The 72,089-nt window shown below is 36.2% G+C and overlaps 2 protein-coding genes across 5 annotated transcripts; both read left to right on the plus strand.

Moving 5' to 3' along the window:
* The first annotated feature begins 23,404 nt into the window (after positions 1-23,404).
* On the plus strand, positions 23,405-47,486 carry LOC131165834 (uncharacterized). 4 transcript variants are annotated; one of them, XM_058123941.1, is made up of 8 exons: positions 23,405-23,638; positions 24,186-26,057; positions 26,149-26,313; positions 26,418-26,472; positions 27,269-27,417; positions 34,241-34,327; positions 35,458-35,586; positions 47,096-47,486. In XM_058123941.1, exons 1-8 carry the CDS (start codon positions 23,570-23,572, stop codon positions 47,219-47,221), a joined length of 2,652 nt encoding a protein of 883 aa, XP_057979924.1. In that variant the 5' UTR covers positions 23,405-23,569; the 3' UTR covers positions 47,222-47,486. The 4 variants fall into 4 exon arrangements, with proteins under 4 accessions (XP_057979924.1, XP_057979932.1, XP_057979940.1 ...); XM_058123949.1 differs by lacking the exon at positions 47,096-47,486 and adding an exon at positions 39,226-39,531; XM_058123957.1 differs by lacking the exon at positions 47,096-47,486 and adding an exon at positions 44,990-45,431 and having other exon boundaries at positions 23,439-23,638.
* Positions 47,487-55,073: 7,587 nt separating this feature from the next.
* LOC131153405 (receptor-like protein 53) lies at positions 55,074-56,830 on the plus strand. The gene has a single exon (XM_058105692.1). The coding sequence runs from the start codon at positions 55,420-55,422 to the stop codon at positions 56,704-56,706; it is 1,287 nt and encodes a 428-aa protein (XP_057961675.1). The 5' UTR covers positions 55,074-55,419; the 3' UTR covers positions 56,707-56,830.
* The last annotated feature ends 15,259 nt before the right edge of the window (positions 56,831-72,089 follow it).

Raw genomic sequence — 72,089 nt, forward strand, 5'->3', positions numbered from 1 at the left:
GAGTCTCTACTCCCTACACTTTAACAAACCCCCGAGACACAAACGAGTGGGTCACACCTGAATCAAAGAGCACAACAACTTTATTAGAAAGCATATAAATAATACCTGTAACTACATCTTTTGCTTGCTCGGCGTCATAAAATACACCGGTGCCTGGGCAGTGTTCCCCTGTTGACCAACTTGGGGTGCCTAAACCCCTCTCCCATACCACTACTATTGAGGTGTGTAATTCACTATCGCGTGACAGTCCCGCACCTGATGCCCTACTACACCGCACCGATGGCAGACAGCTGTTTCAGCCTTACACTCATCCTAATGCTTCTTATGGCATCTAGGACAAGTCGCACTCTGAGAACTCCCTTGAGGGGCTTGTGATCTTATCTGCTGTTGCTAGCTCGTAAAATTACCCGGTCGCTTCCACGTACTCTAGCTCAAGCTAGACTGAAACCCCTGAGACAAGGGACTCTTCTTCTAGTTCGCTACTCTCTCCCCCTCCTAAATGCTGGTCTCGACCGCCATGGCTCTATCCACCAACTCAGTGAAACTCTACATCAGTAACGCTACCACCTGTGATCGAATACCTTGCCTCAAGCCCCTCTCAAACATCTGAGCCTTCTTCAGCTCATCCAGGACTACATGTCAAGTGAAGTGACACAACTCCACGAACCTGGCCGCATACTACTGCACAGACATGGACCGTTATGTCAGATATAGAAACTCTTCTATCTTCGCCTCTATAGTGGCAATGGGGAAGTATTTGCTGAAGAATACTTCCCTGAAATGGCTCTAGGTAATAGTTGCATACCCTAGCCTTTGTTTCTCCACCAGCTTAGCCGATCTCCACCATCTCATTGCCTCTCCCACCAGTTTAAAGGTGGTAAACCTCATTTTCTACTCCTTTATTCATTCCAGCACACCCAACAGTCCCTTCATTTCCTGAATCCAGTCTTCGAGACTCCCTCTGAGTTTCTTTCCTATCGTGGCGTGCTATACTATGCAGCACAGTCGAGGCCTCAATGTCATCTTCGCTGGAGGTATTCACATGATTGTCCCCTCCGGCCATGACCTCATTCCCCCAAGGATCAATCTTGAAGATAGGATAGAAACCGACTTATAAATTCCACATTTATCAAGGTTGATGCAAGTATGGAATGACTAATAGTTAAAACATACAAATTTGCAGTTAAGGAATCACTTATACATTTCTGCTACAAAACTGCCAAGGTATTGGTCCCTGATCATGACGCTGACACTACATACATACTTTTCCAACCTATCATTCCCAACCTAAATTTTCGAGCTCCAATCCCTTAACCTAGAAAAGAAACCATCGCTGGATTTACCACGATTTTCATGAAATCGTCATTCCAGGAAAAGCATAGAAGATCGTCGAAATAAATCTGCCACCAAGCCTCCAGACTAAAACTCGCCTAGCTCACTAACTCTTATCCTCATCTCATCTCAACCTATACTCTAGTAATTCTTAACCATCAAAGTCTGCAGAACCTAGCAAACCTAGGCTCTGATACCACCTGTAACACCTCAACCCGCCACGTGAGCCTGGGTGCTACTTTAGTGACGTATGTGTACTTGATACCATATTTATTATAATAAATGCAGTGGAAGTAATGAAACATTCTCCAAATATACATTACCAGAGTCCTAAGTTCCTTTCATACATAAAGGTTTCCAAAAATTCATATTACAATCCGACCCACAAAGGACAACTAGTTCAGTCCATACAACCATTATACAAGTCTAGAGTCTTACAACATAATTTACATACACCTAAGATCATACAGATCTTCACAAAAAGAAACTATTCTAACTTTCACTCCCTGATCTTGCTAAGCACGATACCTGTTATTTTCTGAAAAGATGATTTGTATATTTAGGTGAGACACTTCCCAAACAGAATGATCAAGTTAATATTAGTGTGTGGGAAGCATGCATTTAGTGCTTACAGAAAAAATTCATTCTTTATTTAACCGAAAATAGTTATTTTACATTGTACGTATTGATACAGTTGAAAATACTTGCTTCATATTCCTGATATAAATATTTCATTAATTACATAACATCATTTACATAAATCTATAGATATGTATAAAAGACAATCCCTAGGACTAAATGCCATGTATAAACCCTTGTGGTCAGGGTTATGCGGCCCAAAGGCTAGACAAAGTCTGGGGTGATCAACCCAGACAAGTTCTAACATACATCCGCGTCTTACTCTGACTATGCAGGCATCCGCAAATTGCTTGCATGGTTCCGATTGCCCTGCCACGTCCTGAATGTCTGGGCTTCTAGGGAAGGTACACCTTCTACTAAGGCTAATTAGCTGAAACCACCCACACCACTCTTGCAGTACAGTGTGGGTGCACATGACCACATAAAGAACCTCTAGCAACGGTACCGTACTCATAACATAAGGGTCCTTAGGGTTCCTAAAGCATATCATGCAATTTAAGTAATATAAAACCATATTTCAACTCATTTCATATAAAACCTATCATAGTATAAAACTCGGCCCTTGCGGCCATCATTATGTAACCCAGCCCTCACAGCCATCATATAAAGCTCGACCCTCGTGGCCATCATACATATAGCTCGGCCCTCGCGGCCATCATGCATATGAAACTCCCTGCATTTTCACAATTAGTTCTAGTATTTCACAAATGTTCATCATTTCGGTTATAAATTAGTACATACATATCATTCACTTGCCACACAATTTCCTATATTTTAAAACATAGCTCGTAGGCAACCAAGAAAAATATAGCATCATCAGTTTAGAAGATAAACAAAACTTCCTACCATTCATGTGTACTTAAAATAGAATAACATATATCCTTGATTTGAAAAAGGGTCTTTTGAACGGCTGGTTTTTGAAACATCAACTGAAAACATAAATATACTTACTCCAAAAACATTTCGTACAGTTTAAATTCATTAAAAAGCTGACTTAACTTAATCCCCTTGCCTGTTTCTAAAAAAGAAACCAAAACGGATGGAAAAATCGAAACCCTAGCTTGTTGAACTGATGAAACTATGAGATCCTATGAGTCTGGAAGGGAAAGAGTGATCCGGGAGTAAGAGAGAGTTCATAGGAGCCTTTTAGTGAAAAATAATCGAAACCCTAGCAGAGCACCAAAAGAAGGAATTTGAAATTTCCTTAAAAAATGAGCTCACTTCTATTTATAGGTGAGCAAGCCCAAAAGAAAATCGGTGCCGATTTCCCCTGTTCCCATAAAACCATCGCCAATTTTGTAGTTGACTGACCCATTTGACATTTTCCCTGTTCCCATAAAACCATCGCTGATTTTGTAGTTGACTGACCCATTTGACCCAAAACTGGCAACGATTTTTCTCTACTCCCAAAAATTGTCTACGATTTTTCTCTACTCCCAAAAATCGTCTACGGTTTTGGTCCTGCTAGCTGAATTTCTTCCTTTTTATTTTATTTTCCTTTATTCCTCTATTTTATATTAATTTTCTTCTATTTTTCGGGTTCGGATTTCTACATGCACCATGGCTTAACACCTAAAACCATGTCTCCACCAATCACTACCTTGTTTGTCATAGGATCACCTAGCTTGAACCCATCTTTCTTATATCCCAGAAAGATGTACCATCTAGACATTGCACCAAGCCTAGATCCTACCACACTAGAAACATGCATGGCTGGACCTCCAAACTCTCTCAAACTAAAGAAATCTACCGCAAAACCTGTCTAAGACTCTCCTGAAACTCTCCCATCTAGTGATACCTTTGGCAATTGATAAATTGAGAAACACGCCATCTTGCTGACTTTACCAAAAAGTTCATTGCAAGCCCTGTATACACCATGTTATGCTCGCAAAACTCCTTTAACACCAGTGTACTCAACTCCAATGTATGACCTGAGGAACTCTCTCTCAGTCTGATACTCCACCTCAGCCACAAGTTAAACATGGCAAACATCTCCAACTTGTGCTACATGAGATACCCCCAGACCTTTCGTGATAACCTCACGAAGCACCCATGTCCAACCCATCATACTACCCTCACCGGTCCCCAAACATCCAAAATAATGTAGTTAAGAATACCCTCTGTTTTGTGTGTGATTGTGTTACACAAAATGAGATTATTTGACTCAGAACTTTCAGCTGCAGCTCCATTACAATTGTGTTACCCAACAGTGCACAGAGAGTCCCTGTTAACCTATGTCCATTCATCACTATCAAGATGCCTTCACACACCTTCATTGTCCCACCTTCAAATTTGTAACTATACCCATTACAATCCAAAGTGCCCAATGATATCACATTCTTCTCTAAATTAGGTACATGCCTTACATCATATAACATCCTTACCACACTATCCTACATCTTGATTCTGATATTCCCCATTCCGACAACTTTGCATACAACATTGTTTTCCATCAGAACGGAACCAGAACTTAGTAATATGTCAGTGGTGAACCAAACTTTTTTAGGAGTCATGTGAAAAGACATCTTGAGTCTAGGATCCAAGAATTCGTGAGGCGTTTTGAACCCTATGAAACAGAAAGCATCTCACAATCATTGCTCTATAAGTCTCCTTTTTCCACTATATTAGTAGATTTTGACGAACCCTCTTGAGTTTTTGCTTTCCCTTTCTCCCACTTCAAACACTTTGATTTTATGTACCCTATTTTCCCGCACTTAAAACAACGAATGTCATTCCGAGTCCTGAACTGCAATTGAGTTTTATTACCACTTGATCCACTCTAGGACTTGCCTCTCCCACGATCCTAATTACCCTTCGCCATGAATGATTCATGATGTGAACCCTCATTGCTAGCCTTCTTCCTCTTATGGAACCCCAGCAATGAACTCATGATGTCCTCCAACCCTAGGGTTTCTTTGCTCCAAGTCTGCGTCGTCACCAGATTCTTATATGTAGGCAACGTCAGTAAGGAATTCAGTGGCATCAATGCTTTGTCTTCTTCCTCAAACTTCACATCAACTCGCTTCAGATCACTAATGATCTTATTGCATGTGTTGATGTGTTGAGTCAAGTTCAAACCCTTTGCCATCTTAAGCCAATATAGTTTTTTCTTAAGATACAACTTGTTCGTCAATGACTTGGACATGTACCGGCGCTCTAGGTTCAGCCAAACCACTGTTAGTGATTCCTCATCCATGATGTGATACAACACATCATTAGCCAGAAATAACCTGATAGTGGACATAACTTTCGCTTCCAAACCTTCCAACTCATGTCGTCCATGCCTTCTAGTTTCTTTCCATATAGACCCTTCACCATCCCTTATTGCACAAGCAAGCCCTTAACCCTCCTCTACCAAAGCCCAAAATTCCTCATTCCATCGAACTTATCAACATCAAACCTTGCAGAAGAAAACCTAGCCATTGTGAACCAATAGCTCTAATACCAATTATTGGTGAAACAATTGATGCTTTGATACCAATTTGTTGGCCTTACAAGGCTTAAAATTTTTTTGTCTTGTTTTGATGCTAACAAACAAGTGAAATTTAATGTATTTGTGTGAGTAATAATATTTCAGGGCTCATATATGAGAAAGTAAGGTCAAAGTGCTCATAAGGATCAAATCAAGCTTAAATGAGTCAAAGCATGGATTTAAAGATGATATATTAAACCTTGAAAAATATGAGGTCATGTATGATTTGTTGAAAGCCAAGGAATGTTTCAAAAGAGCCAAAGAAAAGTAAAGTGAGAAAGCTCAAAGAATATTAAAGCTTGAAGACCAAGAAAGAGCCAAAGTGAGCATGAAGACTTGAGCGTTTAGAATGTTAATGTCTTAGAAATCTCATGGCTAATATATGAGAAAGTAAGGTCAAAGTGCTCACAAGGATCAAATGAAGCTTAAATGAGTCAAAGCATGGATTTAAAGATGATATATTAAACCTTGAAGAATATGAGGTCATGCATGATTTGTTGAAAGCCAAGGAATGTTTAAAGTCAAAAGAACCAAAGAAAAGCAAAGTGAGAGAGCTCAAAGAATATTAAAGCTTGAAGACCAAAAAAGAGCCAAAGCGAGCATGAAGACTTGAGCGTTTAGAATTTTAATATCTTAGAAGTCTCATGTAAGTGCTTTAATGTTTAAAATATCGTTTGAAATATTATGAAGCTCTTAGGTTAAATTCATAGACCTAGATACCTTTTAAAATACTTGAAAAATATTTTTATAAGGTCAAAAATTATTTTAAAAAGGTTAGAATCATTTTTGGAATAAAAAGCACCAAAAAGACTTTTTCCAAATGCTGTCAATTTTTATACATCCAAATTGAGGTGAATTTTTCTCTATCAAAAAATCCTTATTTTAAAATGTGTTTAACATTAAAGTTGTATTATTTTATCTTGGCTTTCTTTTGACACCAAGAACACTTACTTTGGAGTTATACAGAAAAGGTTATGGCCAAAATACTGAAGCGGGATCACAACTGTCAACCAACCGAACATTGTTCACAGGAGGAACTTTAGCTGACTGAACAGCACACAGAACCACTTTAGACGTCTAAAGAATAAGCTCAGACATCTGAAGATTTTTTGGGACAAAACTGAAACAGGCAGTAGTTGTTCAGACGTCTGAACTCGACACTTCAGACGTCTGAACCCACTCTTCAGTCATCTGACCCTATGTCCAATTCATTTTTTAAAGGGTTTCAGGAACTTCATATGACTAAACTCGACTCTTCAGTCATCTAAACACTATTCAACGGGCAAATTTTTTAAAATCTAATATTTTAAAATATAACTGTTGGGCTCCAAATTTTCTAACAACTTGGGAAACTCTCTAAGGAAACTTTTGCAACAAGGAAACTTGTTTGAAAGCCTATAAATTCATGGTTTTTGTAAATCAAAAACACCAAGAATTGAAAAATCTGCTTGTGAAGCTGAAAGCACTCTTGTTCTTCCAAAGCTCTCTTGTTCACTCATTGCAAATCTCTTTTGCTAAAATATTTTGAAGTGCTAATCCTTCCTCCTCTGAATTCCAATTGCTAATTCTCATCTAAGAAGGATATTAGTGAATTCTACACTTGAGCTTCATTCTATTTCATATTGATATTTTACATTGAAGTATATAGTGCTGAAATTGTACTAACTTGCTCTATGAAAGAGTATGCTTGTACACTGATCTTATCCTGTGTTTCTTTTGTAGTTCTTTGACATTCCAAGAATTGTTTGGATCGTTGGCTAAGCAAGGGGATATTGCTTAGAGAGGCGGGCTCTAGCCTAAAGGAGTGACCGAACGAGGGGACATCGTTTGGAGAGGCAGGCTCTAGCCTAAGTGAAGGAGTGTTTGAGCGTGGGGTATCGCTTGTAATCAGGTTTTGTTCCACCCATCAACGGAATAGGTTTAGTGAATCCTTTGGTGGTTTGCCAAAGGCGAGGACATTGGCCGGGTATAAACAGAATCTCGTAAAAATCTCTGTCTCACTCTTTCTTTCCCTATTCTTTATTTTCAGTGCATATTTAAATTGCGTGGATGGTTTAAATTTAAAAATCATATAAACTACGCATATTTAGAAACCAAACAAACTTAAGGTTTAATTTTGATTTGGGTTGCGGAAACCGAAAGGGAGTACGTTGGTTATATCATATCTTGTGGAAACCATACAGGAGTACGTTACTTGGTTAACATACCAAAGATAAATTTACCAAGAGTTTATTTGAATTCTAAATATTTGGAAAGAGTGATTGGATTCATTTATACAGGGCTTTATATCAGCAAGCATAAATTCTCATTCATTACAAGGCTTGGTTCAAATTTGGCAAATACCAACAAACAACCATTTTGAGTTTTTATATTACATAAGTGTTGTGTATTGGCTTGTTTGTTTGCTTTCTAATTATAGTTGATTGGTTTGGTTGAATGATTGAATGTTTGTATGGTTAAGGATTAAATAAAGAAACTAAGTTCTTGAGTGCTTAACAAATTAAACAAATAAGTCACAAATTGGTTAAAGAAATAAAATAAGTTTAAAAATTCTAAAAAGGAATTAAAAGAAATTTTTAAAAGCCAATTCACCCCCCTCCCCTCTTGGGAAGCTATGCCTAATTTGAATTGGTATCAGAGCGGATTTATAGTAATTCTTAACAAGTAACTATAGAAAGATCCTAATGGCTCACATAGGCATGGCTCCCTTTGGAGAGAGACAATCTTCAACTAGGCCTCCTATCTTTTGTGGTTTGAACTACACATTTTTGGAAAAGGAGAATGCAAATCTATCTCCAAACGATGAATTGGAAAGTATGGGAAGTTGTTGTAGAAGGAGATCAAATTCCCACTAAGATAGTAGATGGAAAACAAATCCCAAAAGAGAAGAAAGATATGATCGATCAAGATTGTAAAATGCTCCAAACAAATTCAAGTGCTATATATGATTTATATTGTACCTTGGATGCTAATGAATTTAATCGAGTAATGGCTTGTAAATCAGCTAAGGAAATATGGGATAAACTAAAAGTTACTTATGAAGGAACAACGAATGTTAGGGATAATAGGGTTGATATGCTCACAAGCGAGTATGAAGCCTTTAAGATGAACTCGGATGAATCAATTACAAATATGTTTACTAGGTTCACTCACATAATCGATTCCCTAAATGTACTAGGAAAAACCTACACTACTTATGAAATGATAAGGAAAATTCTTAGAGGGCTACCAACCGTATGGGAACCAAAAGCCACTGCCATAACCAAAGGAAGAAATTTGAAAAACACTTCCTTAGATGAACTTATAGGTTCTCTCCTGACATATGAAATGGCAATGAATGAAAAGAATGGAAAAACCAAAGCCCAAGAATCAATAGCCTTTAAAGCCTTAAAAGAAAACTAAAGTAGTGATATGGATGAAGATGAAGAAGCCTTCATATCTAAAAAGCTAGCAAGGATACTAAGAAGGAGAAACAAATTTAAGAGAAGAAATCAAAAATCTGAATCAAATGAATCAGAAGAAGAAATCAGCAAAAAGAAATCTAAAAATAAAACTCCTACATGCTATAATTGCAATAAAGTCAGACATATAAAACCGGAATGTCCACTACTAAATAAAGAGTCTAAAAAGAAAAACAAGAAGGCCTGAAAGCCACTACTTGGGATAGTACAAGTAGTTCGGAAAATGAAATAAGTGATCAAGAGGTTGCTTACATGTGCTTTATGGCATGGGACAACGAAGAAAGCTCGTCAACTAAATCTTCAAATAATTCTTGTAGTGATGAATCAAGTGATGAGGGTATGTCATCTTATGATGAACTTCAAAATGATCTATTCAAAATACATAAGATGTTGATGAAAGCAAATAAACAAAACACCTCATTGAAGAATAAGAATGAAAGTTTAATGGAAGAGTTAGAATTCCTAAAGAATGTTGAAAGAGATAAAGACTCAAAACTTAAGCAATTAGAATATTAGTATGAATCAGCAATGAAAGAAATGGAATCCAAAAATCTTGCTAAAAAAGAAAACAACTTGAAAATCAAAAAACTAGAAAGCAAGAATGAACAAATGATAGAAGACCTTTGATCCGTATCCTCTACGGTATATGAGAAAGATATGTATATTTTTGGATTAGAGGATAGAATAAGAAAATTATCTCTAGAGCTAGAGAAATCATTAAAGAAGGTTGATAACAAGAAAGACATAGAGTTAAATGATCTCAAGAATCAAATCAAAGATAAGGATAAAATTATTTACAACTTCACAAAAGGAAAGGAAAACCTTGATAAGATGATTAGCTTACAAAGAATGTCTCTAAATAAAGGAGGCATTGGTTTCAATGGAATTGAAAATAAAATGAATAAGAATTCTTACATGGGATATTTCTCAAAAGAATCTAAAGACTATACTTACACATCTTCTAATGCCTACAGAAACACCATATGTTATCAATGCAAGAAAAAAGGGGCATATAAAGTTTGAATGTCCGTTTAAGAGGAAAAGTGTTAAAACCAAGCAAGTATGGAAAATAAAAGAAACCTTCCTTCAAAAATCCTCCGGACCCAAGAAAATATGGGTACCAAAACTGAAATAATGACTTCACACATATATGAAATAGAAAATGGCATAGTTGGCCAAAATCATAGGATGACTTTTTACAGGGCTTAACTTAATAAAATATAAAGAAAATATCAAATCTAAGCTTATTATATAAGTGCCCTGATGTTACATGCTACATGCTTACTTGCCTACATGTGATGTGTTGATATGTTATATGCTACATGTGTATTAATTAACTTGACTTGATTTATATTGAAAAGTATGGTTCACTATGTTGAAAATTGAGAATGAGATTATTGAGCTTAAGCATAAATTTTTTATATAAGGATAATTCTTGAACATGCATGATTTTAAATGAATCACATGGATATTAAGTTTTGGTATCTATAAAGTATTTTTGGTATCACATGTTAAAATTTTCAATAGATATCAAATCTAAAAGCTCACTTGGTATCACAAAGTTAAATCATTTATGAGCATGATTATGTCTATGAGCATGATGTGACATTGATGATCTTAGCATGATATTGATATTTGATACATGATATGATTCAATATTTTACATGGGATGATAAAAGTAAAATTAATAACAAAACTGAATGTATAGAATTCAGGAGGAGTGTCATGAATCATTAATCAATTGATATCATGAATTAAATTTTAAATTTTAAATTGGTATCTTGAATAAATGTTGTGAGCTACACACTACCCATGCTATATTGAAAAACAATAACTTGAGTGTGTACATATGTTTGGAATACATGGTTATTAATATGTTTAAAATGATTTGTATTTGAATTTGAATCATTTCTTTTCTTTTTGATTGATATCAAAAGGGGGAGAAATTGTGAAGCAAAAATGGAGCATAATTGAGCATGAGCGTAATATATATTCAAAAGAAGTATTTAAGTATTTAATATTGATTGAAAAAGCTTGTAAAACCAAAAGAAAGTGATGAGCATGATTGATGAAATTAATATTGATCTTATTAAGATGAAACTTATTGAAAGGGGGAGCCTTTTTAAGGCTTACTCAAATTTTTGCTCCTTGTTTGTCATCATCAAAAAGGGGAAGATTGTTGGCCTTACAAAGCTTAAAATCTTGCTATCTTGTTTTGATGCTAACAAACAAGTGAAATTTAATGTATTTGTGTGAGTAATTATATTTCAGGGCTCATATATGAGAAAGCAAGGTCAAAGTGCTCACAAGGATCAAATGAAGTTTAAATGAGTCAAAGCATGGATTTAAAGATGATATATAAACCTTGAAGAATATGAGGTCGTGCATGATTTGTTGAAAGCCAAGGAATGTTTAAAGTCAAAAGAGCCAAAGAAAAGTAAAGTAAGAGAGCTCAAAGAATATTAAAGCTTGAAGACCAAGAAAGAGCCAAAGTGAGCATGAAGACTTGAGCGTTTAGAATGTTAATGTCTTAGAAGTCTCATGGCTCATATATGAGAAAGTAAGGTCAAAGTGATCACAAGGATCAAATGAAGCTTAAATGAGTCAAAGCATGGATTTAAAGATGATATATTAAACCTTGAAGAATATGAGGTCATGCATGATTTGTTGAAAGCCAAGGAATGTTTAAAGTCAAAACAGCCAAATAAAAGCAAATTGAGAGAGCTCAAAGAATATTAAAGCTTGAAGACCAAGAAAGAGCCAAAGTGAGCATGAAGACTTGAGCGTTTAGAATGTTAATGTCTTAGAAGTCTCATGTAAGTGTTTTAATGTTTAAAATATCGTTTGAAATATTATGAAGCTCTTAGGTTAAATTCTTAGACCTAGATACCTTTTAAAATACTTGAAAAATATTTTTATATGGTCAAAAATTATTTTAAAATGTTAGAATCATTTTTAGAATGAAAAGCACCAAAAAGAGTTTTTCCAAATGTTGTCAGTTTTTATACATCCGAATTAAGGTGAATTTTTCTCTATCAAAAACTCCTTATTTTGAAATGTGTTTAACGTGAAAGTTGTAGGTGTTTTTTGTAGCTTTCTTTTGACACCAAGAACACTTACTTTGGAGTTATACAAAAAATGTTATGGCTAAAACACTAAAGTGGGGTCATAGCTGTCAGCCAACCGAACACTATTCATGGGAGGAACTTTAGCTGACTGAACAGCACACAGAACCACTTCAGATGTCAGAAGAATAAGCTCAGACGTCTGAAGATTTTTTGAGACAAAATTGAAACAGGCAGTAACTATTCAGACGTCTGAACTCGACACTTCAGACATCTGAACCCGACACTTTAGACGTCTGAACCCACTCTTCGGTCATCTGACCCTGTGTCCAATTCATTTTTTAAAGGATTTTAGGAACTCTAGATGACTAAACTCGACTCTTCAGTCATCTGAACACTGTTCAACGGGCAAATTTTTTAAAATCTAATATTTTAAAATATAGCTGTTGGGCTCCAAATTTTCTAACAACTTGGAAAACTCTCTAAGGAAACTTTTGCAACAAAGAAACTTGTTTGAAAGCCTATAAATACATGGTTTTTGTAAATCAAAAACACCAAGAATTGAAACGTCTGCTTATGAAGATGAAAGCACTCTTGTTCTTCCAAAGCTCTCTTGTTCACTCATTGCAAATCTCTTTTGCTAAAATATTCTGAAATGCTAATCCTTCAATCCTCCGAATTCCTACTGCTAATTCTCATCTAAGAAGGATATTGGTGAATTCTACACTTGAACTTCATTCTATTTCATATTGATATTTTACATTGAAGTATATAGTACTGAAATTGTACTAACTTGCTCTTTGAGAGAGTATACTTGTACACCGATCTTATCTTGTGTTTCTTGTAGTTCTTTGACGTTCCAAGGATTGTTTGGATCTTTGGCTAAGCAAGGGGATATTGCTTAGAAAGGCGGGCTCTAGCCTAAAGGAGTGATCGAACGAGGGGACATCATTTGGAAAGGCAGGCTCTAGCCTAAGTGAAGGAGTGTTTGAGCATGGGGTATTGCTTGTAATTAGGTTTTGTTCCACCCGTCAACAGAATAGGTTTAGTGAATCCTTTGGTGGTTTGCCAAAGGCGAGGACGTAGGCCGGGTATAAGCCGAACCTCGTAAAAATCTCCGTCTCACTCTCTCTTTCCCTATTCTTTATTTTTAGTGCATATTTAAATTGCGTGGATGGTTTCAATTTGAAAATTATATAAACTATGTATATTTGGAAATCAAACAAACTTAAGGTTTAATTTTGATTTGGGTTGTGAAAACCGAAAGGGAGTACGTTGGTTATATCATATATTGCGGAAACCATACGGGAGTACATTACTTGGTTAACATCACAAAGATAAATTTACCAAGAGTTTATTTGAATTCTAAATATTTGGAAAGAGTGATTGGATTCATTTATACAGGGCTTTACATCAGCAAGCATAAATTCTCATTCACTACAGGGCTTGGTTCAAATTTGGAAAATATCAACAAACAACCATTTTGAGTTTTTATATTACATAAGTGTTGTGTATTGGCTTGTTTGTTTGCTTTCTAATTATAGTCGATTGGTTTGGTTGAATGATTGGATGTTTGTATGGTTAAGGATTAAATAAAGAAACTAATTTCTTGAGTGCTTAACAAATTAAACAAATAAGTCACGAATTGGTTAAAAGAAATAAATAAGTTTGAGAATTCTAAAAAGGAATTTAAAGAAATTTTTAAAAGCCAATTCACCTCCCCCCCCTCTCTTAAGAAGTTATTCCTAATTTCACAATTGTTGTGCTCGAGTGCATAGTGGAAGCCTCGCACAAATTCACGAAACAATCAATGAAACAAGTAATGCAATCAATTAATGACGAACTATACTAAAGAAGCAATCACTCAACAATGAGAATAAACGAAAGTAATAAATCAAAGACACAAGAATTTATATAGTTCGGCAATTTGCCTACAATCACGAGAGCAACAACTGTTTTTCACTATCACAATGAAGGTTACGTCAAGCTTTGTGAAGCTTACATAAAGCTTACCCAACTAGGGTTACATACACTATAAAAAAACTAGTTTTTAGTGATGAAAGTATTAGTAACGAATTCAATTTCGTCACTAAAAGTTGGTATTAGTGACGGTTAAAACCGTCACTAAAAACAGCGTGGTAAAAATTTTCGCATGAAAATTTTACTAGGAAAATATTAGTGACGATTCTAGTGTATTAGTGACGGTTTTGAAACCGTCACTGCTAGTATTTTTATTTAAAAAATATTAAAAAAGAAATGGTTAAGGGTACTAGTGACGGTATTGAAACCATCGCTACCAGTGTTTTTATTTAAAAAATATTAAAAAAGAAATAGTTAAGGATATTAGTGACGGTTTGGGAGTACCGTCACTAATAAGTGTGTATGAGTGACAGTTTGTGAGAACCGTCACTAATAAGGGTTATTAGTGACGATTTTGAAAACCATCACTACTAGTGTTTTTATTAAAAAAAATTATTTTAAAAAATTAGTTAAGGGTATTAGTGACGGTTTGAAATCGTCACTATTAGTTTTTTTATTTAAAAAAATTTAAAAAGAAATAGTTAAAGGTATTAGTGACAGTTTGGTAGAACCGTCATTAATAACTACACCAAAATATGAGGTAGTTATCACTGCCACTTCGCCCGAGCATAGAAGTAGTTGAGATGTTGGAGAATCAGGGCAATGTTAGAGCACCGACAACACAGTGCCCTTTACAATGCATTCCAATCAATAGACTTCTGCAGCAACGCATTGCTGGAGACTGAGCATAGAGGCAGCGAGTGAATCATTCAAACCAACAACTAGATGAAGTTGATTGTTGGAACAAAACATCATAACCACCAAAGATAGTGGAAATCTGATTGTCCAATCTCTTTTGAATGAAAGACTTTGCTTTGGCGTGAATTTGAACTGAGGGAGTTGCAAACCACATTATGATAGAGTAGTCTAATCCCGTGATGGCAACTCTACAATGTAGTATAAAAGTATAAAGAAGAACACGTCGAGTGGAAGAACGAAATGATGGGTTCATATGGTTGTATTGTAAAGTATTAAAGGAACTAGTAAATTGTCTGTAATGGAATAATGGGATAAAGAAATTTGTAAAGAATTTCCATCTATATATACATGGAAGACTACAAAATAGTGTACATTTCAAACATGTCATATATAGCCCAGTAGACATGTCTTTGAATCACATTAGTCAGTTCCATGGAAGTGATGGAATGATCTTCAAACCTGCATCTGTTACGGAAGTGCCACACAAAGTAACTATTGTAGCAAAACCAGTTTTCCTTCCAACCGCATGCATGCTTTTCCCTTTAGCTTCTTTGTGAAGCCACTTTGTAGCAGCTTTAATCGTGGTCATAGCCCTTTTGATACCCAGCCAACATCTGATATTATTCTACACAGCTGATGTGAAATTGCATTTGAAGAACAAGTGCTCCAAAGTTTCTGATTCTGACTTGCAGAATGTACATAACCGGTCCATGTCTTCTGCTAATCTTCTTATCACACGTAGGAAGTCTCCCTTTTAGCCCCAGCCAAACGCACACAGAATGTTTGGGGAGAATACTGCTGAACCAAACCTCCCTAGCCCATGGCAGTTTGTGGCTTTTGATTCTCCAAAATTCATAATTGAGCTGCCCCTTATTCTCCCAGTTTTTTATCATATCAATAGCAGCCATGATTCCCCCAGTTTTCTCCACGATCTGATCTCTCATGCTTATAACAGTTTTTTAAACAACGGAGAAACATTCAACCCCTCGGATTATGGAGTTTAAGATTTCTAATTTCCCTGCATAAGATAGTGTTTGGCTCGGCCATTCTTTAAACATTCCAACAATTCGGTTGATCAATGGGGAGAAATGGGAAGCATTTAATCTGGAAGAAAGAAGGGGAATGCCGAGATACCTGTAGGTGAAGGCACCCAACTTCAAACCAGAGAGATTGATAATACTCCCCAGCTCCTCAGGCCTGATACCAGCTTGATAAAGCTCAGATTTCAGAAGATTGCATCATTTATCGATTTCTAGAATTAAAAGAAGAAAAAAAAGTAACACGCACACAGAGGCTCCTGGAAAAAGTAACAATAGCTTCAGTGCTTCTATGCGGCCATTGCATCTTGGAAATAGAACCACTTTATTTCCATTACTCATCAGTATTAATATCCCAAGGCTATGAACATGCAAAGTTGTTTGGCTATCCCATTCACTAGTTTATCAGATGAAGCTACAATCTTGGGGATGGGGGCATGGGAACAGGTTGTGCTCAGACCAATAACTGCAACAATTAGACGTATCAAGGAATAAGATACATATTGAAGTTATGTTTGTTGCATGGAATGCCTATTCCTAAAAATGTACTGCTTATAATATATTAGTTATCTGAAAAAATATTATTATCATAAAGCAAATAAGAATGTGAAACTTTCTATAAATCCATAACAAGGAATTGAAAATGAATAATTATTCTCAAGTTTCCATGAAGTTTAGCAGTGAGCTTTGGTTGTAACAAGAAGATTAGCAGCATCTTTCTGTTACTGCCAATTTCAAAGATTTCTATTCGAACGGTTGTTGGTGTGAATGTGTGATTGAGATTTCAGTCTTGCTTAAAATACAGAATTTGTGAGCTATGAATGGTAATAAGTATAAACAGGGTTCTATATATTCATGTAGTTTTTGTTTAATGAAATGGGAGTGGCATGCTATATGCTCCTTCTGTTAATTATATGCATGCCTCTGTTGATCACCTTAGCCATCTAGCTCCAACCAAATCTTTAAGCTCTCCATCTCTTTGGAAAGCATTGGAGAATGGCCTGTAAGAGAGATTACTCTTTGGATAAAACTAAACTACCAAATGAAGTTTGGGTACCACTAAACTTTTTAGGAGATGTTTAGGATGTTTTTTTATAAAAAGGAAAGTGTGACTCATTAGTGAAATGGTTATTTAATTGGGTCAAAAGCCTAAATATGTATCTCCCCCTCGAAACTCAATAAAGTTCAAGGCATCCTCTATTTTCTTCTTCATTTCAATCTTCGATTCATTAGGGGACGAAACCCTGTTCCCATCATCACCTTCCTTCAAGCAGCCCGAGCCACTCATTTTCAAATTTTCATGAGTAGGAAACTTCTCGGGATACTTTCCACACACCTAAATCTGAGAATTCGACCAAATTAGAGGTTAAAATCAAGTCCAAGATAGAATCCGCCGCAAACAAACCCTAGATCAGCCTCAAATCACACCAAGAAAACACCAATCCGCAAGATTCAAGGAAGAACACCACACTCCACTCACGGCTTGCCCTTCCTAGAGAGAAGGGAGAGAGTCTCTCTTTAACAAGCCAAGTGTCTGCAGTTATTCGTTGTGGACTATGTGGTCAAAGCGAACCTTGGAGAGTCTATTAATATCTGTGATTCCTCCTAGAATACTGAATTCTGTAGTCGTGACTTCTTTTTGAACTTAACCTTTCAATTTTTATAGTATTGCTTTGTGCTAGTGTATGCTGCCTAATTTGCATTGTTGCTGTGTTTTTCATTCTTTGTATTGGTGTGTACTGTCTATATTGAGGGGTGGATTTTTTTGTCCTATACAAAGAAAGCTTTGCTGATATTGTTTACATTCAAATCGCTGCAATCAAACTGATTGTGGAAAGTGGAAACTTAAAAGGGTTAGGTGGGTAGAGCTATGAGCTTGACTCGTGTCTATGCTCTCTAGATCTCTTCACTTTCTATATTGGCATTGGCTGGAAAGTAGAAAGTAGTAAAAAATAAATTTAAATCAAAATGATATATAAATATAAGAGTTTAGGGCCATAGAGCTTAAAAGAAGCCTATGCTACTATTTGTCACCATGGGAGAAGGAGAAGGAGACTACACTTTTGGCAGACTGTTGTTACGATCTGATGTTTCCTCTTACAATGATGTGATTTATTTTTTATGCCTCTATATGTGCTAGGTAGTGATTTATTTTCAAAAACCGTATTCTAATTTTGTTAACTTTCTTAATTTGTAGGGTTTGCAACTGTGACAACGTCAAGACGATGTCATGCAGCTCGGATGCAGCTTTTCACTTTTTTTTTATCTGAACAAATGAAATGTATTTAAATTTGAATTTGTATAATATATTTGTATTTGAATTTGAATTTGTATAATATATTTGTACTTAAATTTGAATTAGAATTTTGAATAATTTTCAAATTTTATTGTAATTATGGTTTAATGTTATGTATAAGAAAATGTAATTTAATTACATATTGTTATAGGAATTAATAATTGGAAAAAAAATTAAATTCACTATTAATTGTGCAATTTAAGTATTAGTGAGGATTAAAATCGTCACTAATACTATGGCTTTAGTGACGGTTTTAAAATCATCACTAATAATGAGTAATAGTTACGGTTTTAAAACCGTCACTAATAATGAGTAATAGTGACGGTTTTAGAATCGTCACTAATAATAGAGCAATAGTGACAAATCTAAAATCGTCACTAATAATAGAGAATTAGTGACGGTTTTAAAACTGTCACTAATAATAAAGAAATAGTGACGATTTTTGGTCGATCTGGCGTAAAATTTATAATGACAGCCTTAGATCTTTAGTGACGGTTTTAATCCGTCATTAATACTCTATTATTAGTAACGATTTTAATTCGTCACTAATACTCTATTATTAGTGACGATTTAAAAAATTCGTCACTAATAAATATTAGTAGCGGCAGATATAGCGATAAATTGAAAACTGTCACTAATACTTATAGAACCGTCACTAATACTAATAGTGACGATTTTGTTAGTATTAGTGACGGTTTAAAACCGTCACTAATAACCTTATTTTTTTTGTAGTGATAATATGATTAAATACTAATCTTATGCATACAAAAGACTTCTACTATATCTAAAACACCTATGTAGCAATCTCCCAGAGGAAAATCCTCCAAAACCTCCCAATTTAATGATCTCCGATTTGAAAATTCATGACGTGTGCGAGCGTAACTATCGACGGTTTCAGCCAAACCATCGACAATTTTAACTCGGGAACAATTCCCTTGCAGAAAATCTTGAAACCCTCAACGGTTAGGCCAAACCATCAATGGTTTTCCTTCTGCAACTTCTCTCTCTGTTCCTCGCTTCACGATGCTTTCCCCAGTGCATGCGATCCACTCAAAATATGAGCCACATCCCCAACAAGTCCCTTGAGGTTGTGATCCCAAAGTGGATGCAAGAGTCATTTTATCGAGAGTAAAAACTGCTTGATTAAGCATTTTAGTGTTCTTATGAAGAGCACCATTTTTTTTTTTTTTTTGGGAAGTTTGAAATATCTTCATCGTCTAAGTCATATAGGCAACAAAGTCCGAGACTCTTAATGCTTAACAAGATTATTACTGGAATTTGTCCCATTCTTAGTGTCTCAAGTGAGTTGGGTATTAGAAGCCTTTAATTGAGTGCCCATTTTTCTCGTAGACATAATTTTGCACAATCAAACTCTCATAGCGAAGTTGCCAAAATGTGGAGGGGGTTGTTGAGAAGGGAAGAGAGTTTTGTTAATGCATATATAATGGATGTTCTAGAAAGGACCTAGAGAGGAGAGCCAAAAAATTTCTAAGAAGGTCAAGCTTGGATTATGGTAGGTGAAGGTATTTTAATCACTATAGGAATTCCTTGCACTAGTAGAAATATGAAGTGGAGGATGAGAGAGAGAGAGAGAGAGAGAGAGAGAGAGAGAGAGAGAGAGAGAGAGAGAGAGAGAGAGAGAGAGCTTGATGGTTCCAGTGACAAAACAAAAAGGGGTCCTTTGAAGAACAACCATGAAATATTTATAAAGGAGAAACAAATTGTTGTAAGGTGTCACCTTTCAATAATAGATTAACATGCCACGTCTCAATTACTAAAAAAGATATATTATTTGATTGAATCTGACAATGACACAACTTGCGTAAGAAGAAATAAGAAAAAAAAAAAAAGGAAAACATGTCACAAATGACAGATGGATGCTTGAGCAATTTAAACAAAAACTAAGGGATAAGAACTCACTTAACGAGACTTAAGTCCACCAAACAAAATTCTCTAAAACATCTCAAGATAGGGATTGGTAGAGACCTCGTCACATGTCTTTATGGCCAATCCCAACATGCTCCATCGATATTAACCTCTTAAAAGAATACAAATATAATATAATTAATTTTAAATTAAATTAAAATGTTTATACAAGTTTGGCATTGATCAAGCCAACAATCCAAGGTAAAGTGGTAATTTTATGTATTTACAAATATTTCATGTCCTATGCCAAGCCATCAAGTTTTGAAATCAAAAGAGATTAATTGCATATTTTATTTTTTATTTTTTTCTAAAAGAGGACGGCACCTCCATTTATTTATTAATAAACCCTCACTTTTAACGAAAGAATACCGTAGTTACAAGTTAAAACCAACCAATCAAATTAGGACAAACAAAATTAAACATAACTAACAAAGGAGATAAAAATATAAAAACAATTAAAAACAAAACGAAATACACCAAACAAAACTCTAGAGATGAACTAACGACGAACGGAAACTAGACCTCACCTATCCATCTAAAAGATACCTTTCAGATAACGTGATAGAATGTGTTGTTCTTCGTAGATTACATTGTTCTCATTTCTCCTTCTTTAGTAAGAAAATCAGCCGCACTATTGCCTTCCCTATATTGATGCATCACTATGACATTCACTCATTCTAATTCTGCCACGAGCTCCTCCCAAAATTCTCAAAGATACCACAAAGTACATCTACCTTTTCGAAACCAATCAACTACAATTCGCGAGTCACTTTTAATAATCACATTAACATAATGCAAACATTTACACAAGCGAATTCCTTCCCTAATTGCTTTTAATTCCGCACTATTATTCGTACCATTGCCAAAATAACTTGAAAATGCCGTTTTTACCATGGCATGGCAATTCCAAATAATTCCTCCACCTCCATAAGTACCCGGATTGCCCCTACAACTTCCATCACAATTAATTACATATTGCATACTCTATTTCAATGTATAAAATTTTCAAATCAAAAGAGATTAAGAAGAGGTACATCATACACAAACTTCAGAAACCTTATATAATAAATATAATCTTATAATTAAGATTACATTTGAAAGTATATATTTTATCCTTCAAATATAAGTTTTTTCATACTTACTACTTAGGTTAAATATAACAAAAAATTATAAATTTTATCCTATATTTTGTCAAATGTACATAAAGTAAAATCAAAGTTTAACCTTTTGTAGACACCATTACACGTATGGTGTGGGATAACAGAAGAGTTAAAAACTAAGAGGAAATTTTTTTATTTTTATTTTTTCCTGCTGAGCAAATCTATGATGAAATTAAATTGTTGAGAAAAAGTAAAATGAAATATGAAAAATGACGCCAGAGGATGGGAGAGGGAGAGATATTAGAGTTTTTTCCATTTTAATTTTATTTTATAATAAAATATTAAATAATAGTTTAAATGGAAAAAAAATTGCCCCTTACGTAATCTTGCTGGAATTTGTCACGCATCAACACATGCTTCTTTATTTATTTGACACACGTCAAAACGGGATTGGCCTGACTGTTTAAATTTCGTTGGACCATCTAGTAAGATTTCCTAAAATACTTGACTTTACTAAAAATTGAATTTGTCGATTTACCTTAAAAGAGCACAATGACTTAGTGATAGACTTACTGCTTATATGGAATTTTTGTAGAACATGGAATTACTCTTCACCAACTTAATTTGACATTACCTTTGTAGTTTGGTGTTGAATGATGAAAAAAAATCGTTCAAAAAAAAGGTTAGTGAAAAAATATATAAAATTGTACATATATATGTATTACACATATATATATATATATATATAATTATTTAATTTAATAAAATATTTGAAATCATATCAGATCTAATATATACACCTTATATATTAATAAAATGAAAAGTTTGTTTTTTTTTTTATTTTTTTTAAAAAATAAAAAATTATTATTTAATATATTAAAAATAAAAAATAAGTGTCCAGAACCTTATAATAAAAATGTTACACCATTAAATAATAATAATTTGAAATTATTATAGGAGAGGGTTACTATCATAGCGACAATTTGAAATTGCCTTTTTTGGCTGTATTAATTTACAAAATTAGAAAATTCAAATCACGAGTTTTAAGCCGTGAATGGAAGCATGAATGACTGCATGAGTCGGACAACAAGCAATGGTAAAAAAACGCCAATATGAATGAATATAAGGTGAATTTGAACTTCTATTTGAATAAATTTTTAAATTTTATCTTAGAAATCAAGCTATTTTGAAGAAATTTTAAATTTAAATTTATATTGAATTTGAATAAAATATAATATGAAATTGTATTTAAATTCATCTAAATTTACTTAAATATAAATTAAAATTTTAAAATTCATGCTCACAAACGAAGCATAAATGTAATGTATTTTTAGTAAATTTATTCTAATATGATTAAAAATAGAGAAAAATTAAACATTAATACTGTATAAAATTAAATTTTTGTTTATTGAATTGATATAATTTTAATTTTCTTTCTAACTTTGATTGATAATCAAATACTAATTTCCTTTATGTTTTCCTTTTGTTTTTTTTTTGTTGTTCATTAAATTTTTATAAAATTGATTCTTTTAAAAAGTTAAAATTAATTTTTTTAAAACTAATTTTTTTGTCGTATGTTGTCCATAATCATTTAAATATTGCAAAATTAGCAACAGATTAATTGCATTTCTTGAGAAGACAATTAATTTAGTTATTTTGTATATTTTTAGATGCCTTATAATTTTTTTTTACTATAAAGCTACAAGCATTTGGTAAGAAATTCATTGTCTTAAATGTTTAAAATGACTAAAAATGATATTTTATTTTAAGAAATATAACTAATATGTGAATAATTATTTAATTATTAAAAAACTAAAGATACCCATGGAGTAAAATAGTCTTTCAAAAATTAATTTTTTAACTTTACTAAATTGCAAATCATAGTTTATTTTTTTGTTAAATAGATAAGAGTTAGCCTTTTAGAATAATTTTTTAACTAACCTGTTTTTTTAACCAATTTTTTCATCATCCAACACCAAAATAAAATAGTAAGGTCAAATTAAATTGGTAAAAAGTAATTCCATGTTCTACAAAAGTTCCATATAAGTATTATCCTCTATTATTAAATCATTATGCTCTTTTAAGGTATGTCGATAAATTTATTTTTTAGCAAAACTAAATTTTTTAGAAAATTTCGTTGAATGATCCAGCAGCCAATCCCGTTTGGTTGGAAAGAAACATGTATTGATGCACGGCAAATCTTGTTGGACTATCTAGCGAGATTAGACAAAATTTTTTCCCTTTCAAACTATTATTTAATATTTTATTATAAAATAAAATTAAAATGGGAAAAAACTCAGAGATATTACCCGCCTCTACGAATCTCCCTGGGCTTCCTTATTTCAACTCGGAAGTTGATCTTTGGTTCAGTTCTTCCTGCAACTCCATGCGATCCATCCTTAGGTTCTTGAACATTTCAGGACTACACACTTTGTACTGTAGAGTGGGCGATTCGGAGAATTAATGGCGACCTTCGCTCCGGTTTCTCCGTGGATTCCCGAAGACGACCTCCTATTGAAGAATGCCGTCGAGGTAATGAATTCCTTTGAATCTTTCATTTCTTTTGTGGTTAATAAAATAAAATTGAGCTCAACCCTATTAATCGAGGCAATGAATTTCACTGAAGATGCTAATGTTAGTAAGGCGTGCGTTCTCTTTGCAATTCATTTCTGTTTTGGTGACAGGTTTGTAATCCCTATCACGCTACGAAGCATTGAAGAATAAGTTTTTCACTGTTTTCCATACTTCCGATTTTAGATAGTCATTTTAACCATCTGCAACTTAACGAAGTTTTGAATCTGTCAATAATTTATGCTAAATAAGCAATTCTACGGGAGCTGTCCCTTGGGATTCTGTACGGACTTAAGAATTGTGCTTCTATTGAAAGAATATAGTACTTATTTTAAAATTGGAATGATCGCTTTACTACTGGCATATCTCTGTGCGATGCTATGCTGAGAATTGAGATTATACTGAAATAAATGATAACCAAAGCCCTTGATTATTTGTAAAACGTGAGATAGAGTTTGCCACTAAATATGCAATTGATAACCAAAGCCCTTGATTATTTTGGTTCCAGGCCGGTGCTTCCTTGGAAGCGCTTGCAAAAGGTGCAGTTCGATTTTCACGCAGATTCACTCTTCAAGAACTACAAGATCGATGGTATTCTCTCCTCTATGATCCTGACATTTCTGCTGAAGCCTCTGCCCACATGGTTGGGTTTGACCTTTCTGCAGCTAATCCATTTTTTAAGTCTAATGTATCTGGAAAATCTAGAGAAGGTGCAGAGATCTCTAAGAAAAGAAAAATTGAAAGTGTTCGCAATCAGTATTATGCCATGAGGAAGAAAATTCACCGCAAGATTTTTAACTCTACTGAACTAGGTTTTCTTCCTGCGCCAAATATTCATGACTGCATTAGTGATATAGATGGTTGTGCAGAGTGTGTACCATTGGATACCCATCCTCCAGTTGGAACTTGTTCACTTGAAGATCATATCTCAAACCATTATGGAATGCAGGAGACAGGTCCTGATTTCCTGCATCATCCTCTTCCACAGATCAGTGGGGACCTTACTGTTGCAACTTCTATTAATGTTGCTGCCAATGAAATGCATTCTGAACAAGATAATACTTCAAATGGAATCTTGAGGAGGGATTGTTTATTTGAATTTCCTGAAGATATTTCATCCTTGCCACTCAAAGAACCAGTAGGAAATGATGGCGGGCATTCTTTTGACCAGAAAAGTGCTTATAAAAGAGTTCCTAATATCATAGAAGATAATTTAATAGAATTTAGAAAATGCTCCATTGCTGAGGAAATTGGACACTCACAAGCACTGCCTGATAGAAACCTGTTCAAAATGGATGATTCTGGGGAAAAACCATCGTCTTCTTTGCATTCAATAAATGAAAACATGGGAAAATCTTGCTGTGGATATGAAAGGAGTGATCAGTTCAGTTCCCCTGTTTCAGACGGCATGCCTCTTTGGAAAACTATGGAGGATGTGTCGGCACCTGTTATGCCAATCAATGCCCGGCTCAGAGATAAAGCTGCAGACAAGGAAGGAACATTCACACTTTCTGGGGAAGATGATGGTAAGAATATACATTTGTCTGGTGATAAGATTATCCAACCAGGGACCATGTTGGGAGATGGACGTAATGGTGTTGGGTTAAATAGTTCAACTGCTATTTTAGACAGTGATTTTGGAGATCTTCCAGAGTCCCTCTTGAACTTTGAGAATGGGGATGATCCTCTCTTGATTGAGTTAAATGGGAAAGACAAGACGAATGATTCATTTCTGTTGTGTTCTCCTAACAATGCTCATGAAGGTGATATACCTGATGTTAGTGAACATAAGGCATTTGCAGTGTTAAATTCGTCTTTTCCAATTCGTGGTGATGCATGTCCCACGGATTCTATTGCTGACGTGTCATTTCCACCTTCTCGTGATCAGCTTAATTGTTATAGTTCAGTAGTTAATGTTTCACCATCTACATTTGTGCCCGATTCTCATTCTCCTGAACTTCATGATGGAGTTATTCACTGCACATTGAACTCAGAGGACCCTGACATCCCATGCAATGATGGTATTTTCTTACCTGCACAGGTAACTGCATCCTTTGCTTCTTCCATGACACAACCAACAACGTCTGCTTCTAATAGAAAAGATGTGGGGCATGGTGAAGTCTTGAAAAAAGAAAGAGAAAATCCTGCTCAGTCTTGTAGGGATTCACAAAAGGCAGGACCTAGTGCCCTGCCAGACATTGGTCCCGACCACCTACATGGTTCTGAAGTCAGGTATGGCTTGTCTACTCATAGTGACCTGGCTATGGGCTCCAGATATGCAAAAAACAACCATAGAGATCCAATTAAATACAGTGCAACCCAAGCAACTCAAAAATCCACCACATGTGGAGGTCTGGAGACTATTAAAGAAAGTTTTGAGGTACATTGTGGTTCTTAGAATTATTTCGTCCTCAACTCCCAGTTCATGGTTGTAGTTGTGTAAAAATCTGACTGGAACTGCTTGTAAACAGGAAATGGCTGCGCCGGCTGCAATTAGGGAACATCTTCTATTACATCCAGAATCAGTTTCCAGCAAGATGGCTTTTCCAGAACCAGAAGTAAACCCCTTGATGTCGGATCAGGAAGAATATGAGAGTGATGGTGACATTCCTTATTTCTCTGATATCGAAGCTATGGTGAGTTCACAGAACTTCTAAAAGAATTTGGTGATTTACCTTGATTAGCTACTTTGTTTCATTTTAAGGTTTTCCACCCCACAATATTTGATATTTTATTTCAGATTCTTGACATGGATTTAGGTCCGTATGAGCAAGACCCGAGTATTTCTAGGGAAGGTAATCTATTTTTCGTTTTTTTTAAGATCTTTTGGTTTTGTTTGCTGCTCTTAGTTCTTCATGTGATTATTTCATGTCAGAAGGTTCATCTTCTGTAGAAGTTTTTTCTTTGGAATTCTACTGTTTTTCAAATTTAAGATTGAATTTTCAGTCATATATATATTGTTAATAACGAGATTGGATTGCTTCATAGATCAACATATTGGTCTAATGTCAATAACTAGTTATTGAAGATGCTAATGGCTTAATCATAACAACTAAACCATTTTCATGGATTAATGTCATTAGTTCTGTTAGATTACTACTTTACCTAAAAGCTTAAGCCATTAGGTTGTGGGCCGACAATGAATATCAAGCTTTAACACTCACCCCGCATGTGCAGCCTGACAACACATGGAGAGATAAATACACAATAAATAGCACCCATTTCAAGGAATACTATAATTTTTACCTCACAATAAATGCAAGTAGCGAGACTAGAACCCAGGACCTCCTTGTAACTAGTTATGATTCTATCATAGATTACCACTTCACCTAAAAGCTTAAGCCATTAGGTTGTGGACCAAAGATATATATCAAGCTTTAACAGAAGCTTTAACAAGTTCTTCATGATGCCAACATGCCAAACGTATTGTGTTTTCCCTTTCTTTAATCATATTTAGATTATGTATTTCATCTTAGTGCCTACTTACATTCATAGACACATGATGTTTGTGCTTGTTTGATGTTTCTAAATAGCAATGTAACCTTGCATTTTTATAGTAATTTTGAGAATTTTGTTTACTGAAACTACCAGTTGCAAGGTTTCATGAAGAAGATGCTAGGAGAATGGTCATGAGGCTAGAACAGTGTGCTCATTCTTCTTTGCAAAGAGCAATTGCATCTCAAGGTGCATTTGCCGTCTTATATGGTCGCCATGTAAAGCATTATATTAAGAAAGCTGAGGTACATTTCTAGGTTTCAAACTCCATTTTTTTATTATTTGCATTGGATTACAATTAATTAAGGAAAAATTAGCGCATTTTTCAATGGTGCTTTAGTGAGATTGTCTTTTGATGCTGCTGCAGTTGTATATAATAAATCAAACTTATTCTTCTTAATCTATAGCTTAATTCAAGATGATTGCCTTTATACTTTATGCTTATTATGTCAGTTTGGTAAAATCATTGAGACATTGTCTTTGACCTAAAGATAACTTATCTTTATGTTGGGGTTTGGCTATCTATTTGCAAGATACAACTGTGTGTAATGTAATACATCCATGTATACCTACCTAATATAAATTTACCCATGTGACACACATACCTAACTTGTATGAATTAACGCATGTGATCCATGTGTGTAAATATCTACCTTCTATGGATTAAACCTTGTGATCCATGTGTGTAAGCATGTTGTATAAATTGAGCCTTTTAGGGCCAATAGAAGACAAAAAACAATTATTTCATTCGTTCATTCTCTCCAATCTTTGTTAATCTAACATGGTATAGAGCCATGGTTGCCAATCCTCCAGCATGGCTAGTGCTCCCTCAAATTGCCCTTGCCGTTGCCACTTGTCACCGCTGGTCCTCTGTCATCAGTGGCGCTCCATAACCATGGAAGAGCGCCCACCATCTACAAAATCTCTTTTTCGACCATCGCCCATGCACACTAGCGCTACTTCTTGTGCACCTTATCAACACCATTCACACATGTCATCATAGGCTGCCTAGCTCCTTCCTCACCTCTTTGGACTCAAATTTGCACCAAGCTCTTTGTTCTCCTCTCCTTGCTTAGATTTGCTCCTAGCTCCTTGCTCACCCCTCCAAGCTTAGATATGTTCCCCTCTCCTTGACCCTTTCTCCTTGATCATATTTGCTCCTAGCCCCTTGATCACCTCTTCGAGCTCAAATATACTCCTTGCTCCTTGCTCCTTGCTCCTTGCTCACCTCTCTAGGTTCAAACATACTTCTAGCTCCTTGCTTCCCCCTCTAGGCTCAGATCTGCTCCTAAGATGCCTAGCTTTGCATGCACCTCTCCAGCCTCAAATTTGTGGACTACCATGACCATGAATAGCCATACTCCACCTTGCGCCATTGCTCCTTGTTGAAATGTGGAAAAGAAAACTAACTAATCCACTTAGGAAAAAGATTACATTCCATTTAAATAGATGATAATTCTCATTTAATTACTAGGGATATTTACAACCTACTAAAAATAGAATATTCTATTTAAATTGGAAATCAGTAAAATAGGAAAGACTATCTATAGAATTGGGTAACATGCTACCCAAATTCCCTAGGATCGTGGAACCAAAGATAGCTAACAAATCAACTGATTTATTAGCTATAAATCTCCTAAAGATCAGCCTTTAATAAAGGCTAATAGATATCTAATAATTCTACACTCCTCCTCAAGTTGTGCTGTAAATATTGATTCAGCCCAGCTTGGAACTCAGATCATCAAAATTCTTTCTTGGCAGAGCCTTGGTAAGGATATCGGCTAATTGGACACATGTAGGCATATACAATATCTTGATTATTCCTTTATTTTTTCTCTTATAAAATGTCGATCAATGTCCACGTGTTTTGTTCTATCATGATACATTGGGTTCTTTGCAATGCTGATGGCTGAGGGATTGTCACAGAACATCTTCATGGGTTCTTCAACCGAAATCTTTAATTCCTTTAGAAGCCTTCTTAGCCATATTCCTTCACAAATGCTGTGTGCCATTGCCCTGAATTCAGCTTCTGCACTGCTTCTTGACACAATTGATTGCTTCTTACTTCACCATGTAACTAGGTTTCCCCGCACATATGTGCAGTACCCAGAAGTTGACCTTCGATCATGAATTGATCCTGCCCAATCTGCATCACTGAATACTTCAATATCTCTTCTTTGATTATTCTCAAAAAATAATCCTTTACTTGGTGTTAGCTTTAGATTTCGTAGGATTCTATAAATTGCCTCCATATGTTCTTCATTGGGATTGTTCATGAATTGACTCACCATACTGACAGAGAAGCCAATATCAGGTCAGGTGTGAGATAAATATTTAAGTTTTCCAACTAGTCTTTGATATCCTGCCTTTATCCACTGGGGCACTATCTTCTTTGGCTCCTAGCTTGGTTGTTGAATCTATAGGAGTATCTGCCAGCTTGCAGCTGAGCATCTCACTCTCTTTCAAAAGATCTAGAACATATTTCTTTTGGGAGACAAAGATTCCCTTCCTTGACCGTGCCACTTCCATGCCGAGGAAGTATTTGAGATTCCCAAGGTCCTTGATTTCGAATTCTTTAGCTAGAAGACTTTTGAGACTACTCATTTCCTCCTCATAATCTCCTATTAGAATGATTTCATCCACATACACAATTAGGATAGAATTTTTTCCTTCACGAGAGTATTTAACAAATAGTGTATGATTTGATTGACATTAAGAATAGGCATACCTCCTGACTACCTTTGTGAATCTCTCGAACTAGGCTCTTGGGGATTGCTTGAGCCCATATAAAGATCTTCTGAGTTTGCATACTTTTTTGTGTGTAGCTTGTGTCTCGAATCCAGGAGGAATTTCCATGTAGACTTCTTCAGCTAGGTCTCCATTAAGGAAGGCATTCTTGACATCTAGTTGGTGAAGAGGCCAGTCAAAATTTGCTGCCAAAGATAAGAGGACCTGCACTGTATTTAACTTGGCTTCAGGGGCAAATGTCTCTTCGTAGTCGATTCCATATGATTGAGCAAATCCCTTTGCTACCAGTTGAGCTTTGAATCGGTTAACACTTCCATCTTCATTGTATTTCACAATGAATATCCATTTGCAACCTACTGGATGTTTTCTAGTTGGTAATTCTGTGATCTCCCGTGTTTCAATCTTTTCTAGTGCACTGATTTCTTCCTAGACAGCAGACTTCCATTTAGGTGTACCGAGAGCCTCTTGTATGTTATTAGGAACCTGGATTTTGTCGAGGTTGGCAACAAAAGATCTAAAATTTGATGTCAGCCCCTGATATGACACAAAAGTGTAAATTGGGTGTTTTGTGCATGATCTCACACCTTTTCTCATAGCAATAGGATAATCACTATCATCATTAGTTAACTTATTATGGGAAGTCTCGGGATTAGAGTTACCTGGTGGATTTTCACTTGATCTAGGGCTTGGATCCGACTCTTGGATTTGCCCAAGGGATGCTTGTTGTTCTATCTCTTTTTGGTTCCTTCTCCTTCGTGAATAGGTAATCAACTCATCATTTTTTGTTGGTTGAATAGTGTCCAGATGCTGATGTTTCACGGGAGATTCTAAGAAGGGATGTGAAGGTGAAATGGAGTTAGTAGTTGGAATAGATTAAAAAATTTGTGATAGGTGTGAAGGGTCAGAATCAGAAGAAGGGTGAGATGACTCTTCAATATCCCAAAGTTGGAATTCCTGTGTAATCTCCCCCTGAATTTTTGATTTGGGGTAATATGGTTTTAATAGTTGGTGAATAGCATTTTTAACCCTTTTGGTTTGGAGAGTACCCGAGAAAAATGCACATAAGGGCTCTAGGATCAAGTTTACCCTAGTGTTGACTATGAACATGAACACAAGTTGAGCACCCGAATGCTTTGAAGGGAATAATGGAGATGAGTCGAGTATTGGGAAAGGATTGAAGTAGAGTTTGATAGGGAGTTTGGAATTTGAGAACGCGAGAGGCATCCGGTTTATGAGGTAGGCTGCAGTGAGAATAGCTTCACCCTAAGAATGTTTCGATACATGTGTAGAGAACATGAGGGTGCGTGCAACATCTAGTAGGTGCCAGTGTTTTCTTTCAGCAATTCCATTTTGCTGAGTGTCGACACAAGAACTTTGTTGTATTATACCTTGACTCAAAAGATAATCATCAAGAATGGATTTGAAATATTCTTTGGCATTATCAGTTTTACAATCTGTATTTTTGCTTGGAATTGTGTTTGGATCATGGTGTTAAAATTTTTGAAAATCTGACTCGCTTCTAACTTTTCTTTCATGAGGAATATCCAAGTAAGTCTAGTGTGATCATCTATAAAAGATATAAACCAACGAGATCCAGTAATATTCTTGATCCTAGATGCCCCCTACACATCACTATGAATCATTGAAAAGGGTTGGGATGCTTTGTAGGGTCGGTTGGGATAAGAGTTGTGAACATGTTTTGAAAATTGACACATCTCAGACTGAAAATCATTTGGATTTTTATTATTGAATAATGAAGGAAAGAGTTTCTCGAGATACAAGAAATTTGGATGTCCTAACCTATAGTGCCACAACATAATTGCACTATCATTATTAGAACAAATGACAGAAAATTAACTTTGACTTCTAGACACTAAACAATCAGATTTGTGAGTTGTTCCTTGAGGATGATCATTAACCTCGAGAAGAGAGAGCCCCGAACACATCTTAGCACTGCCATTCGTCTTCCCCGAATCCAAGACCTAAAATTCACACAAATTTGGGAAAAATTTAGTAACAAAATTGAGATCTTGATTGAGTTTACTAATAGACAGTAGATTGCAATCCAAAAAGTGCACTAATAGAACTGAGTTAAGTGTTAGGTTCTCTGAAATTATAACAGAACCTGTACTAGCCACCTTTGAGAGTGAACCATCTGCTATCCTGACTGTTAAATTTTCATAACAGGGACTATAAGTAGAAAAAAATTTCTATCTCCGATAATATGGTCTGATGCTCCTTAGTCTATAATCCATGGACCTAGCTTCTCCTTTTTAACATTAAGAGCACTTAAAAAATTACCTTTGTGTGCCAAAGAACCGGTACCAACCACAATAGTAGGGGCTGCTGAAGATTGGCTGAACATTTCCTGCAATAATTCTAGTTGCTCCTTGCTGAAGAAATTGGGCTCGGGTAGTGTTGGTTTTTCATCAATCTACTGAGATGAAATTTCCCCATCCTTTTCTGTCGTTGGCAAAGCGGGAAGGTTCCCAATCTGCAGGTTTATCGTGGATTTTCCAGTAGGTGTCCTTGGTGTGACCAGGACGTCGACAATGGTCACACCACGGCCTCCCTTTCTTTGGTCTACTGTCACTGCTTCTGGTGCTTGAGACCAAGGCTTCCTGATTGGCGGTGACGTCTGAGACTGAAGAGGTGGATTCACATCTCCCAGTGGCCATACCGTATTTGGTCATATGGGAAGATTAGGGTTCATAGGATGCTCTGATACCATGTTGAAATGTAGATGTAGAAAACTGATTAATCCACTAACTTATGAAAAAGATTACATTACCTTTAAATAGATGATAATTCTCTTCTAATTACTAGGGATATTTACAACCTACTGAAAATAGAATATTTTATTTAAAATGGAAAGCAGTAAAATAGGAAAGACTATCTACAAAATTGGGTAACATGCTCCCCAAATCCCCTAGGATCGTGGAACCAAAAATAGCTATCAAATCAATTGATCTGTTATCTATAAATCTCCTAAAGACCAGCCTCTAATAAAGGTTGACAAATATCTAATAATTCTACACTCCTTTAGCCCTCTTCCTTCAACTGAACAACTAGCTGACATAAATCAATCAATCATTCATTCATTCATTCATTCATTCCAAACTATGTTTAGCTAATATGGTATCAATGTGCCCTATCCTAGTCGTTTTGAGCACTTGGTTTCCAAACTCAAGTTGGTCTCTTTACCTCCTTGAGTTTGAGAGGGGCATCAGCAAGATACAATTGTATGTGTAAATGCATTCATGTACACTACCTAATATAAATTTACCCATGTGACACATATACCTACCTGGTATGAATTAACCTGATAAATATCTATTGTCTATAGATTAAACCATGTGATCCATGTGTGTAAGCATTTAGTATAAATTGAGCCCTTTAGGGCTAATACAAGACGCAAGACAATTAGTCATTCTTTCTTTCTTTCCAAACTGAGTTAAGCTATCACTATCCAATTGGACTAAGTTGTCATGAATGTGGACAAGATCTAAAGGACTTCACTCACACTTGGATTAGTGAACATGTTTGGTACCCATATGAGATTTGATCTTGGGAATCTGTTACTAGTTTTAGCTTGATTTTGTATGTTTATTTGCAGTACTGTTGCATTTTTACTAAAACTAGATGATTATCTAATCAGAACATTTGTTTTTTAAAATTGAGTAGGTGGTGAGTGTCATCATCTTAACTTTTAAGAATACAGGATAAGAATTGATAAATAAATTTTTGAGCTCAATAGAAAATAAAGAGATGTTCATAGACAATCATGAACTTTAAGACTTCTGCTCTACTTTATATCACAAACGTACAGCTGTTGCTTTTTTTCCCGTATTCTTAAGAAGTGGACCAATGAGTATGGAAGGAAATTCAGTTGGAGGGACTTTTTTGCAGGATCTATAATACATTGAGCAACAAAAATGAAGCATTGATCTTAATCCGCAACCCCATGAAAAGAAGTTCCATTAAAGAGACCTCCAAACCTTATACCCTCTCAGCTTTTACCTGATTCATTTTTCTTCCAGGTTTGCTGGGGAGCTTTGAGTTTTGCTTTCTCATTTTATGAAAACATATGTTGTGTATGAAATCCTGGCAGGACTTGTGGCCAATTGGGTTATTAGGTCACAATCTAACTGTTTAAATTTACTTGAGAGATCAATATAATTGTTCAAAGCAACTGAACACCTTATCTTTGGTCAATGCAGTCCATAGCTTCAACTGCAACATTCAGTTAGGGAACAATCACTAACTGAACGTCTTATTTTCTCATGCCTCCCACTTACTGGATTATGTTTCTCTTTGTAGGTCACTCTCGGCAGAGCAACAGGTGAGATTGATGTTGATATTGACCTGGGACGAGAAGGCCGCGCGAACAAAATTTCTAGACGGCAGGTTGGATGCAATTATATGTATTTTTTGTCATACTAATGCTCATCCTTGAAAAAAATACTATGTTATCATGGTGACAGCAAGTAAAATGCTTAATTATATTTCTTGGCCTCTGGATGAAATGGAAGGCACATATACTAAATTCTCATTGAACACACATATGAATGTGGAGGCAGTCATGGGGACTCTGTGTGGGTGTGTGTGTGTGCACGCACATGAACACACATGTGCGGGGCTCATGCTTAAGAATCCAAGAATTGGATCACTAGCAATTAAGAAGATGCTGCCTCAGGGCAAGATGAAATGTGTTTTTAGCATTAATGTATTGTACGTTTGTAACATTACAAATGATTGGGAAAGTGATCCTGCTATTCAAGCATAATACAAATGTTTCTTTAAATAAATCAGGAGCATATTTTGGGGAAAAGAAAAACCGATATGTTTGTGAGTATTCTGACAACTGTGAACATATATACCTTGTTGACAAAGAGGTCAACAAACTATCTACTGATGTAGATAGGTGTACTGTATTATGGTTTGAATGATCTAATCTTTTTCCTCCTGGTTTACTATATTTGCTGAGTTTTCTTTCTTTCTTTCTTTTTATATTATACCAAAAATATTCTTAACTGCTCAATCAGAGAAGTGAAAGCAATGAAAATCAATAGATGAAAAATAAGGCCCAGATGCTGAGAATACTATGGAACATGCAGACTTCTTGCTGAATAACATTATTACAAATGTTATAGCTGACATGGACTGTCACAGCACCTGGCATTTGTTGTTGGGCTTCTCACTATTTTAAAATTCAATAGCTCAATTCATTTAAACTTAACACAGGACAAAGTCGTGATGTTGGAAAGAATAGCAACACTTTATTAGAAAATCTGTTCTGCCACTTGTTTTCTTCCAGACACATATTTTGTGAATGAAAGTTTTTGGGAACATTCTGGATCTTAGGCTTCAAGTTTTATCTTTCAGATTTGATATAGCTCGATCAGTTTTACTAAATGTGAGTGCAGCATTATGGAGTAGAGTCCTAAAGTTCCTGTTGCTTAGTTTTATAAGACATCTTTTTTAGCCTCATGGATATCTCTTACTGAATTAAAGAAATTTTTGGACTGTCTGCTTAGGCGATTATCAAATTGGACAGAGATGGGTCTTTCTTGTTGAAAAACCTTGGGAAGAGTTCAATCTTTGTGAATGGTAAAGAAGTTGGTTCCGGACAGCTGCTGATTCTCTGCTCAAATTGTTTGATTGAGGTGCATGACTTCCCATCTGACTTATTGTCATTTTCATTTGGTTTGTTTCTGCAATTTCAAATATTTCAGCTTCTTGTTTGCTAATTGCTTTTTACCTTGCTCTTCGTTATTAGTCTGCTTAACTGTTCTGCTAGTCAAGTTTTTTATCACAAAAACAATTCACTTCTCTCACAAAAGCTTTTTAAAATATTTACTGTTTAGGGTATAGCTAAACACTATCGTGCATGGTTTTAATGTTCCATAACGGGAAGCAGATGTAACGGTTGTGAATTTTTTTCAAGCACACACAACGTTGTGCATATTAGCATACTTGCATGTTTTAAGCTTTTAACCCTCCTTAAAAGAGTTTGAGTATATTTTGGATCCTTTAGTTTGACTAAGTTATTTGGTAAGAGCAACATGTTTACATTTGTTTTAAACCACTATTGATAGAAAAATTACTTGTGTGTGCATATTTATATTTCTCATTATTCAAATCTGTGATAAATTCTTAAGTGTGTAAATTAATTAATAAAACAAAATACATTATACACTCCATTAATCTATTAGACACATAAGACGTACGAATAATACAAATATAAAATAACTAGAAAAAAAGAAGGTTGAAGTTGAAAAATATAGAACATAAATATCAAATTACTAATATTATCAAAATAAAATATTTTCCGAACAAGTGAATATTTTCAAATTGTTAATTAATGCATCTCTTGTGAGTATTTAAAGAAATAGTAAATTTTGTATCATTGTCAGCCTCATTATAATATTTTCCCTCTCTCGCCAAATGGTATATTGAGAATGATTTATGAAAGAGAGGGAAAAAGTGAGAAGAAAAAGTAAAAAATAAAATAATTTTTTTGGCGTAACAGTCCTGTAGCGGTTATGTAACGGCTGTAGCGGCCTTTACGTAACGGTCGCGGTCCATAATGGTCGCTACAGCCGTGATTTTTCTTCCCACCGATTTTGCGGTGTGTAACGGTATCAGTAACTCAAAAAACCATTACGTAACGGTCGCGGTTGTTAGTTAAAACCATGCTATTGTGCAAATTAGTGTTTTAAAAGGTGAAGGCATAAGGTGAGGCGTGATAAGCCTCAAGGCATTAAGGCGTAAGCATTTTGGGAATATTTATAAATAAATTATACATACTAAAAATGAAATGAATTTTTTAATTTCATAATTATAATAAAGCATTTTCTTTAAATTTCACCCCAAAAATAGCTTAAAGAGTCTAAGCTCAAGCTAGATATGGGAGTATTGGCCTTGAATTACAAATTTACAAGGTCACTGCCACACACCCACCCACCCAAGCTTATATATTTTAACTCCAAACCTATTGCTTTTCTTGGTTAAAAGAATTTGAATCAGTCACGACTCTCTCTCTCCTCTCCCTCTTTCTGAAGTGAGATAAGTTTGCGAAGAGAGAAGTGGCTGAGTGTTGAGAAGAGAGGCTTCTACATGAAGATCTGAAGCAACTGAGGGTTGAAGAGTGTTGAAAATTGGAATTAGGTTCTCAACGAGGGGAATATCTAGCCTAAGAAGACAAGGGCACAGATCTGCAGAAGATCTGACGTTAGTTGGTTGATGATTGAAGCAGGGAGAGAGAGAGAGGGAGAGGGAGAGAGTCATGGTGCTTGATTGGCTGAAGAGAGATAACCAGTTTACTTGTCAAAGACTCCGAGGAGGAGTCTTCGCGGAGAACATTGATAGATGGAAAGGGAGTTTTTTTGTTTATGTCGTGGGAAGCTTTTTTTGCTCCATAACTTGCACAAACAATGAGGTCTAAAATGCATACGACTTGTCTGTTGGGGCATGAAATGTGAGTTTTCTAGCCGAGGCGTATGCTCAACTCTAAAATGCATGCACCTTTTTGGGACTTTTGCCTCTTACATTGTGCCTTGGGGCGTTTTACCCTCAAAATGCATCAAGAAGCGTGCCTCCAGAATGCCTTTTAAATCATTGGTGCAAATTATTTGAAAGGTCATTGACACTATTCAACTACTTTGCAATGTAATGGCAATTTATTCTAATACCATCATTAAAAAAAAAGATTGTGTATGCACTGATTTAATGAAAAAATGAATTCTAGATAAGTGTTGCACAAGTTACGACTAGTGATAACCAGGAAGTTTGACTTTTAGTAGTTGTTACAAGCTAAAAACTGACAAAAGACCTTAGACCCAAAAACTAACAGCACAACCAAACTTGTTCTAGCCACACATTTCTTAAATATGCTATAAATTTTCCTATACCAAAACAAAAAGAACGGGAAAAGAAAAAGGAAAATGATACCAAACCGCTTCTAAGTTCCTTGTTTCATCATCATGAAGCAAGCTTGACTCTCTATAGTAGAGCTATAGGAAATTGGATCGGGATATTGGACTTCAGCTATTGGGGCATCCATATTGGTTGTGGATCTTCCATGTAGGGTCTCTCCTGTGAAGACTTGAAATAGAATGTTCCTTATATTAGGACAATCCTTATCCAAGTGGTAGCTTTCAATTTTGCTTTAGAAACTTCATCTAATTGGAATTAGGTCAAATGAGAGAGATGAGGACCTAAGGAAAAGATTTAAAGCTCTATTAGCCTCATCTCTTTCTCCTTCATGTTCTCTCTCTTCTCCCTACTTTTCATCTCTCCCTCGGTTAGCTATTCTCCTAGCTCTCTTTTGAGCCACCATCATAATTCTCAAGGTGTTGGAGGTTTGAAACAACAAAAAGGGACTCTAGTAGCTCTTTTAGCACCCTTGAAGATTGTAGGGATCGAGCATAGTTATTACAAAAGAACTTAAAAGTTGAAGGAAACCAAACAACACTTTTGGATTTTTACTCACTTTCAAGGTAGTTTTCACTTGCTTTTCTTGCAAGAGAAATTTCATTTATTGAAATTTTGCAATTTACTTGGTTTTTGTGGCATACTCTTTCATCTTGATGGCATGTTCGAGCACCAAACTTGTTTATAGGGCAGTTTGGCTATCACTCTTTTGATCTTGTCATCCCCTAGCTATTTTGTCTTAATAGATGGTCCATTCAACTTGATGATTTGAAATTCAAACTGAGGTAGGGGATTGGGTTCACCAAATAGTGTTGTGGTGGTCAAATTGGTGAGTTGATATTTTAGATATTTTATATATACACATGCGCACACAAATTATATGTCTTCTCACAAGGGTGAGCCTTGACCTAATAATACAGGTGTTAACACCCACAACCTAAAACGGCATAAGCTCGTTCAAGTAACAATAAACATCCTCAAAATTTAGAGGTAACTTCATACAATGCCATCCTAAAATCCCCAATATAGACCATAGTTGTTAGAATCTTACAATTCACAGTTCATTTCATACGATTCGAATTACATCTACACCATATTGATTCAAATCTTAGTAGTGAATCTAAACACAACTAAATCATTTTCAAATCTATCGATTCACCTCGTGAATCCAACAATTGGATTGGAATCTATCGATTTACACGATTATGGACCTATCATATCCTGACAAGCCCAACTAGTTTGAAACCCCAAAAAAAAAAGTTTCTTTCTTTTTTATTTAGTGCTTTTATTTTTGCCCAAATACCATCACCATTCCTTGTCTATGTCAGTGTTGAAGTATGTGGCTTATATTGAGTGGAACACATGCACAGGGAAAGCACGGTGAGGAAAACAAGGAAGCTAAGCTGCAAGAAGAAACAGTCGACGATTTTTTCAACGATTACATCGATAGTTTAACCTCGGGAAGAAATCGTTGACGGTTTGTTTGAAACCATTGACATGTTTCAGTTTGGTATTTAGGGAACTTTCTAATCCTTTATACGTGTAGGGTTAGCATATAAACAATATTGTTACCCTAGTTTGATGATGATAGTGAAATTCAACCGCTTGCTGCCGTGGACGTAGGCACATTGTCAAACCACAATAAACTCTTGTGTTATTATTTATTTGCTTTCCTTTATTATCTGTGTGTGATTGTATTCCTTACTGTTCATCGTTGGTTGCTGCATTGCACGATTCGAATGGTTATTTTTTCCGTTGTGCATTGATTTGCACAACAAATTGGTATTAAAGCTATTGGTAAGGACTTGTTGGTGCAGTAGGGAATGATGAAGGCATTATACGGAAGGCAGCTAGAAGGCATGGACGACATGAGTTGGAACAAATTGGAAGCGAAGGCTATGGCGACTATCAGGCTTTGTCTGGCTGATGACGTCATGTATCACGTCATGGATGAGGAATCATCGACGGCAGTTAGCTGAAACTTGAGAGTCGGTATATGTCCAAGTCATTGACGAACAAGTTGTATCTTAAGCAGGACCTGTATGGGCTTAAAAGGTTAGAGGGTTCAGATCTTAATCAACACATCAACGTATTCAATTAGATCATCAGTGATCTGAAGTGGGTTGATATGAAGTTCGAAGATGAAGGCAAAGCATTGATGCTGCTGAATTCCCTACCTATGTCTCCTACGTATGAAAATCTGATTACGACTCTGGCATGGGGAAAAGAAACTCTGGAGTTGGAGAATATCACGAGTGCTCTCTTGGGCTTTCACCAGAGAAAGAAAGCTAGTGATGACAATTCACAAGGTGAAGGGCTTGTGGTGAAGATAACCAGGAACGTGGGAGAAGCAAGTTTCAGAGCGGACTAAGGAAAGGTTTACTCACAGAGGAAAGGGGTTGATTATGATGAGATCTTCTCCCCTGTGGTCAGACACACTTTCATTGAAGTAGTGTTAGGATTGGTGGCACATTTCAACATGCATTTGGAGCAGATGGACATAAAGACATCATTTCAACATGGTGATTTGGAGGAGCTGATTTACATGGTACGGCCAGAAGCGTTCAGTTAGCTTGGACAGGAACACTTGGTCTATAAATTGAGGAAATCATTGTACAGGCTGAAGCAGTCTCTGAAGCAGTGGTACAAGCGGTTTGACTTCTACATGATTCGAATTGGCTACAGGAGATGTGACTATGGTTGCTACATGTATGTGAAGATTTTGGATGATAGTTCACTTATTTTTCTGTTGCTTTATGTGGATGACTTGTTGATTGCTGTGAGGAGTTTGATTGAGGTCAACAATTTTAAAACCTTGTTGAGTAGAGAGTTTGACATGAAAGATTTGGGTGCGGTCAAGAAGATTCTTGGGATGGAGATTTGCAGGGACAGAGCTACCAAGAGATTGTAGTTATCTCAGCAAAGCTATGTTGAGAAGGTTTTGGAGAGGTTTAGCATGGACAATGCAAAATCAGTGAGTACATCGTTGGCGAATCATTTTAGGTTGTCTACCGCTCGGTGCCCAAAGATAGACGATGACATTCGTGACATGTCAAAGGTCTCATATGTCAGTGCAGTGGGGTGCTTGATGTATGCTATGGTTTGTACAAGACTAGACCTGACACGAGCTATCAATGTGGTAAGTTTCTTTCGAATCCGGGTTGACAACATTGGAATGCAGTCAAGTATTTTTTCAGATTCTTGAGGGGTATTACAGACTATGGCATTATGTTCAGCAGACAACATGGTGATCCTTCAGTGGTAGGTTATGTGGATGCAGACTATGTAGGGGACTTGGATGACAGGAGGTCTACCATAGGGTACGTATTCACCCTTGTGGGAGGGCCTATTTGTTGGAGGTTCATGGTGCAATCACTTGTTGCAGTGCATGGCAGTGGCTGAGGCTACCAAGCAAGCGTTGTGGCTTACAGGATTTGTAGTGCCCCGACCCGCCACGTGGGTCCGAAGTGCTAGTATGATACATAAATACTCTTTGATGCCATATATATATGGGCAACCTACCCTAACCAGGGAATCCCGGGTGCACTTACCATTACTAAAATTAAACCATACAACGGAAGATTTCTAAAACATCCAAACACTTTACCAAAGTTTTATCTGTTCCCAAATACATACATACCACTATTTGTCTACTTATTACAATCCCAAAAGAACAAAATTAGACATATGGTATCTCACCAGCTCTGATAACCACTCTCAGAAGTCTAATCCCAGCCCCGAGGTAAGCTAGGTACGGTTCCCTAAAGGACCTGAAAAATAATTTGTATAATGGGGTAAGACACTTCTTAGTTAGGCGAATTATATTACTATCAGTGTGTGGCTAGCATGAGTTCTCGTGTGAATATAAAACTTCCACTATTTAACTGAATATGAAATGACATTTAAACTGTACTACACTGTATATTTGAAAAGACATAATTTTTAAATAATAAAATGTCGGCTCAATATAGCCCTTTTATAGTAAATTTGCCCATATATGCCTAAAAGATACAACCTAGACTGCTATATTAGCGTCGTCACACTATCATAAACTCATACGACATGCTTTCCCCCATGACGAGATGTGCGGCTCGAAGGCTGGATTCAACATATGGCCAGCCGACCATAGCTGAGTTAGTAAAGGTAGTAAGTACGATTGCACCTACCTATGGTCACCCGGAAACTACCTCGGATGGGCCCCCTCTGGGAAAAAACCTGGGAGTAGTACTGTGGCTCAGGTCATCAAATCGTCTATCCATCATCACACTATCATCACACTGAGATTGCACTCCTTACCAACATATAATTATGGTACCTTGCTCTTAACATCACATTTCATATCCACAGGGCTCTAGAATCATATATGACAATTTACAAAATAAAAACTGTTTTATTCTCATTTCATATAAAACTTGTCATTTATTAACTCTCGACCCCCGGTCGTCATATCAAATCTTGGCCCCCCGCCGTCATGTCATATTATATAATACTAGTGAAAAACTTTTGTTCATATACACCATTTGAACCCTTCTCATGCCACACAAATTTTCATCTGAAAAATCATAATTATTTCATCAACTGAAACACGTCATATCATACTAAATATCGGCTTAGATAAAAATACGGGTTTAATTATCTCCACAGATTTTATTTCATTAAAATATATATGTATATAGGAAAACGAAGATAATCAACCCTACTTACTTTGACCATTTATAAAGCACCCATAATAATTTGGAATCAATGATTCCAACCGGTCAAAACGTTCAGAAAATCTAGTACTTCAATCCAGTAATCTCATATTTAAATTTAATCGGTTGGTTTCGAAAATAATATTTATTAATCGAACCCTAGGCTCAAAAACCTCAGTTTGAATGGTTGGATTGGAAAATAAAAATCGTAATCAGTTGCACATGAACATGTACTGCATTTTAATCGGTCCATATTTCACAAAATAGCTGACATAATATAATCTCCTTACTTGTTTTCTTGAAAATGACCCGAAACGGACAGAAACCCAAAACCCTAGCTTTCCAAATCGGCCGAACCATTAGTTCCTACGAGCCGGAAGAAGGGAGAGAGAACCGAGGAGCACTAGGGGAGAGTTTCCGAGGCTAGAGAGAGAGTATCAAAACCCTAATTTTAGAGAGAGAGGAAGAGAGAGAAAATTGTAAGTTATGAAAAAAATAACATAACTTAGCCCTTAAGTAAGCCTGCCCGTAGGAAAATCATTGCCATCGAAACCGGCAATGGTTTTCTCACCTTCTAGAAAACCGGCAATAGTTTGGGCCCTGCCAAACCAACTTCCTTCTTTTTCTTTTTTTTTTCCTTTATTTTTCTTTTATATTTATTTTCTTTTATTTTCCGAATTTGGGTTTCTACGGGATTGGCCAAGGAGTTGGGTATTCAGCAAGATAGAGTTCAGCTGCATTGTAATAGTCAAAGTGTCATCTATTTGGCGAAGAACAAGGTGTATCATGCGAGGACCAAGCACATAAATGTGTGGTTTCACAGGATCAGGGAGTTGGTTGCTTCTAGTGAGCTACTGCTTGAGAAAGTTCACACTTGTGAGAATGCAGTAGATATGTTGACAAAGCTTGTTACCATGGACGAGTTCAAGCATTGCTTGGACTTGATCGACATCTCCAGTTGCTAGATAGGAGGCGTCCCAACCTGCTGTCCTAGGTGGAGTTGCAGGTTATGCTTTCGTATTTCTCTTAAGGGGTGAATATTCGCCAAGGTGAAGATTGTTGAAGTATGTGACTCATATTGAGTGGAACACATGCTCAAGGAAAGCATGGTGAAAAAAACAAGGAAGTTGAGTTGTAGGAAGAAATAATTGACGGTTTGATCGATGATTTAACCTTGGGAAGAAATCGAAACCGTTGACGATTTTGTTCGGCGCTATTTTCGAATTTTGAATTGGGAAGATCAGTAGGTTGGAGATTCAGAGGCATAACCTCCAGGGAATTGATCCAGGGTAATTTAGGGAAATTCCTAATCCTTTGTACATGTAGGGTTAGAAATATAAACAATATTGTAACCCTGATTTGATGATGATTGTGAAATTCAACCGCTTGCTCCCGTGGACGTAGGCACATTGCCGAACCACATTAAACTCTTGTGTCATTATTTATTTGCTTTCATTTATTATCTGTGTGATTGTGTTTTCATATTATTCATCGTTAGTTGCTGCATTGCACAATCCGAACGGTTGTTTTTTGCACTGCGCATTGATTTGCACAACAGTCAGTTTTGTACTAAAAAAGAAGAGAGAATAGAATTTTAGGTCTTATGATGTCTTCACAAAATCATTCTTCACTCTAGGAGTATAGTGTTATGCCATTGAGAAAAAGTGGCAGATTACTCACCGGCTATGGTGGTACTCATGTTTCGTTGTGTTAAGATTTAGTTGGTTTTTTTAGTAATTTGTTCAATTATTGTTGTTTTTTGGTTAAAGAATATGCATGCAATATTATTATTTTCTTAATTGTTGATAAATACCAAAAATTCAACTTTTGTTGTAAAAATGTGTATATTATACATGTGGATGACTATCTTGAGAATAGGTTATAACTTTTGGCATGTCGAAATAATGGTTCATTATGGAATTGACCTTTGGGATGTCAATATAATCTTTGCCTATATAAGGACATGTTTTTCACCCAAAATTGAGAAAAAAAGAAAATGATTAGCAACATCTAGTTTTTGAAAAACTAGACTGCTGAATTTCAATAGCTCCAAATTTCTTTACTTTAATTTTTCTATAATTATCTCTTTATTTCATTTACAACACATTATCAGCACGATCAAGTCTCTAATGGTATAACAGAATCTTTTAAGTTTCGTTGGTATTATTCCAAGATAAGAATCTTGTTTTTTTTTTTTTTAACATTTGTTATATATAACTTTAGTTTTTTTTTTTTTTTTTTTTTTGTCAAACTATATTTATGTGTTAACTATATCTCTTATCTTGAGTACGTGTCCTTAAATGTTTTTATGTTGAAATATATGTGAGAATAACATTTTCATTTTAATATTTACCTAACTTTGAATTTTATTTGTTTTTCGAAGTGACTTTATGATGTCAAACCTCACAAAACTTGAATTTGTTGACCTTGATATTTCTTGAAGAAATTATCTACCATGGGTACTTGATGCTAAGATTCACCTTAATGCTATGAATCTTGGTAGTACAATTGAAGAAGGAAATCAAGCATCCCTGCAAGATCGCGCAAAGATAATGATTTTCCTTCGACACCATTTACGCGAAGAATTGAAAATTGAGTACCTTACTATTAAGAACTCATTAGTCCTTTGGAACAACTTGAAGGAGAGATATGAATACCAAAAAAATGGCAGTTCTTCCAAAAGCTCGATTTGATTGGATACATTTGCGACTGCAAGATTTTAAAACTGTAAGTAAATATAGTTCAGCCTTTTAAAAATTAGCTCTCAATTGAAGTTATGTGAAGAAAAAATTACTGATGAGGATATGTTAGAAAAAACATATTCGACTTTTCATGCCTCGAATGTGCTCCTACAACAGCAATATTGAGAGCGTAGATTTACAAAATATTCTGAGCTAATTTCTTGTTTACTAGTGGTTGAACAAAATAATGAGATTTTGTTGAAAAATCATCAATCTCGTCCAACTGGCTCAACAACATTCCCTAAAGTAAAGATGACTTTTTCTCAAGGTCGTGGACGAGGTTGTGGTGGTAAAAGGGGTCGTGGTAGGAAAAATTATTGGACCTATGATGATCATCCTTCAAAGTTTGAAAACAAAGGTGCTAAAAAAACTCAAAAGGGAATGGGCAAAAAATAAAGAAAATTCTAAACAAAATAACAAAGCGCAAAATAATGACAATATTTGCTATAGGTGTGGAACAAAAGGTCATTGGTCTCGAATATGTCGCACTCCTAAACACCTAGTTGATCTTTACAAGGCATCATTAAAAGGAAAAGGGAAAAATGTTGAAGTGAATTTGTCTGAACCCATTGATGCTTATTATGAGTCTCCTTTGGATGTTAATTTTCATATTTTTGATTGTTTTGAGGATCCTAGTGGTAAAATTGATCATTTGATTGGGGATGGAAATGTCTACTATTAAATTGATCATTAAATAGGTAGGAGCTAGGTACATAGTAGTATTGAGCCATATCAAAACAACCCCCAAAATACCCACCCAGCCTCACACACACACACACAGGAGTTAAAGGACAGACAAAAGAGAAAAGAAACTGTTGCTGTGCAGCACAGTTAAAATTTTCAAGTTTTGATATAGTATGCTTGGAGATGTTAATATCGTGATTGAAATTTTGTGAATTAATTGGCATCAAGGTCTTAAATTTTGATTTGGACTAAAATTTTGAGGCTACAAAAATATGGAAACTTTGATGGAAATTTCAATTGATTTTAGAAAATGATGAAAATTGGTAAAGCATGGAATTGTTTGAGCAAACTTTAGAAATTGTCAATAAACATAATAATGCAAGATTAGAATTAAAATATTATAAATAAAATACATCAATGGCATGTATGTAGTAATCATATTAAACGTATTCAATTAAAGTAAATAAAGTCCATAAATTAGTTAAATATTATTGACTATGCATTGTGAATAATTTAAATATAATTGACCTAATGAAATGTCGTAGCTGGCATATTACTTTAGTTTTCCATACAATTTTGGAAGTCTGAAAGTTTCCGTTCATATCCTTCTGGCAAGAAGCTTTAGTTTCAATTATTTAAAAAAAAAAAAAAAAAGATAAATTAAGAGAGGAATTTCTATTTGGGTTTTGAATCTAAAATTTTTAGTTTTGAGGAAATTTTATTTTATGGTTAAAATTTTGAGATTTCGATAAATTTCGAACAATTCGTGGAAATTTTGACAAAATTTGCAAGACATATTGATTGCCGCTTCAATTTTGAGGGCGTTGGAAAGTGAAAATTTTGATAATTTTGTGGAAATTTAAGACCATGATTGAAGTGTAGTAGTTTGAAATGTAATCTATTATGCGTCTGATGAATGATAGCACTATCGAGCCCAGGTTAAATTGGTGTTGTTTGTTTCCATGTGCATTTCATATTTGCAGAATCTGAACCAGTTGAATTTCATTGATCTGTTGAACCGATTCATCTCCACCCAATTTATTTTCTGCTGCAAATTCTTGTTCTCACATGGTTTTTCATCTCTAACAACACGGCTAATTTCTGGAAAATTGATGATTTTGCAGATAAGGGGATTGAGTTTTGTATTTGAAATGAATCACAAATCCGTGCGGCGTTATCTAGCGAACATGGATAAAAAAAGCCAAGAAAAGAATGCAAATTTTGAAGGGTTGCCTGAGGCTGAGGCTTAAGGGAAGTCCATGAGGAGAAGATGCCTGTTGGAGCTCCGACAGTTCTGACTTCTCGCCGGCTCTTTTGGTTTTTTTTTTTGGTAAAAATAGTATCAGTGGGTGGTATGAGTTTTCCGTTCTGCTCATACCATGTGCATGCTGCACCAAGAAAAAAAGAGAAAAAGGGCATGTATATTCTTTCATCTTGTATATGTGCTCAGTTTATAATGTAAAATTTTATATAGTAGCTGATTTTTGCAGCACCTATATTCCATGGTGCCATTAAGTAGAAGAATAGTCAAAGCAGAGTGCAGCCAAAGGCGAGGAGGGTGAATCTGCGAGTCTAAAAAAATATAGAACAAAGCATGAATTTATTTGTAAGAAGTTGGTAAATACCACCGACAGATGACGAGTTAGGAACAACACAAATAGTTAGGATTTGGGAACAGAACTGAATCAGAATGTTTCATGCGGCCAAAATTATTGATATTTGGTCTAAGTTAATCTTTTACCTTAAATCAATTGGTGCAGGGTTTGAAAATTGGACCTCATTTAGTAATTACAAGTATCAATAGAGTGGGTGCTATGCTGATCCATTGCAAAAATGATTTGTCACTTACACTCAGCAGTCCCTTTCCAAGTAATGTTTGTTTTACCATTTAAATATAACTAGTGAGTAGCTTGAAAATTTAAACACATTCTCATGATGTTAAGCTTGTTCTTCATGTGTTGGTATGTGGTCACCTTTGTGTCAAAATATCTAATCTATATATGACCAGGGCAAGTGTATTTACTGATTCATTTCAAAGAAATAGATCAAATCAAGTTGAACATTTAGAATGGAATTCATCCAATTTATCGGTCTAAAATGAAATGGTCCCATTGAAAGTTATATAAACACTAGAGCGACAAAATAAACCAAATTTTCTTATCCTCGAACAGCTTGGGTGTGCATAGTGATTGGAGGACCACCAGAAAGATGCTGCATGGGGTTTATGCAGAAGCAGCATTCAATGCAATGTTTTTTTTGTATAAATGACACCATAAGTTTAATTGAATTTTAACAGATGGTATAAATTAATTAATTTATTTATAATAAAAAAAACTCATAATGAAGAGAAAATTATTAAAGTAATGGGTGGAGTAGATGATGAGTGTAGTGGACAGCCTAGGGAAGCTACTGATAGCAGCTGTAGCAGGCGGTAGTACATTTTATCTCCTACTGACGTCTGTCCACCGATTGGGTGTCATGGACCCCAATAGCCTTGGATCCACTGTTCCACCCGTTTTTTAACAACGCAATTCTCCCAATTACACTTTTAAAGAAAAAAAAAAAATAATGCTGGGTGGTAAAACCACTACGCCTAATAATTAATTAGACGATTTGTTTGATAATTCAATATGATTTAGGTAAATAATGAGATAAATAAATGAATTTGTATTAAATTTAAGGGCCAATGATACTCACCTCCTCTAAAGTTTAACAAGATGATATAGATTTTTCTCGAGATTTCAAAAATGTCACAAATACCCTCTAAGGATATAAACTTATCCTTTAAATATTTATATTTTTACAAAATTTAAGGAAAAATTTGTCTCTTTCACAAACCTTGGGGGAGATTTTTGGGATTTTTGAAACTTGACAGGAGGTGTTTGAAAATTTTAAAATCTTAGGAGAGATCATTGTCTTTTTGTCAAATCTCAGGATAAATTAGTATATTTTACCCTAAATTTAATAAAGTGACAAATTGATATTACTTTATATTGAATAATCCACTGTAGATGATTTGTCATTTTTAACAACGTATTTTTTTAATTTTTGATCATTAATTTATTTTGTAATGTAATAATTAAAGTTATTTTTAAATTTATAATTTGATAAATTACAAAAAAATTTATAATGAATTTGGATGATTGAAATTCGCTCAAACATACTAGAATCAAGAAAAAATCAAAAGCATGAATGTGATTGTTGACTGTGCATGTGAGATTATACTGCGGTAGTTGAGATTGTGTGTTTAGGTTATCCAATTTCCTCTATGCATCGGTAACTTTGCCTATTGCTATGGCCAAAACTATATAATGACTCTGAAAACTACTCTTTTAAAAGTATAAACCAAGGAATAACTTAAGAGAAAGAAAATGAAGAATGATGGATATAAATTTAAGATTTGATATATTTTAGGGTTCGAACAATTGGAGGGCCTAAGGAACTTTAAAATTGGGTATTTGAATAGAGTCCATTGAATGCGCCCGTATTGGATGGGAGAGTTTTGAGTTAGTGAATCAAATTTGAGTCAATTTAAGCAAATAAAATTCAAATCAAACTAATAAATCCTTGTTCATTTTGATAATTCTACTAATGTCGGGTTAGATCTTTTCTCGAAATACGTTTCTACTCAAAAATTTATTTAGAAAAAAAATTAAAGAGGAAGGATAATCAAATGCAAAGGGGTGTAGTCATTTGTAAGGCTATGTATTACAAACCCATCACTGCCTCCATCATCTTTATTGATCAACTTACCAAACCCCACCCCAAGCCCCAGTCCACCATCAATCAAATATAACATGAAGGTCAGGTTGATTCACAGGTTCTTGGTGCCCCTTTATTGGCCTGCAATACAGAGGGGACTGTTTGTCCTTCTAAACCTGTAACAGAAATTTGCTCAGCTACTCCAATAAATCCGGTTATTGAGGATCAGGGAGGGAGGATGGAAACAACTTGCTGGGAAAACCTTATGGAGCCAGTACAGAATGGAACCAATACAAAGGAAGTGGTGTGTGCTTCACAGGCTCAGGAAGGTCAAATGAGGAGAGTGGATTCAAAAAAAGGAAAGGAACCAAATGATGGATCTAAAACGGTGGGGAACAGGAAAAGCTCAAGGAAGGGTGGAAGCATAGCACAAGCTAAAAGGAAAGGAGGGCCAGGCCCTCATCCTTCATCATGAAGATAGCATCATGGAATATTAGGGGTCTAAATCGACCCCGACCCCTAAAGCAAAATGGGATTTCAAATCTCATTAAGAATAATAAGATAGATGTAATGGGGATATTAGAAACAAAGCTCACGGTTGAGAGGCTGGAAACTATAAGGGAAAGAAAACTCCCTTCCTGGAAGCAGATAAACAATTTTGAGACTCACAGGGCTAGTAGGATTGCTATTCTTTGGAATCCTCATAAGTCAAATTTACGGGTGCTTAAAAATACCCCACAGGCCATCCACTGTAATGTTAAATGTAAAGTTTCTTCAAATGAATTCATGGTGAGCTTCATATATGGCTTCAACTCTCTGGTTGGCAGGAGAGAGCTTTGGAGTGATATCAGACAGAATAGAGTTTCCCTTTCACCCCCCTGGCTTTTGTGTGGGAACTTTAACTGTGTACTTGATTCAAAGGAAAAGAGGAATGGTATTCCCCCCTCTCATAATGAGATGAAAGAGTTCAGGGAGTGCTGCAATGAAATTGGACTGGTTGACCTTAACTCTACTGGATGTAAGCTCACTTGGTCAAATGGAAATGTTTGGTGCAAGCTTGATCGTGTTATGGTTAACCAAGATTGGGTTTTGAAAGGCTGGAATACTCAGGTCCATTTCCAATTCCCTGGCATCCTCTTAGATCACTCTGTGGGTATAACTTCTTTATTTACAAAACAAGATCTGGGCAGATCGCACTTTAAATTTTTCAATATGTGGACCATCCATGAAGACTTCCTGAGGATTGTGGAGGATAACTGGAATATCTAGGTTTCTGGTTATTCTCAATTCTGTCTGGCAAAAAAGCTCCATACTCTCAAAAATCCATTGAAGCTCCTAAATAAACAACACTATTCTCACATATCTTCCAGAGTAGAAAAAGCTAGCTCCGAGCTTGTGGATTTGCAAGAAAAGCTTCATGACTGTCCTACATGTCCAGACTTGAAAAATAGATTGATGGATAAGAGGATTGAAGCCGAAAGATTTGAGAAGGCAAATTGGCTCTTTTTAGCTCAAGTAATTAAAAACAAATATCTAAAGTGCAGTGATAGGAGCTTTGCATATTTCCATGCTATTCTTAACAAGAACAGGATGAGAAGGCATATTGCTGCTATTACAAAAGAGAATGGTGAAATAACCACTTCTTATTCCCAAGTTGCAGAGGAATTTGTAAAATTTTTTGAAATGCTGCTGGGGAAAAAGCAGACTTGCTCTTCACTCCATCCTCTTGTTGTCGATACGGGGCCGGTCCTCAGTGAGGCCAGGAGAATCTCCATGACTGTCCCAATTTCAGATCAAGAAATCAGAGATGCACTTTTTAGTATTGAGGATGGCAAATCCCCAGGACCGGATGGTTTTTTTGCTTGCTTTTTCAAACAGGGCTGGTCTGTTGTTGGCTTGGATGTCATAAGTGCAGTCAAATAATTTTTCAACAATGGAAGGCTATTAAAACAGTTCAATCACACTATCATTGCCTTGGTGCCTAAAGTCTATAATGCCAGCCATGTTGGTGATTTTAGACCCATTTCTTGCTGTAATGTCTTCTATAAGATTATTTCAAAAGTCATTGCAGCTAGAATTAAAACCTGCCTGGAAGAGATAATTGACCCTGCACAAGCGGCTTTTATACAAAAAAGGAGCATGGTGGAGAATATATACATGATGCAGGAGCTAATTAGAGGGTATACAAGGAAAAGGGTCTCTCCAAGATGCCTCCTGAAGGTGGATCTTAGAAAGGCCTATGATACAATTGATTGGTCCTTCATCTCTAACTTGCTGAAGCATTTGAAGTTCCCTCCTATGATGATTAGATGGATCATGGAACGTATTTCAACTACTGCCTTCTCTGTTAGCCTTAATGGACGTCTCTTTGGATTCTTTCCTGGAAATCAAGGCTTGAGACAGGGGGATCCTCTTTCCCCTCTACTTTTTGTCTTATGTATGGACTATCTATCAAGACTCCTGAAATCTCTCTCTGGCAATCTCAGGTTTAAACTCCACCCGAAATGTGGAGATTTGAGATTAACCCACTTAATATTTGCAGATGATCTAATGCTTTTCTCGAGGGGAGATGCTGTCTCTGTAAAAAGCCTAATGGAATGTCTTGAAAAATTTTCCAAATGCTCAGGCCTTGCTGTAAACTGTTAGAAGTCAAATCTGTTCTATGCAAGAATTAAAGATCAGGATTTGGAACAGATTCTGAATATTACTGGTATGAGGTTAGGGGAATATCCATTTCGTTATTTGGGAGTTCCATTGTTGGCTTCAAGATTAACTTCGGCTCACTATAGTCCCTTAATTAATCGAATCTCAGAGCAGCTAAAGGTATGGCCAGGCCACACATTATCATATACAGGGAAATTGGAAATTCTGAATTCTATCATTCAAGGGGTGGAATGTTTTTGGCTTGCCATTTTCCCTATCCCCTTAAATGTGCTTAGACATATCATTAAGGTGTGTAGGGTCTTCTTATGGGGTGGAAAGAAGAAACCCCTGGTGGCATGGCACGACATCTGCCTGCCAAAAGATGAGGGAGGGCTCGGCATTATTGATCTAGGCTCTTGGAACAAAGCTTTATTGTCTAAAACTCTTTGGAATATACACTCTAAGAAGGACTCCCTATGGACTAAATGGATCCATCACAATTACTTAAAGAACAACAATATTTGGGGGATTACAACAAAGAAGGAGGATTCTCAACTCTTCAAAAAAATTTTGGAGATTAGAGATCAACTTCTTGTCAAATCTGGGAGTGTAGGATGTGCCATTGAGCTGATAAAAGGGTGGGATCTATGCTCACATAGATGCTATGAATTTTGGAGAGAAAAAAAGCCTAGAGTCCCATGGAGAAAGGAAGTTTGGTTGAACGGATCCCAACCAAAACATGCTTTTTGTTTATGGTTGACACTGAAAGGAAAACTACGTACTTGTGATAACCTGGTAGGAGTGGAGACAGACCAGAGATGCACCTACTGCAATAGAGAAACAGAATCCATTGACCACCTCTTCTTTAAATGCAATTTTACAGGTGAGGTTTGGAGGATCATTAAGGAATGGCTAGGCTTAAAAAGGAGTATGACCACCATCAAGGCTGCAGTCAAATGGATGCACAAGGAGGCAAAGGGCAGAAACATCCAAGCTGCTGGACGGAAAATTACCTTGGCTGCAACAGTTTATTATATTTGGAACTTTAGGAACAAATTCATATTTGAGGGACATTCAATTTCTCTTTTGGAGCTAGTCAAAGTAATTCAAAGACACACCTTCACGGCAGTTTTTAACAAATATGATATGTATGTAATTCAATGTTAAAAGTTGTCTTGTTTCGGTTATGTAAGGAAGAAATAGTATGATTATTTCTAGGGATTCCTAGCCTTGAAAGTATTGAGATTGGCTGAGTCTCTTTGGATCCTGGGTATGCCCGGGTTTTTGGATGTATTTTCGTTTTGGTGTAATACCTTGTTTGTTTGGCCTGGGTATGCCCAGAGTATTTGTACATTCGTACTTTGATCAATATACACTTTTACCATTTGATCTAAAAAAAAAATATAACAAAAGAGTCAAAAGACAGGAATACAGTTTTTTGTTTTTTGCTTTCTTTTTTTTATAAAAAAAAAAAATTTAACACAAAAATCATATTTTGCTCATTATATAAAATGGCGTGAAAATCACGTTCGACAAAAAATGAAGTAAGATAAAATATAAAAATTATGCGATAAATTTGATTTATTTTATTTTATTTTATTTCGTTATCGTGTACAATCATATAGGCTATTGATTTATAAAATTAAATTTTTTTTCATTGAAGTAATTATATCTTCTATTTTTTTTTTAATTTTTCTTGATAACTAAATATTAAAAAATAATTTTTTACATTTTTATTTTATTTTTCTTATCTCATGTTTTGAAGTTTAGGCACATGGATTTCATGATTTGAATTTAATTTTTTGTGCTTTTGCAAGAAATTTAATATCATATTTTATCTAAGACATCGAAGTTCAAATTTATACTACTAAATTTGAGATGAGTTTGGACTTCAATTTAACACGAGTTTGAATACAATAAAATGTGAAATAGTATCGAAGTTCAACCAAATCTATATAAATATAAATCCAAGATACGTAATTTACACCATCAAATACAATCTTCAGTTACATTTCCTAGTATGAAATTTGGATCTTGGGTTTGAATTTGAATGGATCTTAATAAATTTCAATACAAATTTACATTTGGATCAAAATTTAATATATATTTAAAATTAGTTTTTTATGAAGTTTCCATTGAGGCCAACTGGGCATGGTAATACTAAAATTTTGGGGCGGTTAGGGATTATCGGTTAGGTTGGGTTCAGTTATCTGGGTAGGCCTATTAGTGCTGATTTGACCTTAACCACTCATTGATTAAGAAATCCCACCAAAAGATACCGTTGGATTGGGGTCTTGTGATGGTGTTGACGTTTCATAAAGCCCAACTCCCTTTGCTTAAAATTTTCCTTTGTCTCAAAAATAAAAGCACATGAAAACATTCCCAAAAGAAACAGATTCCCATCACCAAACGCTTCCCAGAGAAATGCAATAAATGAAAACAAACCAAAGTGCGAATTTGATTCTCCCCAACGGAAGCTTTAATTGAATTCCAAGTTAAAAAAAATGTGAACAATAATAATACAACCACCACCACTCCTTTTTAGACTGCTTCTGGTCCCATAAAGCCACCAACTTGTTTGGGCTGTGCCTGTGTTCCGTTGGCCTTTCATATTGGTGGCGCAAAAAAAAAAAAAAAATTGATTTCATTTTCTAATTATTATTTATTATGTGCTTTTATTAATCTTCTATACACGTGCCATTAATCCGTTAACCCCAATTACATATATATTTTACAGACAACAAAAAAAATCTTGGTTTCCTGGCCTCTGGGTTATTTTAAGTTTATTGAGAACTTTCCAGTAAGAAAGAAATAATGGTTGTTGATGCCAAGCGCGGCCCAACAAAGGCCAACCCCACTCTCTCTCTCTCTCTCTCTCTCTCTCTCCGCCCAAAAAAAACAAAATATCTACAAATTTAAGAGTGCCTCTGACACCTCCCCGTGAAGGCACTCCCGAAAGCCCTCTCAGCAAAACTGAAAAGCACTGCCAGACAAAACACCGAAAGCTACCCTCTTCTCTCTCGTCTTCCAACCATCGTCGGAATCCAAGACCTCATCAATGCCCGACGCTCCATCGGCGTAGCATTGACCATATATAGCGCATATGGGTAGAATCTGTTTTTGGGCATTTTCTCTGTTCCTCTTAGTTTCGGTTGCTCAGCTGTTCTTTCCGGCGGTGGACTCCAAGACGTATTGGGAAGACATCGAAGCTTTGAAGGAGCTCAAGAACGGGCTCGACCGTGGCTCTGTGAGTCCCGGGTCCTGTCTGAGCTCCTGGAACTTCACCGTCGATCCTTGCGATAATCTCTTCGGCGAGCGATTCACCTGCGGCTTCAGGTGCGACGTCGTCGTCTCCGGCACCAGCCGGGTTACCGAGCTCAGCCTCGACCAGGCGGGTTACGCCGGCAATCTCACCTCCGCCGCCTTGAACCTCCCTTATTTAGAGACTCTCGACCTCTCCGGCAACTATTTCGCGGGCTCCATACCCGACTCGCTGCCCAACCTCACTCGCCTCCGGCGACTGGGTCTGTCTACTAACTCGTTTTCTGGCGAGATACCCGCCTCGATCGGCTCTCTGTCTAATCTCGAGGAGCTCGCCCTCGACAGCAATGGCTTCCAAGGCACGATTCCAGCGAGCCTCAACGGTCTGACGCGCCTGAAAAGGCTACAACTCCAAGCGAACAAGCTCTCCGGCGAATTCCCCGACCTGAGCTCTCTAAAGAATCTCTTCTTGTTAGACGCCAGCGACAATGCCATCTCCGGAAAACTCCCGGCGAATTTCCCGCCGTCTGTGGTCCAAATCTCAATGAGAAACAACAACTTGTCGGGACTCATCCCCGAAAAGAGCATCGAACATTTGGGTTCTCTACAAGTAATGGATCTAAGCAACAACATTCTCACCGGCGCCGTCCCGTCCGTTCTGTTCACGCACCCGTCACTTCAGCAGCTCACTCTATCCTTCAACCGGTTCTCCTCCGTACAAGAGCCCGGCAAAACCGCTGCCGGTAAAAGCGGGCTTATCGCAGTAGATATAAGCAACAACGAGCTCCGGGGACTCCTGCCGGCGTTCTTGGGGTTAATGCCGAAACTCACCGCAGTGTCTCTGGAGAAGAACAAGTTCACGGGTATGGTTCCGATTGGATACGCCCTGAAGGCGGTATTTCCGGGCGCAGGAGTGTCGCCGTTGGGACGACTGTTGCTCGGCGGAAACTACCTGTTCGGGCCGATTCCGAGCCCGTTAAAGCAGCTGAAGGCGGAGCAGGCGACGGTGACGTTGGATGACAACTGCTTGTACAGCTGTCCGTTAACGTTCTTCTTTTGTCAGGGGGCTGAGCAGAAGCCGTTGAGGGTTTGTAGGAAGTTTGGTCCAGTGATCCCTCGAAGCTTGTGATTTATTAATTATTATTTGTAAATTTAATCTTCTCTTTTTTTTCTGGTGCCTTCGATCACTTGTTTATTCTAGTTTTGAGTTTTATTTTTATTTTTTATTAAGAGGTGGATTATGGAGAAATAAATGGCTTAAAGGAGTGGGTGCTGAGTGCCGAGTGCTGACGACGGAGGTGGCCGGCTCCGATGACGAAAAGCACGTTTTGCTCACGTGCGTGTAGATCGGAGAGTGGGACCTCACCGAGTGTGGGGGTCACCAGATCCCCGTCGTGGGGGTGTTCAGTGTCGCTTGAGGATTCATCAGACGATAGTAATTAAAAGGGTCTTTACATTCGAGAAGAAAAGAAGAGTATGAAAGAACAGAAAAACAAAACGACAACGTATATCCATTTTGGAGCTTATAAATAAATAAATAAATAAAAGCTGCCCAGAACGCTGCAGGTTATTACCGTTTACCAGAAACTATCCCTCGGCTTATGGGGAACGGAGATGTTGTACTCGAGCGTAGCTTGAGGTGGCAGAATCCTGACCTTTCGTACTGGGAATGGGAGGTGCAATCTAAGCCGTTGATCGAGGAATCGATGGAGGATGAGTGGCTGTAATCATTCGAAGGGCCCATGGGTCGAATGATGCCCTGTAACTGTAGTGGGGTACCCGTGCTTCATGGGTTGGGCTGGGCGTTCATTGCCAGAAAATCCAAATCTTAGTTAGGGGGATGTGATATGACCATTGCTGAGTTGAGTACTGTATTCAACTTTCTCTTTCTTAGGTTTGTCCAGCCGACTAGTCCAGTCCAAATCCAAACCATTCTGGAAGTGTTTGGGTTGAGATAATTTCATGCAAATCGAATATATAAGTTTAAGAACGAGTTAAGAGCACAAACTACCCAACCTAATCTAATTTGAATATAATGAGAAAAAATAACATAAACAAGGAAAATAAAGCAAGAGAATGCTTGCTAAATGTTGTGTAACGTGAGTATTGCTTGAGGTTAAGGTTCTTTGAATCTTTATAAAACTCTTTGTGGTTTAATTTTTATGTTCATAGCTAATAGGGACTCTAAGTCAGTGGCATTATTGAGTTTACTCTCTCTCTCTCTCTCTCTCTCTCTCTCTCTCAAACTGAGCTAATCGGTATGGGTAGAAATTTGAGGTTAACCCAACCAAAATCAACCCTACTATGAAGGCTCAGCATATCCATAGGTTGCCCAATTTACGAGTTAAAGATGCTAATGTGAAAAAAGAGAGAGATTCTCATGCCCAGAGGACGTGTTTTAGAACATAATGGGTAAAAAATGCAGGTTGAAAATTGGCATGCCTTCCTTCAACTAATATATATACACATGCATGAGCTAGTCAAGTGTTATATTATAAAAACCCTCACATCCAAAGCATCACAATGCAATGTTCTTGCATCCATGACATGTGCGAGAGGGTTACATGTATGGCCTTGAAAGGCCGTGATGGACACATTGTAAGGACCTCAACCCGAGTGGGTTCCTATATATAAATTTTTCAGTTGACGCACATAAATCTAAATTATTTTTGTTATCAGAACACTAATTAGTTTTATTACAAATATATGTTTCAACTAGTAAAATGAAAATTTTTAAAATTCTAAAATACACAAACATATTTTAAATTGTATTATACTAAATTTTTATTTTACTCTACTTTTTCTACTCCCGTCCATGCACTTACTACGCTAGATTTCTGGTATACTCTTCCAAATTATCTTAAATGTAAAATAACGATTGGGGTGAGACGACGCTCAATAAGTAAATAAGATTATTATTAGTGTGTGGCCAAAATGAGCTTTCATAATATTATACTTTCATAAAATAATATTTAATACTATAACTTCAAAACTACTTTTAAAATAAATGTAAATTTAAAAATTTCTACATAAAATTTTTACCATCAACTACAGCAGTAAAATTTTATAACCACATACTATAATTATTAAATTAAACTTTTATTTAATTATATACATATATACTTTTCCTTATACGTTTACTTTAGATCATCATTTAGGCACAAAAATGACCATATTCACATAAACATATATTTTTCCTTCAAATCATCAATAGTTCTGTACACGTAATTAAATATGTATATACATATATTATAAAAATCACTCTTAGGTTTGTTAGCCATGAATAATGTTTCTGTTAGCTGTAAGTCATGTTTCTGTTAACCGTAAGTCATGTTTACCCCCATGATTGGGTTGTGCGATCTGAAAACTGGACTTAATTAGCTGGTTGGCCAAACTAAATTAACGTACATAATCATTAAGTGAGATTTTCTTTATTAAATCCTAGTTCGACCCAGATGTGCACTCAGGAGAAATCCACTACCATATAAAACAACTCTGTAAATAGCGTGGGTGCACTCTGATCCGTTTAAACTTTAAGTTACGGTACCGAACATTCGTAATTTTCTGTATAGTCTGAGTCATAAAAGGTTTTGAAAATATTTTAATATATAATTTAAATAATATCATTAAAATCTCATTTTTACTCATATTTTCGTGAAATACACCATGCAAAAATCAACTCATGTCATCTTTACTCATATTTTCATGAAATATGTAACGTAAAAATAAACTTATGCCACACAATTTTCGTGTCAAAAATATTTTCTTGAATAGAAATTAATGTTGTAAAATACTTGAGGGCTTTAGAATATTTCTTAACTCAAAAATAAACGCAAGTATATTAAAGATAAAACTAGTATAATTAAATATGTGTAAAAATAAACTCGAAAAAATTTTATGAAAATAACTAACAAAATCAAATTTACTTACAAATAAATTCGGGTATAAATTTCAAATAAAAATCTAACATAATCAAATTTACTTACCTCTTACTTAACCTTGTGATACAATCACAACGAATTTTAATTATAAAAAAATTCCCCCTCCACCACTAATTCTTTCACTCACTAATCTTTATCTTCCTTTGTAAATTTTTTGTGAAAAATGAAGGTTGAGAGCTTTTTATTTATAGGAAAATTTTGGGGAAGAAAATGGAATTTGTAAAAGTGTGAGAAGAGAGGTGAAATTATAATTTTTTTAAAATAAAGGAATGGGCATGAGATGGGAGGTATGGGATGGGGATGGGGGTACATGTGAGGAAAATGGGAGTACTTGCCGACACTCCTATTTAATTAAATTTTAATTAATTTACTTTAATTTATTTATTATTATTTTTTAAATCATTATTATTATCATTGTTATTATTTTTAAATTATGTTTTAGTATATATATATATATATATATATATATTGAAAAAGAATTAAGTTTGAATTTCAAAAACTCATGTAGGCCCCACACGACTTTCGGACTTCATGTGGACCGGTCTTATGGGCCCCGTATAGGATACCTATATTATTATTATTATTATTATTATTATTATTATTATTATTATTATTATTATTATTATGTCAATCAAAACATTATTTTATGTATATGTACTTATTTACATGTGCAAACAGTGTCTACCTTGTTTATCCTATGAAATTTCATTTCCATGCAAACCTCCAGAGAGCGACTGAGCCGCAATGGTCTCTGAACACTTGCTAAGATAAGGTCTTTCTTAGGCATCAAACATGGAATCAAGAATCCTACAAAAAAACATGACTGTATTGATATTAACTTAATGTGTAAGAACCCGACCCGAGATAGGTGTATTAAATAAATAAGAAAGAGAAGGAAAATTTAAAAGGGGGTAAAAATGACCAAGGCTCGTCAACGAGGCTTCTTTTCTTATCGATGAGGTCTCTTGTGCAGTTCAGCGACGAGATAAAGTGATTCGTCGATGAGGAGATACCGAGAGATTTTGGGAAATCCTGAAATCTCAGGCTCGTCGACAAGTCCACCTTGGCATCGGCAAACTTCCTTCTGCAGACCGTCGACGAGTTTGGCTGGGTCAACCAAGTTATAAATATCTAAATCACTTGCTTAATGAGAAAGAAACCAAAAACCTCTCTCTCTCTCTCTCTCTCTCTCTCTCTCTCACTTGAACACACACTATCTCTAGGATTTCGGACCGTCAATTGTCGGAATCAACGATCCGACATTAGTACGTGGATCAAGAGGAGAATCTCTACATATATAACGAATCGAAATTTTGATTCGAGGAGTTTTGGATTTTGACCAAAGATCGAGGTAAGGGTCTGATATCATTTTCGTTTCGATAAATATGTAGTGGTAAGAATTATAATGAAGTATAGTTCTTTGATGTTTAGGTTTTGGAAAATCGGTTCGTAGTTTTGAAGACGTAGAGTTCGTGTTTTAGTTTTCAAGTTAAGGTAAGGGGATTCTATTTATATCAGTTATTTTTTAAGTCGGAATCGGTAAACATGTAGTTTACGATTGTATGTATGTTTTGGCTACTTATTTGGGAAAATTTGTCAAGTGAAAATATAAGATTTTTGGGTTATAGTTTTAGAGAAAATTGAGGGTTTCGAGTATTATCTCTATTTCTATTGGAAAATCGTATGTTGCATAAAACTGTAGTAATAAGATGATCGTACCTATATTTGTATTAAACTTTATTCTCGAATTGAAAACAATATGATTTTTTGTATACTCAAATAAGTGTGGAATGAACTATGTATGTAAAATGTTTCAGGTTTTGTAAAACAACTATGGCGGCTAATTACCGTAAGCTTAGGGGGTATAGGAACATGAGTTCCAAAATTGTTCCAGGTTTTGTGAAATTTGCCACATCTCGGCTAATTACTATGGGCAAACGCCATGTCTCGGCTAAATACCATGGACGAGAGTGTCTGGCTCTATATCCGAGGGTGTGAAATATCTCCTGTTTGTTCCAGTTGGTCACCGATGGGTGTGAGTGGACACCGTATTAGCAATGATATCGCTGTGGGGCTTCGGTTATTGTAGGGTATCGGGTGCTCGAGTGTGACGACACTGACTGTATGTTTGGTATCGTATGTACTGGAACTAGATTATGAAAAATACTGAAACTGTATCGTATTATGTTTTATATTGAAATAAAACTTGTATGTCATACACTGATATAACTTGTTTTCTTCCTTAATGAGAGGTGTTTCACCCCGATTATACAAATATTTTTTAGGTCCTTCGAGTAGCCGAAACTAGCATCCTAGTGTTCAGGAGTGTGGGTATTGATTAGCTACGTATAGTACTTGAGTAGGTACTGATTTTTGTAACTAGGTTGTCTTTGTTGGTTTTTGTAGACACCTGGGGTATGTACTTCATTTTGGAGCGTGGACTCTAGTCATGTATAGACTTTGGTACGGTACGTTGTATGTATCAAAAAGAACATTTTTGTTGCGTATTTGATGTGTATGTATGTGTATGTGATTGTGTATAGGGTTTATGTGTACCCTATGGGGTCGAACCCTCATTCAATGTAGTATTAGGTATGTTTTAATTGATATAGAGACAAGTTAGGTTGCCTAATTCACTCACACTTGAGGCCCATTTGCGGGTTCGGGGCATGACAACTTGGTATCAGAGCAAAATCAGGTTATTAGGTCTTATAGAATTGGTTAGGCATGAATATATGTACATACCAGAGTATAGGATATAGGACATAGGTAGAGTAGGTCGAGGGTTGTCTTGTAGCTAGATGAAGACTCATTGGCGGTGTTCTGTGTTTTTCCTAGAATGATGATTTCAGTAAAACCACGGCAAACCATTGATGGTTTTGTGTCGGTGTCGTGGGACAGACCTGGACCCGTGAGAGTTGTAGTTAACATGATTAGCTTCTAATGATTGTATTAACTGTGTATGATGTAGGAATTCTAACAGATTCTTATCCTATTTTCATAATGGAGCCCAAGGATAACAACTTGGAAAGTGGTTCTAAGGGGACTGCGAGTGATGAGTCTCCTTCTCTGCCTCGGTATTTGACGAGGCAAGTCATGCAGAAGATCGGTCGAAGTGTTAGGATACGTGAGTACTCTCCTACTACTACGTGTTGTACCATAAAGAGGTTCTGTAACGTCCTCAAATTCTTGATATAAAATGTAGCATAATAAAGAAGATGGTCAACCCGAACCCGTGGGTAGCGGGGATAGCTTGACGTAAACAGCAGAAACGTAAGCAGCAGTAAAATAATATCTCAATCATCCAACCATAAAACATAATACCAGAGTTTACTACATCATCAAAATATTGTATCTATATATATACAATTTCCAAAAAGTCAAAATAACACTAGGATCATACAACAAAAATCTCCTGATCCTAATTCGACCCTTACCCTTCTAGTAGGGAAGCTAAACCCACTCAATGGCGGCCTTGACCCGCCGGTCCCTCCGGTTTTCCTGAAAATCATTTAATATTCGAGGCTGAGACACTTCTCAGTAAGGGAAAATAAACTATATACGGCTTTGTGGCAATATGAACATTTAATGCAATTATACATATACAGTACATTTCATATATCGGTAAACATTCATTGTATCATGCTGAAAAATCGTATACTTTCATATTTGCTAATAAATCATATTGTACATAAACATCTGTTATAATTGATAATACTAAAAACATGCCCAGGATGAATAGCTAGCTAATGTCATGTATTACCCTCCATGACGGGTTGTGTAGTCCGAAGGCGGGACCCAATAATGGCTGGCCAACCACTGTCGAGTAAAAAATGTTTGTAAGTACGATGGGCTCGCCACACCCTGGTCTGGACTGCTAGGTGGACATCCACACTCTACTGAAAGCCACATCGACTATCCATTTCCCACCCCCTCGTGGGGTGGTTAGTACTAATCTGATCATAAACATCTGATCTATAAGCTACTGTATCGTGCTCCTGAACTAAACTAAACTAACATCCGGGTTCTGATAACATATAGTACATGATAATATAGCATCTTTCATAGTTTCATAAATACGGCCTTGCGCTGAACATTTCATAAATATGGCCTCGTGCCATAATCATTTCATATATCCACGGCCTCGCGCCGGAATCATACATAAATACGGCCTCGCGCCGAATTCATACATAAATGCATCATTCTGAAAATAATCGATTTATCATGTATTTTTGTCAACGTCATAATGTACTGTATACTTTCATAATTTCTCAAACCACACTTCATTCATATCATTATCATATCATAATAATTTTCCACGTAAAATAATATTCATGCCACACATTTTTTGTATAAAACCATACATTGCATACTAAAAATCATAATTTCTGGCATCTCATACATACATATATATATATATATATATATATATATTTCAACATATTAGCAGTATTTTTCTCCAACGTACATTTCCTTCGTAATCTATAGATTTAACACATGCTTTCCTAAATATAACTTTTCTCATAAATAATAATAATTTGCATGAAAGCAACTACTTTAGTTTATTCCCTTACCTGACTACTGAGAAAGCCCCTAAAATATCCTAGTCTAACCCTCGTAGAACTTCTTAATCAATACCTTGAAACTGAAAATTTCTAGTATTAAACCTCAGTATTTTCGCGTTTATATCATTTCCTATAACTACCACAAGACCAAATTTGGCTTAAAAAGTCTTACCTCAACTTAGGGATGATTTCCAACTTACTTTCACCAACGATCCGCTCTAGCAGATTTGAAGAGAACTTCCCCAGGAGGGTCGTGGTGACTTCGGATTGTCGATCCGGTGTAAATCTGGCCCAAAATTGATGTGAGAGAGAGAGGGCCGAAGGGGAGAGAGAGAGAGAGAGGAGAGAGTTAGCTTAATTGCGAAGTAAAAATCCGGATTTTGATATTTATGGAACAGCGGATTCGTCAACGAGCCACGTCATTCATCGAAAAATCCTTTAATAATTTTGTCGACGAAATTCAGTCCTCATCGACAAAATTCAGTCGGCTCAAAACCTCTCTCGGTATTTCCTTGTCAACAAAATTTAGTCTTCGTCAACGAATTCTATTCTACCCTCATCGACAAATCCTAACTTCGTTGATGAGTCCTCTAATAATTTCCTTTCCTCTTTATTATTTAAATTCCATTTTTATTCAGGTTGTCACATTCTCCCCTGCTTATAAAATTTCATCCTCGAAATTTACTATTTACGTAATTCATCATCCCTTATTAGGAAAAATGGTCTACTTATTTTCTTACTTACCTTCACTTATGGCGGAGGAATATTGTGATTACATCTCAAGTACTAGGAGATTACATATACCAAAAGAAAATTCCCACAAAACTAAAACACCTCATACTACCTAAAACATTACATGTACCTGCAAAAGAAATATTACACATTTTACTCACATTTCTTAATCATGTATGGACTCCTTGGAACAATTGTGGATACTTCTCTCTGATCTGCTCCTTGAGCTCCCAAGAAGCCTCTTCTATTGCGTGATTCCTCCATAGAACTTTTACCAGAGGAATTATCTTATTACGTAGTTCCTATTCCTTTCAGTCTAGAATCTGCACTGGCACCTCCTCATATACTAGCGAATCACTGAGCTCCAATCCGCCATAGCTGATAATATGAGAAGGATCTGGGACGTATTTCCTTAACATAGATACGTGAAATACGTCGTGTATTCTAGATAGTGTAGGTGGCAAAGCTACCCTGTAGGCCACTAGCCCAACCTTCTCTAAAATCTCAAATGAACCGATGAATCTAGGGGTAAGTTTACCCTTCCTACCAAACCTCATAACTCCTTTTAACGGAGCTATCTTCAAAAATACGTGACCATCCACATCAAACTCCAAATTCCTGCAGCGATCATCGGTATAACTCTTATGTCGGCTCTGAGCTACACTGATTCTTTCCCTAATAAGCCGAACCTTGCCATATGCCTACTGCACCATCTCTGGACCCATAATTCGCTGCTCACCCATCTCATCCCAAAACAAAGGAGATCGACATCTCCTACCGTACAAGGCCTCAAACGGTGCCATGCCAATACTGCACTGGTAACTTTTATTATATGCGAACTCTACCAGTGGCATGAACTGAGTCCAGCTACCCCCAAAATCTAATACACATGCACGAAGCATATCCTCTAGTTTCTGTATCGTCCTCTCAGTCTGTCTGTCTGACTGAGGATGGAATGTCATGCTAAATGATAACTAAGACCCCAGAGCTTCCTACAGGCTCCTCCGAAATTGTGACTTGAATCGTGGGTCTCGATCTGACACAATAGATACAGGCACCCCATGAGAATGAACTATCTCCTGAACGTAAATCTCTGTCAATCGGTTGAGGGAATAGCTAATCTTGATAGGGAGAAAATGGGCAGACTTAGTCAACTGGTCTACTATCACCCAAATCGCATTTTGACCATGTGATGTTGACGGCAACCCTGAAACAAAGACCATGGATATATGATCGCACTTCCACTCTAGGATAAATAGCGGCACAAACTAACTTGCTAGCCTCTGGTGCTCAGCTTTTACCTGCTGGCACATCAAGCACTGGGCTACATACTCGGCAATCTCTCTTTTCATACCACTCCACCAATAAAACTCTCGCAGATCCCTATACATTTTTGTACTACCGGGATGAACTATATACAAGGATCTATGAGCCTCATCTAAAATAGTCTTCCTGATGTCGGTATCAGTAGGAACACACAGTCTGGAATGGAACCGCAAAGCTCCATCATCTGAAATGCCAAATCCTCTCCCTGACCTCTCTGCACTCTATCCATCACCTCTACTAACTCCAGATATTCCTTCTGGGCGGCTTTAATTCTTTCTTGCAGAGTAGGCTATACCACTAGGCTGGCGATACATACTAGAGTATTACTCTCTATTAATTCAATGTTGAGTCTCTCTAGATCCATCATGATCGGACGCTAGATCTTCATAGCTGCCAACGCTGATACTCCAGACATCCTGCTCAGTGCATCAGCTACCACGTTTGCTTTCCTTGGGTGGTAATTGATAGTACAGCCAAAATCCTTAATCAACTCTAACCACCTTCTCTGTTTCTCTGTCTCATATTCAATTCCTTCTAGGTGAAGAAATACTTTAAACTCTTGTGGTCAAAGAAAATCTCGTACTACTCACTGTACAGATAATGCCTCCAAATTTTTAATGCGTGTACCACTGTAGCCAATTCAAGATCATGGGTAAGGTAGTTCTTCTAATATTCTTTCAACTGTCTAGACGCATACACCACTACCCTTCCATACTGCATCAACACACAGCCAAGTCCCTTCAAGGACGCATCACTGTAGATAGTATAACCCTCACCCCCAGACGGGATGATCAATACATGTGCTGTGACTAACCTCTACTTCAGCTCCTGAAAACTCTGCTCACAGCTGTCATCCCATGCAAATCTGGCATTCTTCCCAGTCAATCGTGTCAGAGGCCCTGATAAAGTTGAGAATCCCTCTACAAAACGGCGGTAATAACCAGCTAACCCCAAGAAACTCCTAATCTCCTGGACGTTCCTTGGTCTAGCCTAGTTCACCACCGCCTCAATTTTACTGGGATCTATAGAAATTCCATCTCTTGAGATCACATGCCCCAAAAACACAACTTTCTTAAGCCAGAATTCAAATTTACTAAATTTCGTATACAGATTATTTTCCCTAAGCATCAACAAGACCTACCTCAAATGTATCTTGTGCTCCTCAAAGCTCCTCGAATAGACCAATACATCATCAATAAAAACAACAACAAACTGGTCTAAAAATGGATGGAAGATCTTATTCATCAAATCCATAAATATCGCAGGAGCATTCCTCATACCAAATGGCATAACAAGAGACTCATAATGCCCATATCTAGTCCTGAAAGCTGTCTTTGATACATCCTCTGTTCTCACCTTTACCTGATGGTAGCTTGACCTAAGATCGATCTTAGAGTATACCCGTGTACCCTGGAGCTGATCGAATAAGTCATCTATACGGAGTAGAGGATACTTGTTCTTGATTGTTACTTTATTGATCTCCCTGTAATCTATACACATCCTCATAGACCCGTCTTTCTTTTTCACGAACAGTAGTAAAGCTCCCCATGGTGATACACTAGGTCGTATAAAGCCCTTATCAAGCAAATCCTGCAATTGATCTTTCAGCTCTGCCAACTTTGCTGGTGTCATTTAGTACAGTGCTTTAGAGATAGGCACTGTACCTGGAAGTAGATCAATAGGAAAATCTACTTCACAGTCAGGTGGCAAACTTGGTAATTCGTCTGGGAACACATCTGTAAATTCTTTTACCACAGGCATATTGTTAAGTTTCAATTCATTTTCAGATATTTCCTTCAAAAAAGCCACGAATCTTAGACAACCATTCTGGAGTAGTCTCCTTGCCTGAACAGCTGAGACCATCTGAGGTAAGGATTGCACTTGTGACCCTATGAATCTGAATTCTGGTTTCCCTGGAGGTTCTATAATAGCAGAATTAGCTGCTAGCCAATCCATGCCAAAAATGATATCAAACCCGTGCATATCCAACACCACCAAATTAGTGGATAAAGTTCTCCCCTGAACATCAACTGGACAACCACAGAGTATCCTATTACATCTCACCACTGACCCGGTCAGTGTAGCCACTAACAGTTCAACATCTAATGATTGCATTTCCGCCTCACATAATTTAACACACCCTAAGGACAAAAATGAGTGTGTGGCACCAGAATAAAAAAGTACAGTAACTTTAAATGAAAAAACATTAACTGTACCTGTCACCACGTTGCCAGCCGTCTCAGCATCGCCTAACGTCAAAGCAAAAGCCCTAGCTGGGGCCATATTCCTCTGCTGGCCTCCACGTGGCGTCTGGTAGCCTCCTCGAGCAGGTCTATGACCAGGAGCTGCACCAATCTGTGTCAGACACTCCCTTATCACATGTCCGGGCTCCCCACATCAATAGCAAACACCTCGCCCAGTACGACACTCCCCTAGGCGTCTCTTACCGCAAGATGGGCAAGTTGGAGATAGTTGCACACCCTGGAAATCGCGATTCCCAGTCTCTTGTCTCCGGTCTCTATAATAGCAACCTCTCTTCCACAAGCCATGGCTAACTCCCTGCTGGGAACCGGAAGGTGTGGATCTTTTCTTCTGCCTCTGCTCCTCTGCCTCCAACCGATCACCAATCTCCGCTATAGTGGCTTTATCCACTAGTTAGAAAAATCCTATAATTTCAATATCGATACCTGCTTGTATATTTCTCTCCTCAGGCCTCTTTCAAACTTTCATACCTTCTTCGCCTCATCTGGAATGATGTACAGGGCGAAGTGAGATAGCTCGATGAACCTCGCCGCGTACTGCTGCACTGATAGCTGTCCCTGCTTCAGATTCAAGAACTCCACAATCTTAGCCTCCCTAGATGAGGCTGGAAAATACCTGTCGAAGAATATTTCTTTAAACCGCTCCCACATCATCTCCACAGGTATAGTCCTCTGCTACTAAAAGTCTCACTGCTGACCACCATCTCTCGGCCCCTCCAGTCAGTCTGTAGGTGGCAAACAGCACCTTCTGCTCTTCTGAACATTGCAACACTGCAAATATTTTCTCTATCTCCTGCACCCATTTTTCAGCAACTGCAGGATTTATCCCTCCTGAGAAAGCCGGAGGATTCATCTTTATAAATTTATTGATTGAACTTCTGTGGCCTGCCGATGGACCACCCTGTTCCTTCGAACTTCTAACAATTTTTGTCACAACCTGCTATGCCACGCTACGTAAAACGACATCTGAATCACTACCCACAGCGACTGAGGGTCCAACACCCTCACTCCCACTGGCATGGGCACTATTACCACCAGGGTCCATCCTGAAAAACAAGTATCTTAACTCAAAACCCCCTTCTCAATACATATCATCCATCTCATATAATATATTTTCCTAATTAATCCCTCTTTCGTGATCTTAATTCAAGGTTCAATCCTACAACCTAGATACCCAACCCAAAGATTGTTTACAATGACTTTCCTGAAATTATTACCCTAGGAAAATCACACAAACCACCACGGAAGTCCTGCATCTAGACTACAAAACCAGACCTCAAATCTCATTATCTTATACTCTGGTATTATTACTGCTGCACTCTAGAGTCTACAGAACCTAGTATCCTAGGCTCTGATACCAAACTATAACGTCCTCTAATTCTTGATATAAAATGTAGCATAATAAATAAGATGGTCAACTCGAACTCGTGGGTAGCGGGGATAGTCTGACGTAAACAGCAGAAACCTAAGCAGTAGTAAAATAATATCTCAGTCATCCAACCATAAAACATAATACCAGAGTTTACTACATCATCAAAATACTGTATATATATATATACAATCTCCAAAAAGTCAAAATTGTCGCGACGTCCCGGGAGCGCGTGTGCCCCGAGCGGCGAAATTAAAAATCAATTTTAATATGGTGTGGAAAAACATGGATGTCGGAGTCGCCACTAACCTTTAGTGCGGTTAGAACACATGATTACTACCCCGTTAGGGGTAGAATCAGTCTACATTACCAGAGTTGGGGTCGGGAGTTCGGTTACGCGAGGGGAAGGTACTAGCACCCCCTACGCGCCCGTTCTTACGAACGGTACCTAATTAATTTGAAATTATCCCTAAGTTAATCTAATAATTCTTCAAATTACTCCTATTTTATGAATTTATAAATAAATGTGAAAAATAAATAAATAAATAAAGATAATATATACATATATAATCCCTCAGAGCTTAGGATACGTGAAGCCCGAAGGCTCATACCCCCGCAATAAAATCATAGGGATTATAAAATCAAAATTATTTAAGAAAATACGCTCCCACATTTTAAAATTGTAAGTAAAAGTTTTATAGGAAAATATTAGTATGGGAGGTTTTAATAATAGATATAATAATTTAAACATAATAAATAAATAAAAAAAATAGTAATAAACTAGAATATTAGAATACCAAAATACGTACTAATCAACATATATAATAGAAGCTAAAATATATAACATACCAATAATAGTAGAATATAAACAATAATATAGACTAAGATAATGAGCAAATATTAAAATACTACATGTGCGTTATAAACAAAAATACTTAAACATACCATAATACACATAATTACGATAATAATAATAAATATCCACAAATAATATAATACGTAATAGATTACTATAATACTATATATACTAAACATACCATATAATAGCATGATACCAAAACACCAAAAATATTACCTAAAATATTAAACTTATCATAATAATTAATACCTTGTATATTAACATACTAAAAATATAATAATAATATATAATATTACCTAAAATGCTATATTACTAAATGTACACGGTCACCTAAAATACTAAATTAAATGTATAATGCTACTTACAATTCTAAGTTGCTAAATATAAATATCATTTATTCAAATAAATATTATAGCATTAAAAATTCCACAACAATGTTACGAACACGACAAAATGATAATACAATCGTATACAAGAAATAAATAAATAATAAACAATAATGAACATCAATATATACGCAATAGCAATATAAAGTAAATTAAATAAAACACTACTCAAAACTCTAATAACGTGAAATAGCCAAAACCCTAAAATAAAACAATAACCCAAAACCCTAAATGGTCGTATTATGAAAATAATGTAAATAATCAAGAATCCTAGATGTGCATAAATATTACAATCATAAATAATAAACAAAATCCCTAAATACCGTATGAACAATAAATATGACAAATATCCTAAATACATCAAAAAGCCTAAATAATGTCTACACGATAAAACATCCTAAATAATATGTAACAATAAAAATAAGTATATTACAATGATTACAAAACAAAAAAAAAGGAAAAAGAACCCCAAACATTAGATATTAGAACAAATAAAACAATAATAATACAATATATATACAAAATAACATTAAGAAGAAAAAAATATATATAAACAAATTACAAAAACATCACTTGTGCATGTGTGTGTTTGTGTGTGTGTGGACAAGTTGTCCAAGAGATGAAACTCAAAGAAATTAATAAAATCAGTAAATATTAACAAGGGAGAGTTAGAAACAACCGAGTAAGGTTTCAGATTGATCAGAAAATAAATCGCCGCTCGATTGGCTTCATCTAGTTGAATGCGCATACACCGACGATTCCACTGCTGCGGCGGTGAGACAGCTGTGTAATAAATTAAAATGAAATTGTAAAACTCAAAATAATAATCTGAATGGTGAGAATTAATATAAAAGGGTCAAAAACAACTTGATAAAATTTTGCATTGATCGGATAAGAAATCGCCACTCGATTGCCTTCATCTAGTTGAATGCGCAGACGCCGATAACTCCACTGCTGCGGTGGTGATACGACTTTGCAAGAAATTAACACAAAGGGAGAAAACTCAAAAGACGAATCTGAACGGTGAAAATTAAGAAAAAAGGGTTAGAAAAGACCTCGTAAAGTTTCACATT

This window comes from Malania oleifera, chromosome 1 (genome assembly GCF_029873635.1).
Source record: "Malania oleifera isolate guangnan ecotype guangnan chromosome 1, ASM2987363v1, whole genome shotgun sequence".
In the NCBI taxonomy this organism is placed as follows: Eukaryota; Viridiplantae; Streptophyta; class Magnoliopsida; order Santalales; family Ximeniaceae; genus Malania; species Malania oleifera.

What these genes read in the sequence shown, in the direction of transcription:
- LOC131153405 (XM_058105692.1), top strand. Translation starts at nt 55,420, where the DNA reads ATGGGTAGAATCTGTTTTTGGGCATTTTCTCTGTTCCTCTTAGTTTCG.
- LOC131165834 (XM_058123941.1), top strand. Translation starts at nt 23,570, where the DNA reads ATGGCGACCTTCGCTCCGGTTTCTCCGTGGATTCCCGAAGACGACCTC. An exon ending in CTATTAAAGAAAGTTTTGAG is followed by an intron (nt 26,058 to 26,148) that starts GTACATTGTGGT and finishes GCTTGTAAACAG; the next exon opens with GAAATGGCTGCGCCGGCTGC. An exon ending in GCTCAAATTGTTTGATTGAG is followed by an intron (nt 35,587 to 47,095) that starts GTGCATGACTTC and finishes ATGATTTTGCAG; the next exon opens with ATAAGGGGATTGAGTTTTGT.